The sequence below is a fragment of the Triticum aestivum genome, chromosome 2D (assembly GCF_018294505.1).
Source record: "Triticum aestivum cultivar Chinese Spring chromosome 2D, IWGSC CS RefSeq v2.1, whole genome shotgun sequence".
Classification (NCBI taxonomy): domain Eukaryota; kingdom Viridiplantae; phylum Streptophyta; class Magnoliopsida; order Poales; family Poaceae; genus Triticum; species Triticum aestivum.
In genome coordinates this window covers 471,408,971-471,481,059 of record NC_057799.1, presented here as the reverse complement: position 1 = coordinate 471,481,059, position 72,089 = coordinate 471,408,971, and the positions used below count along the sequence as shown (strand labels likewise).

Below are 72,089 nucleotides of genomic sequence, written 5' to 3'. Positions count from 1 at the left end.
ATCCCGACATCGGCATCGCTGGTCATGACGGGACCGGCAGGTGCTGGGAGAGGAGGCCCGAGGCAGGCGGCCTCGGCTCTCTCTCCTTCGGGCATGGCGGCGGCAGCCGCGCCTTCTGTGGCGTTGGGGGAGGGGGGTTTGGGGCAGGCGGCCCTGACTCCCACTTCCCCCTTCACTATCCCGACATCGGCATCGCTGGTCATGACGGGACCGGCAGGTGCTGGGAGAGGAGACCCGAGGCAGGCGTCCTCGGCTCTCTCTCCTTCGGGCGTGGCGGCGGCGCCCGCGCCTTCTGTGGCGTTGGGGGAGGGGGGTCTGGGGCAGGCGGCCCTGACTCCTCTTTCCTCGCCGGCGGTCAGGAGGACCGCATCTCCTTCGGCTGTGGCGGCGCCCGCGCCTTTTGTGGCGTTGGGGGAGGGGGGTTTGGGGCAGGCGGCCCTGACTCCTCCTTCCTCGTCGGCGGTCAGGAGGTCCGAGCCTCCTCCCAGCGTACCCGTTGCTATGGGTCTCGGCTTGGGGCACTTGTCCGAGGGGCATGGGAGCCCGCAGTCGCCTCCTCCGGTATCCTTGGTTGACCCTTCGCGGGTTTCAGCGCGAGGAGTTACTAGGGAGGAGGTCGTTGCTTTTGGCGGGATCCCGGACCCGGCCTCGACGGGGAGGCGGATGAGTGCTCGCATTCAGGAGCTTCCGGAGGTTGATGACATGCAGCAGAGGTGCGCTATGAGGGCGGCCAAGCTTCATGATGCTGCGATCTCTACTGGTATGTCCGTCAACATATCTAATTCTTTATTGCATTTTTCTAATGAGGAAATTATAAATAATGCAAACCAATTAGGAGTTTCACTCGGGGCTACAGATAGTGAGATTTCCAATTCGGTGAATGATTTGTTAGATTTGGAGGCGGAGCGTGCCTTAGAAACTATTCGTAATCTTGCAGCGGTTAAACCCATGAATGACAATGAGATTGATGCATTAGGGGTTAGAGTGCTCGATAATATGTGTGTGGATCTAGCACCATCCAATCATGAGTCTGAGGACGATGATATGCCCATAGAGAATGCAGTTGTTTGTTCCGCTGAGCCCGGTTATGAGGATCGGGAGTCAGGACCTAGTAAACCCAAGCGTAAGTGGAAACGGAAAATTTACCCCGATTCTGCAGTTCGTAGGAGTGCTAGGATTCGGACTACTAAAAAATTTCATGATGAGTGATGAAAGGAATCTTTTGGAATAGCAGAGGTCTGAAAGACTTGGCTAAAAGAAGGTTTCTTGCTGAGGCATCTCTGGAGCATCGTTTAGATTTTATTGCTCTATCGGAAACTGGTAGAGACAACTTTGCGCCCCAGTTCCTTTCCTCTCTTGCGGGTGGTGTTGATTTTGATTGGCATTGCCTCCCTCCGCGAGGAAGATCGGGTGGTATCTTGCTGGGTGTGAGATGCGATTCGCTTGAAGTCCGGAGTGTAGTGATGGGCGACTTCGCGGTTAAGTTTCGAGTCAGGTCTAAGGTTGATGGTTTCAACTGGGCGTTGGTGGCGGTTTATGGTGCCGCACAGCCCGAGCTTAAACCGGAATTTTTGGCGGATCTTGTTCGGATTTGTGGGTCCGAGCAGCTTCCAATCTTAGTTGGGGGTGATTTCAACATCATTAGGAGGAGAGAGGAGAAGAATAATGATAACTTTGACGGCAGGTGGTCGTTCATGTTCAATACTATTATTGAAAGCTTGGATCTGAGGGAGATAGAGCTTTCTGGTAGAAAGTTTACCTGGGCTAACTCTTTGCCCAACCCGACTTACGAAAAGCTTGATCGCGTTCTTGCGAGTGTGGAGTGGGAACAGAAGTTCCCGCTTGTGACGGTTCAAGCTCTTTCACGGGGTTTTTCCGATCACACACCCCTGTTCGTTGACTCAGGGGAGCCGAACCACGTGGGAAACAAAAACACCTTTTCTTTTGAGATGGCCTGGTTCGAACGCGAAGGGTTCCTAGACCTGATCGCTAGGAATGGGCGAAGGGTGTAGGCGGTAGGACCGCGGTCGAGCGTTGGCAAAATAAGATTAGGAGTTTGAGAAGCTTCTTACGGGGTTGGGCTAAGCACCTTAGTGGGGTATATAAGATTGAGAAGGACAGGCTCCTCTCTCTTATACAGAATCTGGACGTTAAGGCCGAATCCACGATTTTGATGCCTGCTGAGCTCCAGGTTAAAACTGAAGCAGAGAAGAGGTTGAAAGAACTTCTCCGCGAAGAAGAATTGAAGTGGGCTTTGCGGGCTAAGGTTCGCAAAGTGGTCCAAGGGGACGCGAATACTCAATTCTTTCATCTGATTGCTAATGGTAAGCACAGAAAGAAGAGAATATTCCAACTTGAACAAGATGAGGGCACTATTGTAGGACAGGATAACCTAAAAACATATATAACCGAGTATTATAGGCAGTTATTTGGACCTCCGGAGGATAATTGTGTATCTCTCGATGAGTCCAGAACTGAGGATGTGCCTCAACTTTCGGCTGCTGAAAATGATATTCTGGTTGCCCCGTTTTCGGAGAAGGAGGTGTTTGATGCTATAGCACAGTTGAAAAATAATAAGGCTCCCGGACCGGATGGATTTCCGGTGGAGTTCTACAAGAAGTGCTGGCATATTATTAAGGGGGATTTGCTACCTATGTTTCATGATCTGTTCTCTGGACAGCTTCAATTATTTCACTTGAATTTTGGAACTATCACACTGCTTCCTAAGAAGACGGATGCTGTGAGAATTGAGCAGTTCAGGCCGATCTGCCTTCTCAATGTTAGTTTTAAAATATTCACCAAGGTCGGGACTAATAGGCTCACACAGATTGCGCATTCTGTGGTGCAGCACTCCCAAACTGCTTTCATGCCGGACAGAAACATCCTTGAAGGGGTGGTCGTCCTTCATGAAACGCTCCATGAAATCCATTCCAAGAAGTTAGATGGTGTCATTTTTAAGGTGGATTTCGAGAAAGCGTACGATAAGGTTAAATGGCCATTTCTCCAACAGGCATTGCGTATGAAAGGTTTTGATGAAGCCTGGCGACGCCAGGTTGAATCATTTACGCAAAAAGGGAGTGTGGGAATTAAAGTGAATGACGATATTGGTCATTACTTCCAGACACATAAAGGCCTAAGACAAGGAGATCCGATGTCCCCTATCTTGTTTAACATTGTGGTTGATATGTTAGCCATCTTGATAGGAAGGGCTAAGGAGAATGGTCAAGTGGGTGGCTTGGTACCTCATCTGGTTGATGGAGGTGTATCCATCCTTCAGTACGCTGATGATACAATCATCTTTATGGAGCATGACCTGGCCAAGGCGAGAAATATGAAGCTGGTGTTATGCCTTTTCGAACAATTGACCGGGTTAAAGATTAACTTTCATAAGAGCGAGCTGTTCTGCTTTGGTAGAGCCAAAGACGAACAGGAGGCTTATCGGCAATTGTTTGGGTGCGACTTGGGGGATTTACCTTTCTCTTACCTAGGTATTCCAATCCACCATAGAAAGCTGACCAATAGAGAATGGAAGTGCATCGAAGACCGGTTTGAGAAGAAACTGAGTTGCTGGAAGGGCAAGCTCATGTCATATGGAGGCCGATTAATTCTGATTAATTCGGTGCTCACGAGTATGCCTATGTTTCTCTTATCGTTCTTTCAAGTCCCAGTTGGTGTTAGGAAAAGACTGGACTTTTATCGATCGCGTTTCTTTTGGCAGGGTGATGATCTAAAAAGAAAATACAGACTTGCAAAATGGGATATCATCTGTAGACCGAAAGACCAAGGGGGTCTTGGTATTGAGAATCTTGAAGTTAAGAACAGATGCCTTCTTAGCAAGTGGCTGTGGAAGCTTTCTTTTGAGACTGATGCCATGTGGGCCCAAATCCTTCGCAGCAAGTACCTACAGACAAAGTCCTTGTCCCAGGTCACAGTCAGGCCAACTGACTCGCCTTTCTGGAAAGGCCTGATGAAAGTCAAACAATCTCTGTTTAATAGGACAAAGGTTGTTATTGGCAACGGCGCTAGTACACGCTTCTGGGAGGATACTTGGCTCGGCGAGACACCCTTGGCCATTCAATATCCGTCTTTATATCGCATTGTTCAACGACGTGAGGTGTTCGTTGCTACGGTGTTTCAATCCATCCCCCTTAATATTCAGTTCAGACGGTCGTTAGTGGGCAATCGTTGGGAAGATTGGCTCCGTCTAGTTCGGAGACTAATGGATGTCCATCTTTCTCAACAACCCGATGAATTACGCTGGAAACTGACTAGGTCTGGAGTATTCACGGTTAAATCAATGTATATTGATGTAATTAATTCGAGCTCCATTCCTACCTCCAAGCATGTTTGGGCTGTCAAAGTTCCTTTGAAAATAAAAGTGTTTATGTGGTTTGTCCATAAACAGGTTATTTTAACCAAGGATAACTTGATTAAGCGTAATTGGACAGGACCTACGAGGTGTAGCTTCTGTGATCGGGACGAGACGATCAAACATCTCTTTTTTGATTGCCCGTTTGCCAGAGTACTTTGGCGGACGGTTCACATTGCTTTTAATATTACTCCACCGAATTCTGTCACTACGTTATTTGGGACATGGCTCACTGGGATTGAGCCTGAATTAGCGAGACATATTCGTGTTGGAGTTTGCGCTTTGTTGTGGACTATCTGGACTTGCAGAAATGATTTGGTTTTTAACAGAACATCACGTATTCACTTTTTGCAGGTTATTTTCTGAGCCACGGCCGTGATCCGTTCATGGTCGCTACTCACTCCGATGGAGGCCAGGGAGCATTTGGTTACTGGATCTATCCGCTGGGAGATGGTAGCTCAGGATATCTTCAACCGGTTTGGATGGCGGTCATGTAATAGGATAGGCAATTAGTTTACCTATCTATCTTTAGCCAGCCGGTTGTGGCGTCTTATCTTGGCTAGTCTGTGTGTCCATCCTCTTTAGTTCTGTGTGAGCTGGCTTTTTATTACTTTTCAGTCGGAGACTTTGGAACCTTGTTGGAACCTTTTATTTCATTAATAAGATGGCCGTATGCATCACTCTGATGCAGAGGCCGGGGAGATCCCCCTTTTCGAAAAAAAATCCTTTGAACTTCTCCTGCACTTTGCCATCCAGGATTATGTCTCTAAGGAAATTTGCATGAGAATCATATAGCAGCATGCCATCACAAACTACTGCCTACTACGTGATGTCCTGTGTGTTGCTATGGGACCCGTGCTAAAACAGATGCATAAATAGGTTCTTAAAACAATTAAAATTAAGGGGACTGATCTGTGCCGGCGCGCCGGCCCAACAATTCGGCCGGTCGCGCGCGGGCCATCATATCCAATTATGTTAGACCGTCAGATCTAGGTGAAAACGGTTCGTCCCAGCTCCCTTCTTCCTCTCGCAGCACCCTTGTCTTCCTCCCCGCATCTTGCGCACGCACCCTCCTGCATCTCGTGCACCTCGGCGGGGCGGGGGCCGCGCTCTCCTCCTACCTGCCTCCCTCCAGGTCGCAGCACCGCTCCTCCCCTCCTGCTCCTTGCTAGTTCTCGTCGCCGGGATTCACGGGAACCCCACACCAGCATCTTGTTTTCATGCTCCCCGTTCGCGCTTGAAAAATGGATGTAGCAAAAACTTCGCCGGTAGTAGCAAAATCCAACTATGGTTGCAGCAAATCATCATCGCCGCCGTCGCGGGGTCATAGCTCTGCCTTGATGGAGGTAGCAAAAAACTTCGCCCGTAATACCAAAAAAAAACTACGGTTACAGCAAAACTTGTCATCGCCGGTGCCCCACGACCATCCTCTGTTTGTAAAAAAAAAATGAAGCCGGTTGTAGCAAACAACGGAGCCGGTTGCAGCTTTTCGGCGTCGTCCATGGCTTCTGTCATGTATGGTTGAAGCTTTTTTTGCCGCCGGTTGAAGCTTTTCTGTAGCCGGTTGCAACAAAATTAAATGCCAGTTCCAGCTCGCGCTCCGCCCGGTTCCAGCAAAACAGTGATGGTTCCCAGCTCCGGCGATGACCGGTTGCAGCAAAAAAGGAGGCTGCTTCCAGCTCCCAATCCAGCCACTTCCAGCAAAAAAACTGAGCAGAGTAGTGTGCTCCTCGAGAAGGAGATGGAGGTGTGGAGGAGGAACAGGGAGAGGGGAGGGGGGAGGCTTACGGCGGTGGATCTCATCGGGGGCACGTGCCTGGCGGAGGGTGCCGCGGGCGCGGCCGGAGACATGTGTGCTGGTGGGTGCGGGCCTCAAAAATGAAGCCGGTTGTAGCAAACAACGGAGCCGGTTGTAGATTTTCGGCGTCGTCCATGGCTTCCGTCGTGTATGGTTGAAGCTTTTTTTGCGGACGATTGAAGCTTTTCTGTAGCCGGTTGCAACAAAATTAAATGCCAGTTCCAGCTCGCGCTCTGCCCGGTTCCAGCAAAACAGTGATGGTTCCCAGCTCCGGCGATGGCCGATTGCAGCAAAAAAGGAGGCTACTTCCAGCTCCCAATCCAGCCGCTTCCAGCAAAAAAACTGAGCAGAGTAGCGTGCTCCCTGAGAAGGAGATGGAGGTGTGGAGGAGGAACCGGGAGAGGGGAGGGAGGAGGCTTTGCGGCGGTGGATCTCATCGGGGGCACGTGCATGGCGGAGGGTGCCGCGGGCGTGGCCGGAGACATGTGTGCTGGTGGGTGTGGGCGGGGGCTGATGCCTGTGATGCGGGTGCCCCGGCGTCCTCGTTGTGGGAAAGAAGAAGATGGGCAAAAGAACGATTGGAAGCAGTTATCTCGTCGCCTTGTTTTTTTTCTAAGGGGTGCTGCTTCCATCGCCAGTCGCACGATCGATACGATCGCAGGGCCCACGCGCGTCCGGCGGAACGTTTCCGCCGGCGCGCCGTCTGGGAACGTTTCCCTAAAATTAGTGGGAAATCGTAAGAGTCTTCTCGGTTTACATTTTATTAGAAACAATAAAACCTAAAATGCATGTTACAAAATGATGTATAAAAAGAAAAGGAAAATTTTATCTTAAATGGATTGTTTTGAATTTTTACCACAAGAATATGACAGCTCACCTGTCACTGCTCATTTGTTCTAACCAAAATAATACTCCTTGTGCTTCCTTGTGCTTTGTATATTTCTTAAGTCGCCAAGAAGGCAACCAGAACAAATTGGAGGATGAAGATCATGATATTAATCTCTGGGTGTTGCTCCGTAGTGCTGGCAGAAGGCTACAAGTTTGGGTGAAAAATACGCAACGAAAAATAACGGGATTGAAGAAAGTACTACTGTGTGATTAGTTTTTATATATCACAAATACCTATTCAGATTCGTCTAGTGAGGCGGCGGCGCGATGTAACCGGCCGGGGTGGGATGGAGCCGGCCGGGTCTCGGGAGGAAAGGAACCGGAGGGAGGGTCGTGGTGGGTAGGTGGTGCCAAGGCCGCCGGGCCGCCAGAGGAAGGCAGGATTCCGGGAGCTGCTACCAACAACCAGGCAGCGGGAGAAGGGGATTGGACAGAAACGGGATCTCTGTTGTTGTCAAGGAATATCGTGGTTGTCAAAAAACTTTTCAAGAATTTAGAAAAAAAATACTATAATATTCCGATTCTCCTCGCTCTTGATCATTTCTTGTTAGCCATACTAGCATCATATATAGATGTGTTTACTGTTTGCGTAGTATGTGCTTACATGATCAAATATTAATATATGTTTAGCACTGTTAATGCCATGCTCAATATATTTCCTGGATCAAATTAATCAAAAATTTGCTAATATACTCAACTACTTCTAGGCTGCATTTCGTCTCTGCGCCAGTTGGTGCATGAGTCATCAAGTATATGTAAACCTTGGTGGCATGATTTTTGGTACAAGTGAAATGGGAACCGAGAGTGCCCTAATTAACTAAATTGTTTAAAAACATCTTTATTGAAATCAATATCTCTATACTACCTAAAAGAAATGTAAGGTTCCCTCTTCCCTCTTACGTTAAACCCTTTTGTCCAACTCTCGCTCCCCGCATCGTTCCTCCCACCCCACTCGTCGTTTCACCTGGTTTTCTTTTCCCCGGTTTTTTCCTCAAACCGACTTTGGTGCATAAAAAAAAACCATAACCCGGCCCGCTCCTCAAGCCATCATCTACTGCCCCAGTCACATCCCCGTAAGGGTTTCCATGCCTCCAGAGCGGCGGCGGCGGCGGCTGGTAACACTTTCGCCAGGCGTCGGCCACTGCGCTCCCTGGGAGCGGGCCTGAGGGGATCTGGGCCAGGCACGTGCTGCGGCGGAAGCAGCTGTAACACCCACAATGCGGCTATATCTCCCACGTGTCGAGGCACGACTTAGAGGCATAACCGCATGGTGGTTTAGTCCCAAGTGGGATAATCTTCACACAATCCCATGTACTGAATAAGGAAGGGATAAATAGTTGGCTTACAATCGCCACATCACACAAATAATAAGTTAAACATACATCATCCAGAGTACAATCAAAGCTCCGACTACGGAACCAAAATAAAAAGAAGACAACCCCAAATGCTAGATCCCTGATCGTCCCAACTAGGCACCACTACTGATCATCCGGAAAAGACACAAACAACGACCAAGATCTTCATCGACCTCCCACTTGAGCTCGGTTGCGTCACCTGCACTGGTATCATCGGCACCTGCAACTGTTTGGAAGTATCTGTGAGTCACAAGGACTCAGCAATCTCACACCCGCGAAATCAAGACTATTTAAGCTTATGGGTAGGATAGCGTAATGAGGTGGAGCTGCAGCAAGCACTAAGCATATATGGTGGCTAACATACGCAAATAAGAGCGAGAAGAGAAGCAACGCAATGGTCGTGAAGCTAGAAGTGATCCTGAAATTACTTACGCACATCCATAACACAAGAACTGTGTTCACTTCCCGGACTCCGCCGAAAAGAGACCATCACGGCTACACACGCGGTTAATGCATTTTAATTAAGTTAAGTGTCAAGTTATCTACAACCGGATATTAACAAATTCCCATCTACCACATAACCGCGGGCACGGCTCTCGAAAGTTTATACCCTGCAGGGGTGTCCCAACTTAGCCCATCACAAGCTCTCACGGTCAACGAAGGATATTCCTTCTCCCAAGAAGACCCGATCAGACTCGGAATCCCGGTTACAAGACATTTCGACAATGGTAAAACAAGACCAGCAAAGCCGCCCGAATGTGCCGACAAATCCCGATAGGAGCTGCACATATCTCGTTCTCAGGGCACACCAGATTGTCCAAACTTCCGGTAGGCCAGCCCAGAGTTGCCCCTGGTGGCCACCGGCGGCTGACAGGTTGGACCAACACTCAGAGGAGCACTGGCCCGGGGGGGTTAAAATAAAGATGACCCTCGGGAGCGCAACTCCCAAGGGAAAAAGGCTTAGGTGGCAAATGTTAAAACCAAGGTTGGGCCTTGCTGGAGGAGTTTTATTCAAAGCGAACTGTCAGGGGGTTCCCATAACACCCAACCGCGTAAGGAACGCAAAATCAAGGAACATAACATCGGTATGACGGAAACTAGGATGGCAAGAGTGGAACAAAACACCAGGCATAAGGCCGAGCCTTCCACCTTTTACCAAGTATATAGATGCATTAATTAAAATAAGAGATATTGTGATATCCCAACATATCCATGTTCCAACATGGAACAAACTTCAGCTTCACCTGCAACTAACAATGCTATAAGAGGGGCTGAGCAAAAGCGGTAACATAGCCAAACAACGGTTTGCTAGGAAGCTGGGTTAGAGGCTTGACATGGCAGTATGGGAGGCATGATAAACAAGTGGTAGGTAGCGCGACATAGCGATAGAACGAACAACTAGCAAACAAAGATAGAAGTGATATCGAGGGTAATGGTCATCTTGTCTGAGATCCCGCAAGGAAGAAGAACGAGTCCATGAAGAAGACAAATGGACATAGTCGAACGAATCCTCACAACTCCGGAACGAAACCGAAGCTAACGAGAGAAGCAACCGGAAAGAAGCAAACAACATGGTAAACACACAAGCGTAAACATGGCTTGATGCACAACCAAGGATGATGCATGTCCGGTTTAAATATGCATGGCATGGCAAAGTGCACAAACAATACTACAAGTTAAGTGGAGCTCAATATGCAACGAGATGCATATTGACAAAACACCACATCAATTATTTAGTTCTCTCTTGGTTATGTACCCAACAATATTAAATGTTATTAAACATGGCAAGGGGTGAAGCATATGAAAACTACCTATCTAGGCAAGTTTAAATGAGGCCGGAACAACAAACAACAATTCCAGAAAATCCTCATGTCCATATTTTGAATTAGCTACTGTTCTGCCCTAAATCATATTTTAAAGTTGTTAAACATCAAAATAAAGTGAACCAAGTTATTCTATGCATTTTCCACCCCATTTGTATATAAAGTTTATTTGAAATGGAGCTACGGTTATTTAGTTATGAAATAAATCATTTTAACATGGCATTTAAGCAAATTAATGCAAACAACAAGTTAAACATTTTTAACATGGATGAAAGTTGGATATTATGAAACTAGATGAAATTCTACACTTTTCATATATAAATTATTTACATATGATGCATGATTAATTAGCTATTAGATGCATGAACACTAGGGGTTTTTCCTGTAAAACTGCACTCTCTGGATAATTAGAAAATTCGTCCTGGCAGGAAAAAAACATCACGGGCCAAAACTGAGATCTGGCCCAGGGCGCGGGGCAGATGCTCACATCGGGCCTTGAGGCCTTGGAGAGGAGGCCCAAGCGGGGTGCTGGAGATGGCGAGGCCGGACGAGGCCCACGCTCGTCGTCCTGCGCTCAAAGGCAGGAGGCGAAGCAGGCAGGGCTTGGCACAGCAGCTTTAGATGAAGCAAGGCGTGGCAGCAGCAGGTCTTGGCGAGGACGCTGGCGGCGGCGAGCTTGCGGGCACGCAGAGGGAGGTCGAAAACGGCGGGCCAGCGACGGATCTGGACGGACGCGAAGCAGGGCGGGATCGTCCTGCTCGTGCAGGGGCGAAGCAGAGGAGGCGAGCAGGGCGCTGGTGGCCAGGAGCAGAGCGAAGGGGCGGCGAGGTCTTGGGCATGGGGAAGCTCGGATCAATCGGATCCGGGGCGCGGGACGAGGGGAAAGGACGGATCCGGCGAGGCAGGGCATCCATGGCGTAGACGGAGCTCCTCCTGTGAAAAACGACAAGAGAGGGAGGTTACACGAAGAGGCAGAGGTCAACGAGAAGAACCAGGGGAAGAAGGGAAGAGCATGGCGCTCATCTGCTGGTTTGGTCGGCCGGCGGCGAGGCTGTCGGGGTGGCCGTCGTGGAGCGGCTGCAGCGGGTACGGGGACGAGAAAGAGCTGCTGGTTGGGTGGATCGATGGATTGGGCAGCGCTGAAAACGAGGGAGATGGTCGGGTCGGCTGGATCGGGAGGGATCCCGAGGAAAACGGAGTGGCGGCGGCGCGAGGGAAGGGTGGACGGGACATGCTAGACTATGGTTTAGGCTGATTATAAATAGTAGGTTGATTTTTTGGTAGGGGCTAGCTCGTCCCTACGATCGTAATCGGACGGCTGGGAAAAAAATAGGTAGGAAGTCCAAATAATAAAACAGAGATATCTTATAGATGTTTGGGGATGATCTGAATCCAACGTCCACGACCGCCCGGATCGAGTTCGGGGAAGTGGGACACGCACGCAAAGGGGGTTAGGCGGTCACGGTCAAGAGGGAAGCGAAAACCCGAGGGACTCGGAACCGTCAACGAAGGCAGGGGAACACGGCAACTACGAACGGATGCAAGCTTTATGAAAACATGCAAATGCAATGCGCATGATGCTATGAGATGAGATGCAACAAACAAATAAATAACACAGCTGACTTGCAAAACAAGGAAGGCATCTGGAGCGTCGGTCTTGGGGCGTTACAACACTCCACCACTACAAGAGGATCTCGTCCCAAGATCTAGGATGGCACCGGGGAGAAACGGAAGAGGAAGAGGTAAAATAAAGTTGCTTCTTTGACAGACAAGTGAAACCAAAGAACCTTGAGAGGTTGAACAAACTGAAAGAGAGAATACAAGGGAGATGAACGAGATTGAAAACACTCCGTTAGACACGAGGAACAAGCAACATTATGAGAACCTTGTAGGTTGAAAGACATAAGAAAAGGGTTACAGTGGACAAGAAGTACATGCAAGCACTCCGGTTGAAAAGAGATGCAAGACTTGATAAGATGGAAAGAACTTGAGGAGATGACACAACACTCCGATTAAGTGGATAAGCATGAAAAGAACACGATCCTCACAATTCGAGATGATGATTGAAAAGAGCAACATCACAAAGCCCCCGGGAGAAAGAATAGAAGATCGATCATTGGAATAAGAATGGAGAAGAAAATGCCAACTTCTGCCACAAAAGAGCTTGGAGAGCACCCTTCCAAGAAGGTTATAACGGAGTTGTTGAAAAAACCAACAACGAAACGAATAAACTTGTAGTGGGCTTAAGGAAAATTTCTCACAATTGAGGCTAAATTCTGCCACTATGGAAACAATAGATTGGATTGGGAGCTAGAAAAGATAGAATGCTTCTTCCACCGAGGTGATAAGAAAACTTGGATCATAAGTAATCATCACAAAAAGCAACATTCCCAATGGAAGGCTTTAGGTGAAATGTATACCAAGATAACTCCAAGGAAGAAAGTGATGGGTTTAAATATCTCATTTCTGAACTTGTGAAACATGAAACACAAAGAAATTGTCAAAAATGACATAACACCACCTCAAAAGATAAGGTAGGAAGAATTGCACTTCGGAATGCAAGATGAAGAATGCTTGACCTCCTCAAAACAAAACATGTGTTGAGCACCATGATTATCTTTGAGTATAGGTTGGCGGATCAAAACTTCGAGAGAAAATCTTGAAGAACAATTGAAGAATGAAAGGAATCCTTGATGAGCCACCATGTAGAAACTCTTGAAGAACTCCGGATAGATAAAAAAAGGTCGCAAGGAAAAGAAGCTTCAAAAGAATAAGATGAATCCTTGCATTGATTAAATGGAGCTTCGCGATGATATAACCGAGAAAAAACTTGGAACTCCGGAAAGAAAGATGAACAAATTAAATAAAGAATTTTGATGAACCTCCGGAATAAGGAATTAATCACTTGGATGAAACAAGAGTAAGAATTACATTATGCTTATCCTTCACCAATTTAAATTGATGACAAGCAACGGGTTTGGCATATACTTAATCTCGTAGAAAGGATTAAGAGAGATATAGCGCAAACTTGAGAAAAGACTTCAACGAACTGCCGGTAGGATTGGAAAGAACGAATGAATCTGTATGATAACAAAGGAAGAGAACTCTTGAACGAACCACCGTAAGAATCTGAAAATCGACGAAGATAAAGAATGAATCGCCGGGAAGAATTGGAAAACAAGCGAAGTTACTTGAGGGAAAATTAGATAGAAGAGAACGAAGAGATCACGAACTGACTAGAGAATACTTCAACGATGCACCGGTAAGATTTGTAGAACGAGAGCTGAAGGCTGGAATGAATAATTCTGAGATGATGGACTCCGGAGAATCAAACTGAAAAGACTCCTGGATTTCTCCAGATGGGTGAAAAGAATTCTAACAATCGAAAACAATTATGAGAGGATGGCATCAAGCTAGAACCATGAATCTTTGGAAGAACGGGTAAGGATTTAAGAGGAACTCTTCTTCGGTCTTCAAAAGCTGAGAATGACGACGAGAAACACCACCATGAATTGTTGAGATACTCCGGGATGAAATTAGAAAGGTTGAACTAACAATGAAAAGAATTTGAAAGATCTTGGAGAAAGACATTTGACTGATGATAATTCATTCTTACGTCAAACTTTGCAATGAATTTGAGAATAACTCCGAAAAAATTAGAAGAGTTAGGTAAGATCCTGGAAAAAGACCTGTGGGTTAGGGCCCACTCCAAAGATACACCGTTGAACGATTTAAAAGAAAGATTGCACCGGTTGAATTAAATAGCTCGAAAGAGATAACAACCTCGAGATATCTTGAACGGATTAGGAATGAAAACGCGAATCTCCTGAGATATCTTCAGCACTCCAGATAAACATGAATAGCAAGAGGTGGATGATTAAGGGGGTGCACCGGCATGGAAAAGCATTTGAAACAAGGAAAAGAATACGATCAACACTGAAAGCTTGAGTTGAATCCACCGGAGAAGAAAAGAGAATGATGAACTTGAAGCTCCGTTAGTATCTTGCTGAGAATCACCGGATAAGAACATTGACGGAAAAGAATGGAGAGACTTCTCATCGATAAGAGGATACTTGATTGAGAAATCTGAGTCCTTGAAAAAAGGGTGGGAGGGCGGGAAAAACAAAGACGACTTGGGCAGATGGAATGGATACTGTTGAGAAAACTTAGAATTGATCTCACAAATGGGAAAAAAAGGATCATCTTGAAGAGAGTCACACCGGTTGGACAGAATTAACATGACCATCTCAATGATCAAGAAGGATTAGCATCCACATAGAAATATGAGAACACCGTTTAGAAAGGGTATGGAATCAACACTTGACATTGAAGCAACTCGAATACCATAACTCAAAACAAAATAAAGGATTTGGCTCGCAGAATAAGCCGGAAATAAACATATGATAGAGATTTCGCCCAAAGTGTTCATGATGAGGCCCCACGGGCACGACGTACAGTGGACATCATGAATGACAAACAAGACGTCCCCGAATCGGCATAGCCAAGGATTCTTTAAGACGCCTCGTGACCACTGTAAATCGACCGTGAAAAGCGAACCACTAGACGTTGGACCCCAATCTCAAACCATACATCCGTCGAAAAGACATTCTAGGAGCTACTTGAATTCCCACTTATAAACTCCCGAAACTTTCTGGTTATGCAATCTGGTGTTGGGGATACAGGGGAAGCAATATATCTCACCCAAACTAACAATCCCTACATCCAGCTGTATCCATCCGTCAACACATAACCAAGAAAACTCCGGAAATCATGTACCTCAACCTTCGAAAAGCATCCGTTATATGAGTTATGGCAATACTCCCAAACTCCCGCCCCAGTACTAGGTGGCGTCGAGGTTATCTCACCAACAACTGCATAAAAGAGATTTTCGATGTCGGCGAAACTCAGGTATTCCAGAACTGCAACGATAAAATTGTGACGACAACACCTCGGAGCTCAACTCCCCGGGACACAGCCACAACCCCTAAATGTCAGGAGGCACCAAGAACAATGTTCTTGTCACAAGAATATCGGAACGATCCCAAGATACCCGCGTGATCCTAAAAAAAATTTAGTGAAAAATTGAGGAGAGGAAAGTCAAAACATCTACGTCAGGAGGCCTCACTAGAGCGACGAAGGGACTGAGGAGTAAAAAGAATCCCACTGTCCGATATATATAATCCTAAGACTCAAAACATTTTGTTCTAGACTCAACAACGTCAGCGATTCGATCCAGCAGGGGGCTCCTAAGTCGGGGATGGCTCTGATTACAACCTTGTAACACCCACAATGCGGCTATATCTCCCACGTGTCGAGGCACGACTTAGAGGCATAACCGCATGGTGGTTTTGTCGCAAGTGGGATAATCTTCACACAATCCCATGTACTGAATAAGGAAGGGATAAAGAGTTGACTTACAATCGCCACATCACACAAATAACAAGTTAAACATACATCATCCAGAGTACAATCAAAGCTCCGACTACGGAACCAGAAAAAAAAGAAGACAACCCCAAATGCTAGATCCCCGATCGTCCCAACTGGGCACCACTACTGATCATCCGGAAAAGACACCAACAACGACCAAGATCTTCATCGACCTCCCACTTGAGCTCGGTTGCGTCACCTGCACTGGTATCATCGGCACCTGCAACTGTTTGGAAGTATCTGTGAGTCACGAGGACTCAGCAATCTCACACCCGCGAGATCAAGACTATTTAAGCTTATGGGTAGGATAGGGTAATGAGGTGGAGCTGCAGCAAGCACTAAGCATATATGGTGGCTAACATACGCAATAAGAGCGAGAAGAGAAGCAACGCAATGGTCGTGAAGCTAGAAGTGATCAAGAAGAGATCCTGAAATTACTTACGCACAACCATAACACAAGAACCGTGTTCACTTCCCGGACTCCGCCGAAAAGAGACCATCACGGCTACACACGCAGTTGATGCATTTTAATTAAGTTAAGTGTCAAGTTCTCTACAACCGGATATTAACAAATTCCCATCTGCCACATAACCGTGGGCACGGCTCTCGAAAGTTTATACCCTGCAGGGGTGTCCCAACTTAGCCCATCACAAGCTCTCACGGTCAACGAAGGATATTCCTTCTCCCAGGAAGACCCGATCAGACTCGGAATCCCGGTTACAAGACATTTCGACAATGATAAAACAAGACCAGCAAAGCCGCCCGAATGTGCCGACAAATCCCGATAGGAGCTGCACATATCTCGTTCTCAGGGCACACCAGATTGTCCAAACTTTCGGTAGGCCAGCCCAGAGTTGCCCCTGGTGGCCACTGGTGGCTGACAGGTTGGACCAACACTCAGAGGAGCACTGGCCCGGGGGGGTTAAAATAAAGATGACCCTCGGGAGCACGACTCCCAAGGGAAAAAGGCTTAGGTGGCAAATGTTAAAACCAAGGTTGGGCCTTGCTGGAGGAGTTTTATTCAAAGCGAACTGTCAGGGAGTTCCCATAACACCCAACCGCATAAGGAACGCAAAATCAAGGAACATAACACCGGTATGACGGAAACTAGGGTGGCAAGAGTGTAACAAAACACCAGGCATAAGGCCGAGCCTTCCACCTTTTACCAAGTATATAGATGCATTAATTAAAATAAGAGATATTGTGATATCCCAACATATCCATGTTCCAACATGGAACAAACTTCAGCTTCACCTGGAACTAACAATGCTATAAGAGGGGCTGAGCAAAAGCAGTAACATAGCCAAACAACGGTTTGCTAGGAAGCTGGGTTAGAGGCTTGACATGGCAGTATGGGAGGCATGATAAACAAGTGGTAGGTAGCGCGACATAGCGATAGAACGAACAACTAGCAAACAAAGATAGAAGTGATATCGAGGGTAATGGTCATCTTGCCTGAGATCCCGCAAGGAAGAAGAACGAGTCCATGAAGAAGACAAACGGACGTAGTCGAACGAATCCTCACAACTCCGGAACGAAACCGAAGCTAACGAGAGAAGCAACCGGAAAGAAGCAAACAACATGGTAAACACACTAGCGTAAACATGGCATGATGCACAACCAAGGATGATGCATGTCCGGTTTAAATATGCACGACATGGCAAAGTGCACAAACAATACTACGAGTTAAAAGGAGCTCAATATGCAACTAGATGCATATTGACAAAACACCACATCAATTATTTAGTTCTCTCTCGGTTATGTACCCAACAATATTAAATGTTATTAAACATGGCAAGGGGTGAATCATATGAAAACTACCTATCTAGGCAAGTTTAAATGAGGCCGGAACAACAAACAACAATTCCAGAAAATCCTCATGTCCATATTTTGAATTAGCTACTGTTCTGCCCTAAATCATATTTTAAAGTTGTTAAACATCAAAATAAAGTGAACAAAGTTATTCTATTCATTTTTTCACCCCATTTGTATATAAAGTTTATTTAAAATGGAGCTATGGTTATTTAGTTATGAAATAAATCATTTTAACATGGCATTTAAGGAAATTAATGCAAACAACAAGTTAAACATTTTTAACATGGATGAAAGTTGGATATTATGAAACTAGATGAAATTCTAAGCACTTTTCATATATAAATTATTTACATATGATGCATGATTAATTAGCTATTAGATGCATCAACACTAGGGGATTTTCTGTAAAACTGCACTCTCTGGACAATTAGAAAATTTGTCCTGGCAGGAAAAAAAACATCACGGGCCGAAACTGAGATCTGGCCCGGGGCGCGGGGCAGATGCTCACATCGGGCCTTGAGGCCTTGGAGAGGAGGCCCAAGCGGGGCGCTGGAGATGGCGAGGCTGGACGAGGCCCACGCTCGTCATCCTGTGCTCAAAGGCAGGAGGCGAAGCAGGCAGGGCTTGGCACAGTGGCTTCAGACGAAGCAAGGCATGGCAGCAGTAGGTCTTTGCGAGGACACTGGCGGCGGCGAGCTTGCGGGCACGTAGAGGGAGGTCGAAAACGGCGGGCCAGCGCCGGATCTGGACGGACGCGAAGCAGGGCGGGATCGTCCTGCTCGTGCAGGGGCGAAGCAGAGGAGGCTAGCAGGGCGCTGGTGGCCGGGAGCAGAGCGAAGGGGCGGCGAGGTCTTGGGCATGGGGAAGCTCGGATCGACCGGATCCGGGGCGCGGGACGAGGGGAAAGGACGGATCCGGCGAGGCAGGGCATCCATTGCGCAGACGGAGCTCCTCCTGCGAAAAACGACGAGAGAGGGAGGTTACACGGAGAGGCAGGGGTCAATGAGAAGAACCAGGGGAAGAAGGGAAGAGCATGGCGCTCATCTGCTGGTTTGGTCGGCCGGCGGCGGGGCTGTCGGGGTGGCCGTCGTGGAGCAGTTGCGGCGGGCCTGAGGGGATCTGGGCCAAGCGCGTGCCGCGGCGGAAGCAGCTGCCCTCGGCGACGGCGGCGCGGACGTCCGAGTTCTCCAACCCTCTTATGCCATCGGACCAGCAGCAACACCGGATCCGGCCGCTCGAGGTGGGCGGGGTTGGAGCCGAGGTGTACTCCCTGACCAGCGCTCCTCCCTCAGCATGACGGCGTCGCTCCTCCAACTTCCCTCACTGATGATAGTATTCAAAATTTATATTTATATATACTACCTAAAAGAAACGTAAGGTTCCCTCTCCCCTCTTACGTTAAACCCTTTTGTTCGACTCTTGCTCCCCGCATCGTTCCTCCCACCCCACTCGTCGCTTCTCATGGTTTTCTTTTCCCCGGTTTTTTCCTCAAACTGACTTTGGTGCATCAAGAAAAAAACCCATAACCCGGCCCGCTCCTCAAGCCATCATCTACTGCCCCAGTCGCATCTCCGTAAGGGTTTCCATGCCTCCAGAGCGGCGGCGGCGGCGGCTGGTAACACTTTCGCCAAGGCGTCGGCCACTGCGCTCCCCGGCGGCGGGCCTGAGGGGATCTGGGCCAGGCGCGTGCCGCGGCGGAAGCAGCTGCCCTCGGTGACTGCGGCGTGGACGTCCGAGTTCTCCACCCCTCTTATGCCATCGGACCAGCAGCAACACTGGATCCGGCCGCTCGAGGTGGGCGGGGTTGGAGCCTTGGGGTACTCCCTGACCAGCGCTCCTCCCTCAGCATGACGGCGTCGCTCCTCCAACTTCCCTCACTGATGATAGTCTTCAAAATTTTCTCTACTACCGCCACCTTCTCTACGCAGGTAAACAGTAAACTCAATCTGGTTGCTCCCGCCTTCCACATGGCGAAATTAGCTTTTCGTGCATGGCTGTTAGATAGGCAGAGATCATTAGATGAGAAGGGTTCATGCATACAGCAAGCGCGGTGCATGACTGCGAGTGCAATTAGCCAGTCCATCCGCCTCCCGCATGTAACTGCAGATGCCATGTGGTCCTTGATCAAGTACTTAACTGAGTGATAAAATTACTATGGTTAACTTCAGGGGAAAAGAATTATTGCAATTTCTTCATTCAAGAATCAGGAGCAAATTATTATGCACTAGCACTAATATGGTTACCTATGCACTAGCACCTTCGATGGGCTTATTGCCTGCATGTGCTTTTTCAAGTTTGTTTGTGTGTTTTCTCTTCTGGTTGTTCCTTTTCTACAAGTGTTGTCGTATAAATGGAAATGAAACTCACATTCTATTTTTCGGATGTATAGATAAATGTGAGTCGGCCTTCAAACTCGCCAAAAACGGATATGTACATAGATTTAAGGGTTATCATTCACTTCAATCTCAATGAATTGATATCTGTTTACATTCGGAACTGAGATAAATAGGAATAATTTTGTTCATGATACTTGGTTACATGAGCTATTTCTCTTCTGTGTAGGCCAAAATTGTACAAAGTTATCTCCTGAAGTTATATCGAAGGTGACTTCTTGTGTTGAAGGGATTTTCGCTTGGTCAGTCTCTTACCTTTTAGTATTTCAAGAATGAATTTATAAATGTTGCAGTAGAAATAGGGGCGATGGTGTTCAAAAAAATGGGTACTACTACCCGCTTTAATACATTTGGACTAAGTTTCCGTGTCCATTTTAGGTTCTGAAAAATGAAATGCAGTAAAAAGTAAAGCTCAGTTGCAGCAACATGTTTAGGCTGCAATGAAGAGGGGTCATTGTTGATCAGCCTGCAAGGTCAATAAAAAATGGTAGTCCATAATGTTGCTTAATATGGATGAGAATCGTAAAAGATATATTTTTCCATGATTGATAATGAACCTCTAGAATGCTTAGACCCCGGTGCAACGCACGGGCAATTACCTAGTATTATATAAATGTATTCAACATTGTATGACTCAAGTAGGAGAACCATCGGTGTATACGCAACAACACGTTGGAATCTTAACATCGTCCTTGCAATAGGAATATGAGTAGTTTTGTCTTTTACTTGTACACAGATCATAGCAGCTGTCCTTATTGCAGGGATCGAGAGTCTTACAAAACCCATGATATAAAGATTTTGTAGATGCAGCCGTAGATACAAATCAAACAAGATATATTAGAGATGGGTTGTTCAATTTGAACAATAGGATGTACAACAAAATAGGGGTATATACTGCAACATACGAGTGCGCGCATGGCAGGATGGGAAGGTAAAAAACATCATGGCCAGCACCAGGAAAGCAATAGCCATGGAGCGCACCACCGTCAGCCATCTTGTACTGTTAGTGTGTGCCATGAGAATGAAGAAACTACTTTTTTCTATTTCTGCTTCTTCTTATGTTCCTAGTTGCTCACTGCCAATAAACTCCTCTGTTTGCTACTATCTATAGAGAGCCACAACAAGATCTTAGATAATGATCTCGCATTCATGCATTTCTCCTATTACTATTGTTTCCAAATCTTGCTGATTCTAGCTAATTGTTGTACGCTATTTTATATAAATTAATGTTATTTATTTCATATTATTTACATCATAATGCTAGTTTTTATATAGTCACAACCGAATAATCGGCAATGACCTTGTAGTTATATTCTACCATAAAATGCTATCAATATCGTGATACTGTAATAGCACAAACTTTGCTATTCTACTTGTTTGGTCAAATACATTGTGTGAATGCATGAAGAATAGCTTCTGTGGATCATGCAATCAAATAATTGAGTATCCAAAATATCATGATTACAGATTCTGTAGATACGCAATATGTACACACATATCAAACAAGATATATACTAGTAATGGGTTCATTAATTTGAAAATTATACATAAGTGCAAAAAAATAAGGGGAAGATATCATTGTGAGTACCAGAAAGGCAAGAACAAAGAGCACATAATCCTTCTTTTGATAACCCTCTCGATAAGTTTCATGCATACGGACTACTCCCAACAGGTCGATGGGTTATACGCCATTTTTCCTGGTGTATGGTGCAGAAGCCGTATTGCCCAATGATATCCGCCATGATTCTCCAAGGGTTACTGCCTACATTGAAGTAGCAGTATCAAGATCAGCGATATATCAACAAGACCTACGTCACTATCACAGCCATAGAGTTTGAAGGTAACTTAGTGCTTCGTCTGATACAAGAACAGACTGGGATGCATAATCTCTCCCCACCCTGGGAAGGACGACCCTTCATCATTAATAAGAATCTGCATAATGGGTCTTACTACCTTGTTGACATACATGAAGAAAATGAATCACGTACATCCAAGGCTAGGCCACCGTGCCATGAGATGCTTCAAATGCCAGCAATACTTGGAGACGGCCTCTTGGATGGTGTACCATCGATGGTTGAGGGATTTTCACTCACAATTGCAGATCAACGCATCAGAGTAGGGCGCGAAATGCTTGTGCTCATGGAACCATATGTGAACGTTCCTCCAAAAGTTGTGCCCTTTTGCTCTGTGCCATGGACATGATCGAGGTTAGTTGCCAATCATGTGTCGCACAGCAGCTTGTCCTCGGGAATGTTGAAGCTTTCTCCTCTACCCTTCTTCGGATCGCCGGCCATATCATGTGAATCATCGTCGTAGCCGTCCTCCTCCTCCCCCTCCCCCCTTCCGGATGTTGCTTGATGACCCACAAGTATAGGGGATCTATCGTAGTCCTTTCAATAAGTAAGAGTGTCGAACCCAATGAGGAGCATAAGGAAATGATAAGCGGTTTTCAGCAAGGTATTCTCTGCACGCACTGAAATTATAGGTAACAGACTGTTTTGTGATAAGATAATTGGTAACGAGCAACAAGTAACAAAAGTAAATAAAGTGCAGCAAGGTGGCCCAATCCTTTTTGTAGCAAAGGACAAGCCTGGACAAACTCTTATAGAGAGAAAAGCGCTCCCGAGGACACATGGGAATTATCGTCAAGCTAGTTTTCATCACGTTCATATGATTCGCGTTCGGTACTTTGATAATTTGATATGTGGGTGGACCGGTGCTTGGGTTCTGTCCTTACTTGGACAAGCACCCCACTTATGATTAACCCCTATTGCAAGCATCTGCAACTACAAAAGAAGTATTAAGGTAAACCTAACCATAGCATGAAACATGTGGATCCAAATCAGCCCCTTACGAAGCAACGCATAAACTAGGGTTTAAGCTTCTGTCACTCTAGCAACCCATCATCTACTTATTACTTCCCAATGCCTTCCTCTAGGCCAAAATAAATGGTGAAGTGTTATGTAGTCGACGTTCACATAACACCACTAGAGGAGAGACAACATACATCTCATCAAAATATCGAACGAATACCAAATTCACATGACTACTAATAGCAAGACTTCTCCCATGTCCTCAGGAACAAACGTAACTACTCACAAAGCATATTGATGTTCATAATCAGAGGAGTATTAATATGCGTATAGGATCTGAACATATGATCTTCCACCAAATAAACCAACTAGCATCAACTACAAGGAGTAATCAACACTACTAGCAACCTACAGGTACCAATCCCAGACTTAGAGACAAGAATTGGATACAAGAGATGAACTAGGGTTTGAGAGGAGATGGTGCTGGTGAAGATTTTGATGGAGATTGCCCTCTCCCGATGAGAGGAGCGTTGGTGATGACGATGGTGATGATTTCCCCCTCCGAGAGGGAAGTGTCCCCGGCAGAACAGCTCTGCCGGAGCCCTAGATTGGTTCCGCCTCGTGGCGGCGGAGTCTCGTCCCGAAACCTTGCTTATGATTTTTCTTCGGACGAAAGACTTCATATAGCAGAAGATTGGCACCGGAGGGCCAACAGGGGGCCCACGAGGCAGGGGGCGCGCCTAGGGGGGTAGGGCGCGCCCCCACCCTCGTGGCCAGGGTGTGGGCCCCCTCTGGTATTTCTTCCGCTTAGTATTTGTTATTATTTCCAAAAATAACTTTCGTGGAGTTTCAGGACTTTTGGAGTTGTGAAGAATAGGTCTCTAATATTTGCTCCTTTTCCAGCCCAGAATTCCAGCTGCCGGCATTCTCCCTCCTTATGTAAACCTTGTAAAATAAGAGAGGATAGGCATAAGTATTGTGACATAATGTGTAATAATAGCCCATAATGCAATAAATATCAATATAAAAGCATGATGCAAAATGGACGTATCAACTCCCCCAAGCTTAGACCTCGCTTGTCCTCAAGCGGAAGCCGATAACGATAAATATGTCCACATGTTTAGAGATAGAGGTGTCGATAAAATAAAATACGGACATGAGGGCATCATGATTATTCTCATATCAGCAACATATATGGATATTGTCATATGATTTCTTATGCTCAAGTAATAATCTATTCACAATGCAAAGTATGAGTCAGAAACTTTATTGAGAACCAACAAACTATAATCTCAGTCATTGAAGCAATTGCAATTTATCATAACATCAGAAAGAGTCTATGTCAGAGCTTTTCAGCAAATCCACATACTCAACTATCATTTTGTCTTTCACAATTGCTAACACTCACGCAATACTTGTGGTTACGGAATTTTAATCGGACACAGAGAAAGATAGGGGCTTATAGTTTCGCCTCCCAACCTTTTACCTCAAGGGTAATGTCAACAATAATAACTCATGCTAACTTACATCCAATTAGATATATATATCAGGATCTTTCCAACATACTATGCTTGCCAAAGGATAAAATATAAAAAAGAAAGGTGAAGATCACCATGACTCTTGCATAAGGTAGAAGATAAACATAAAAGATAGGCCCTTCGCAGAGGGAAGCAGAGGTTGCCATGCGTTTCAGGGTTGGATGCACAAAATCTTAATGCGAAAGAACGTCACTTTATATTGTCACTTGTGATATGAACCTTTATTATGCAGTCTGTCGCTTTTCTTTCTTCCACATCACAAGATCGTATAAAGCTTATTTCCTCCACACCAATCAACCATACATATTTAGAGGGCAATTTTTATTGCTTGCACCGATGACAACTTACTTGAAGGATCTTACACAATCCATAGGTAGATATGGTGGACTCTCATGGCAAAACTAGGTTTAGGGGTATTTGGAAGCACAAGTAGTATCTCTACTTGGTGCAAAGAATTTGGCTAGCATGAGGGGGAAAGGCAAGCTCAACATGTTGGATGATCCATGACAATATACTTTATTTCAGATATAAGAAAACATAACCCATTACGTTGTCTTCCTTGTCCAACATCAACTCTTTAGCATGTCATATTTTAATGAGTGCTCCCAATCATAAAAGATGTCCAAGATAGTATATTTATATGTGAAACCTCTCCTTCTTTATTACTTCCTATTAATTGCAACGATGACCAAAGCTATGTTTGCCAACTCCCAACAATTTTTAATCATCATACTCTTTCTATGTGAAGTCATTACTCTCCATAATAATCAATATGATCTCTTTGTTTCCTTTTTTATTCTTTTCTCTTTCTTTTATTCCCTCAAGATCATAGCAAAATAATCAAGCCCTTGACTCAACACTAATCTTTATTATATATAGCTCACGGACTCAATTACATAGAAAGATCATAAAGCAAGACTCAGAACTAAATCATACTAAAACTTTATTCTACTAGATCAAGATACTACTAAAAGGATCGAACTAAGAAAAATAGTAAAGATAGGAGATGTGATGGTGATACGATACCGGGCCATCTCCCCCAAGCTTGGCAGTTGCCAAGGGGAGTGCCCATACCCATATGATTATGTCTCCTTTGCTGGTGAAGGGATTGTTGATGATGTAGGCTTGTCGTCCATCTTCCAAGGCATAGGCTCACCATCATAGAAGGATGATCGAGTCTCCGGGATCCTTAAATCTGCAGCCAAACTCATCCTCTTGAATCTATATTCATACTCACAGTTTAGGTTTTCTAGGTCATAGATTTGGGCTTGGAGGTGCTCGATTTTCTCGTGGAGCTTGAAGATGGCCTCCCCAATGTCCTTGGCATCCAGCTTGTGGTTGTTGGTGAACTCCGTGATCATTATGTGATTGGAGTCAAGTCATGCTCCACCATCTCCTGGCACTTGAAAACTTGTTGCTCCATTGCTTCAAGCCTTGTCTCCACGCTTCCGGTCCTCCGTGGTCCCTCAACATCGTGGATGTGCAGCAACCCATCACGCATCTCAATGTTTTGAGGGTGTTGCAGCACCTCTGCGAGGTAGGGGTTGATGACCTTCTCGAAGAACTTGTCCTTGGGGGCGCTTGGAGACGTCATGATGATCTAGATTTGTCAGAGAAATAGCTCGAAATGAAAACAGAGGATATTTGCATGATACAGGAGTCAAAACCTTCAGGAGATTATATAATGAATTTTTACCGACCAAAATATGTATCGTGCAAGAAAACGGAGTCCGGAGAGCACACGAGGTGCCCACGAGGCAGGGGGCGCACCCTCCACCCCCGTGGAGGCCTCGTGTCCTTCCCGGACTGCTTCTTATTTTTCTATTTTTCTAAATATTCCAAAACAAAGAAAAATTGCCATTAGAACTGTTTTGGAGTCGGTTTACTTACCGTACCACATACCTATTCCTTTTCGGAGTCTGAAACGTTCTGGAAAGTGTCCCTTATGTATTCCTCCGGGGTTACAGTTTCAATAACATTGGTTTCAACATTTATAGGATTACTTGAGATATAATGTTTAATTCTTTGACCGTTCACCACCTTCGGATTTGTGCCTGCGAACTTGTTGATTTTTATGGCACCGGAACGATAGACCCCCTCGATAACGTAAGGGCCTTCCCATTTAGAGAGAAGTTTTCCTGTAAAAAATCTTAAACGAGAGTTGTATAATAATACATAACCACCTACATTAAACTCACGCTTTTGTATTCTTTTGTCATGCCATCTTTTAACTTTTTCTTTAAACAGTTTGGCATTCTCATAGGCTTGGGTTCTCCATTCGTCAAGTGAGCTAATGTCAAATAACCTCTTCTCACCGGCAAGTTTGAAATCATAGTTGAGCTCTTTAATAGCCCAATATGCCTTATGTTCTAGTTCGAGAGGGAAGTGACATGCTTTTCCATAAACCATTTTATACGGAGACATGCCCATAGGATTTTTATACGCAATTCTATAGGCCCATACTGCATCATCCAGTTTCTTGGACCAATTCTTTCTAGATCTATTAACAGTCTTTTGCAAAATTAATTTGAGCTCTCTATTACTCAATTCTACTTGACCACTAGACTGTGGGTGATAAGGAGATGCAATTCTATGATTAACATCATATTTAGCAAGCATTTTTCGGAAAGCACCATGAATAAAATGTGAACCACCATTAGTCATTAAATATCTAGGGACTCAAACCTCGGAAAAATAACTTCTTTAAGCATTTTAATGGAAGTGTTATGATCAGCACTACTAGTTGGAATAGCTTCTACCCACTTAGTAACGTAATCAACAGCAACTAAAATATGTGTGTATCCATTGGAGGCAGGAAACGGCCCCATATAATCAAAGCCCCAAACATCAAATGGTTCAATAACAAGTGAATAATTCATAGGCATTTCTTGACGTCTACTAATATTACCAATTCTTTGACATTCATCACAAGATAAAATAAACTTACGGGCATCCTTGAAGAGAGTAGGCCAATAAAAACCGGATTGCAATACCTTATGTGCAGTTCTATCTCCAGCGTGGTGTCCTCCATAAGCTGCGGAGTGACACTTGCGTAGGATTTGTTTTTGTTCATGCTCAGGCACACAACGTCTAATAACACCATCTACTCGTTCTTTATAAAGATGTGGGTCATCCCAGAAGTAATGTCTTAAATCATAGAAAAACTTTTTCTTTTGCTGGTATGTGAAACTAGGTGGTATAAATTTAGTAACAATGTAATTAGCATAATCAGCATACCATGGAGTAGTACGAGAAGCATTTATGACATTTAACTGTTCATCAGGAAAGCTATCATCAATAGGTAGTGGGTCATCAAGAACATTTTCTAACCTAGACAAGTTGTCTGCAACGGGGTTCTCAGCTCCCTTTCTATCAGTAATATGCAAATCAAATTCTTGTAACAAGAGAACCCATCTAATAAGTCTAGGTTTAGCATCTTTATTTTCCATAAGATATTTAATAGCAGCATGATCAGTGTGAATAGTTACTTTAGAATCAACAATATAAGGCCTGAACTTATCACAAGCAAATACAACTGCTAGGAATTCTTTTTCAGTAGTAGCATAATTTCTCTGAGCATTGTCTAGAGTTTTACTAGCATATTATATAACATTTAATTTCTTATCAACTCTTTGCCCTAGAACAGCACCTACAGCATAATCACTAGCATCACACATAATTTCAAAAGGTAAATTCCAATCAGGTGGCTGAACAATAGGTGCAGAGATCAATGCTTTCTTAAGTATTTCAAATGCTTCTACACAATCATCGTCGAAGACAAATGGTATATCTTTTTGCAATAAATTAGTCAGAGGCCGAGAAATTTTTGAGAAGTCCTTAATGAACCTCCTATAAAAACCGGCATGACCAAGGAAACTTCTTATACCTTTAATGTCCTTGGGACATGGCATCTTTTCAATAGCATCAACCTTGGCTTTATCAACTTCAATACCTCTTTCAGATATTTTATGCCCCAATACAATACCTTCATTAACCATAAAGTGGCACTTTTCCCAATTCAAGACAAGATTAGTTTCTTCACATCTCTGCAAAACTCGATCAAGGTTGCTCAAGCAATCATCAAAAGAGGATCCATAAACGGAGAAGTCGTCCATGAAAACCTCACAAATCTTTTCACAAAAGTTAGAGAATATAGCCATCATGCATCTTTGAAAGGTAGCAGGTGCGTTACATAAAACAAAAGGCATATGTCTATAAGCAAAAGTACCGAAATGGAAAGTAAAAGTGGTCTTTGATTGATCATCGGCTGACACAGGTATTTGAGAGAAACCAGAATAACCATCTAGAAAGCAAAAATGTGTATGTTTGGATAATCTTTCTAGCATTTGATCAATAAAAGGTAAGGGGTAATGATCTTTTTATTAGCCTTATTTAATTTGTGGAAATCAATTACCATCCTATAACCTGTAATAATTCTTTGTGGAATCAATTCATCTTTATCGTTAGGAACGATAGTAATACCTCCCTTCTTAGGGACACAATGGACATGACTTACCCACTGACTATCAGCAACGGGATAAATTATACCTGCCTCAAGGAGCTTTAGTATTTCCTTTCTTACCACTTCTTTCATCTTAGGATTCAGCCGTCGTTGATGATCACGAACTGGTTTGGCATCTTTCTCCAAATTTATTTTATGTTGACATAGAGTGGGACTAATGCCCTTAAGATCATCAAGAGTATATCCAATAGCAGCGCGGTGCTTCTTCAGAGTTTTCAATAGTCTCTCTTCTTCATGCTCTGGAAGACTAGCACTAATAATAACAGGATATATCTTTTTCTCATCAAGATAAGCATATTTAAGAGTATCAGGTAACGGTTTAAGCTCAAACATGGGATCCCCCTTGGGTGGAGGAGGATCCCCTAGGATTTCAACAGGCAAATTGTGTTTCAGGATGGGTTCCTATTTAAAGAATACTTCATCTATTTCCCTTCTTTCATTCATAAACATATCATTTTCATGGTCTAGCAAATATTGTTCTAAAGGATCACTAGGAGGTACGGCAATAGAAGCAAGACCAATAATTTCATCTTTACTAGGCAATTCCTCTTCACGGTGTTGTCTACAAAATTTAGAGAAATTAAACTCATGAGACATATCACCCAAACCAATAGTAACAACATCCTTTTCGCAGTCTATCTTAGCATTAACAGTGTTCAAGAAGGGTCTACCAAATATAATGGGGCAAAACCTATCTTGTGGGGAACCGAGAACAAGAAAATCAGCAGGATATTTAGTTTTCCCACACAAGACTTCAACATCTCTAACAATTCCCATGGGTGAAATAGTATCTCTATTGGCAAGTTTAATTGTGACATCAATATCTTCTAATTCAGTAGGTGCAATATCATGCATAATTTCTTTGTATAAGTCAATAGGTATTGCACTAGCACTAGCACCCATATCACATAAGCCATGATAACAATGATCTCCTATTTTAACAGAAATAATAGGCATGCCTACCACAGGTCTATGTTTATCTTTAGCACAAGGTTTGGCAATTCTAGTAGTTTAATCACAGAAATGAATAACATGCCCATCAATATTATCAGACAAGAGATCTTTAACAATAGCAATATTAGGTTCAACTTTTAACTTGCTCAGGAGGTGTATAGGTTCTAATATTGCCTTTGCGAACCACAGTTGAAGCTTTAGCATGATCCTTTATTCTAACAGGGAAAGGTGGTTTCTCAACATAAGCAGTAGGAACAATAGGATCATTACAAGTGATAGTCTTTTCTTCAACTTTAATAGGTGCAGCTACTTTTACTTCTATGGGAGGGTGATATTTAAACCACTTCTCCTTAGGGAGATCAACATGAGCAGCAAAAGATTCATAGAAAGAAGCTACTATCTCAGAGTCAAGTCCATATTTAGTGCTAAATTTATGGAAAACATCGATATCCATAAAAGATTTAATACAATCAAACTTAGGTGTCATACCTGACTCCTTACCTTCGTCGAGATGCCAATCTTCAAAGTTGCGTTTAATTATTTCCAATAAATCCCATTTGAATTCAATAGTCTTCATCATAAAATAGCCAACACAAGAAGTATCGAGCATGATGCGATTGTTATCAGAAAGCCGAGCATAGAAATTTTGAATAATTATTTCTCTTGGGAGCTCATGATTGGGCATGAATATAACATTGATTTAAGCCTCCCCAAGCTTGAGCGATGCTTTCTCCTTCGCGAGGCCAGAATTATATATATAATTGCGATCACGATGAACAAGATGCATAGGATAAAACTTCTGATGAAATTCCAATTTCAATCGTTTGTAGTTCCATGATCCCATATCATCACATAGCCTATACCATGTCAATGCATCTCCTTTCAAAGATAAAGGGAAGACCTTCTTCTTAATAACATCATCGGGCACACCCGCAAGCTTAACTAATCCACATACTTCATCCACATATATTAGGTGCTCATCAGGATGCGTTGTTCCGTCTCCTGCAAAAGGATTAGCCAGAAATTTTTCTAACATACTCGAAGGAATTTCAAAGTAGACATTTTCATTTTCAGTAGGTTCAGTAGATTGAGGAGCAACTCTTTGCTCTACTGGTCAGGGTGAAGATACCCCGAACAAGCCCCTCAGAGGATTACTTTCCATAGTAACAAGTGACAGTAAATTTCAGCACCCTATGTAAATTTTTCCTTACCACATTCCACCTACCAAAGGCGCTTCACTCCCCGGCAACGGCGCCAGAAAAGAGTCTTGATGACCCACAAGTATAGGGGATCTATCGTAGTCCTTTCGATAAGTAAGAGTGTCAAAACCAACGAGGAGCAGAAGGAAATGATAAGCGGTTTTCAGCAAGGTATTCTCTGCAAGCACTGAAATTATAGGTAACAGATAGTTTTGTGATAAGATAATTGGTAACGGGCAACAAGTAACAAAAGTAAATAAAGTGCAGCAAGGTGGCCCAATCCTATTTGTAGCAAAGGACAAGCCTGGAAAAACTCTTATATAGAGAAAAGCGCTCCCGAGGACACATGGGACTAATCGTCAAGCTAGTTTTCATCACGTTCATATGATTCGCGTTCGGTACTTTGATAATTTGATATGTGGGTGGACCGGTGCTTGGGTGCTATCCTTACTTGGACAAGCATCCCACTTATGATTAACCCCTATTGCAAGCATCTGCAACTACAAAAGAAGTATTAAGGTAAACCTAACCATAGCATGAAACATGTGGATCCAAATCAGCCCCTTACGAAGCAACGCATAAAGTAGGGTTTAAGCTTCTATCACTCTAGCAACCCATAATCTACTTATTACTTCCCAATGCCTTCCTCTAGGCCCAAATAATGGTGAAGTGTTATGTAGTTGACGTTCACATAACACCACTAGAGGAGAGACAACATACATCTCATCAAAATATCGAACGAATACCAAATTCGCATGACTACTAATAGCAAGACTTCTCCCATGTCCTCAAGAACAAACGTAACTACTCACAAAGCATATTCATGTTCATAATCAGAGGAGTATTAATATGCATATAGGATCTGAACATATGATCTTCCACCAAATAAACCAACTAGTATCAACTACAAGGAGTAATCAACACTACTAGCAACCTACAGGTACCAATCCCAGACATAGAGACAAGAATTGGATACAAGAGATGAACTAGGGTTTGAGAGGAGATGGTGCTGGTGAAGATGTTGGTGGAGATTGCCCTCTCCCGATGAGAGGAGCGTTGGTGATGACGATGGCGATGATTTCCCCCTCCGGGAGGGAAGTGTCCCTGGCAGAACAGCTCTGCCGGAGCCCTAGATTGGTCCACCAAGGTTCCGGCTCGTGGCGGCGGAGTCTCGTCCCGAAAGCTTGCTTATGATTTTTCTTTGGACGAAAGACTTCATATAGCAGAAGATGGGCACCGGAGGGCCAACAGGGGGCCCACGAGGCAGGGGGCGCGCCCAGGGGGTAGGGCGCGCCCCCCACCGTCGTGGCCAGGGTGTGGGCCCCCTCTGGTATTTCTTCCGCTCAGTATTTTTTATTATTTCCAAAAATAACTTTCGTGGAGTTTCAGGACTTTTGGAGTTGTGAAGAATAGGTCTCTAATATTTGCTCCTTTTCCAGCCTAGAATTCCAGCTGCGGGCATTCTCCCTCCTTATGTAAACCTTGTAAAATAAGAGAGAATAGGCATAAGTATTGTGACATAATGTGTAATAACAGCCCATAATGCAATAAATATCAATATAAAAGCATGATGCAAAATGGACGTATCATTGCTCTCCGGCGGTCCAATGCTGATGTTGATGTGTGCCATCGCCGGTCTGGGTGTAGGACTGCTGCTGCTGGTAGTTACCGGACTCGGTGAGATCCGAGTCTTCCACCTACCCATCCTCATAGCCCCCTCCTCCCTCACCTCCATCGTGGATGATATCGAGCATCTCCCTATCCGCGTCGTACGCCGGCTCAGCCGCTCTCGGCATTGCAGCAAACAACACTCGAGCACCCATCTGCTCTCTGCCAGCCGTCCTCGCCCACACGAGCGACGTTGAAGAATACTTGGGGAAGAGCAGCGCCGCGTTAACATTGATGATGTAAGGAACCGTACCGGTGGGGGTTGTGAGCTGCTTGGCGACGTAGTAGTATGGAGGCTTGTAAGGCTCCGGCCATGGCGTCGTCTGTACTGTGGGCGCACCCGTCTAGCGGCGTCTGCCACGGCCTCGCCGACCGCCCCGTCGCCATGCCCACCATGCCCATCGCCACCACCAGGCCCACCGGCGGCCAGACGCTTCTTCATCTTCTCCTTCTTTGTGGCCCTCGTTTTGACGTGGCAATTTTTTCGCGTCTCCGAGCTGATCTTCCGGGCGAGCGTGATGCTCGGATCCTCTGGCACCTCCGCCAGCTCCATCTCCGACATGTTCTCCAACGGTTCCTAATGACCCACAAGTATAGGGGATCTATTGTAGTCCTTTCAATAAGTAAGAGTGTCGAACCCAACGAGGAGCAAAAGGAAATGATAAGCGGTTTTCAGCAAGGTATTCTCTGCAAGCACTGAAATTATCGGTAACAGATAGTTTTATGATAAGGTAATTTGTAACGGGTAACAAGTAATGAAAGTAAACAAGGTGCAGCAAGGTGGCCCAATCCTTTTTGTAGCAAAGGACAAGCCTACACAAACTCTTATATAGAGAAAAGCGCTCCCGAGGACACATGGGAATTATCGTCAAGCTAGTTTTCATCACGTTCATATGATTCGTGTTCCTTACTTTGATAATTTGGTATGTGGGTGGACCGGTGCTTGGGTGCTTCCCTTTCTTGGACTAGCATCCCACTTATGATTAACTCCTATTGCAAGCATCCGCAACTACAAAAGAAGTATTAAGGTAAACCTAACCATAGCATGAAACATATGGATCCAAATCAGCCCCTTACGAAGCAACGCATAAACTAGGGTTTAAGCTTCTGTCACTCTAGCAACCCATCATCTACTTATTACTTCCCAATGCCTTCCTCTAGGCCCAAACAATGGTGAAGTTTCATGTAGTCGACGTTCACATAACACCACTAGAGGAGAGACAACATACATCTCATCAAAATATTGAACGAATACCAAATTCACATGACTACTTATAGCAAGACTTCTCCCATGTCCTCAGGAACAAATGTAACTACTCACAAATCATATTCATGTTCATAATCAGAGGGGTATTAATATGCATAATGGATCTGAACATATGATCTTCCACCAAATAAACCAACTAGCATCAACTACAAGGAGTAATCAATACTACTAGCAACCCACAGGTACCAATCTGAGGCTTTGGGACAAAGATTGGATACAAGAGATGAACTAGGGTTTGAGAGGAGATGGTGCTGGTGAAGATGTTGATGGAGATTGACCCCCTCCCGATGAGAGGATCGTTGGTGATGACGATGGTGATGATTTCCCCCTCCCGGAGGGAAGTTTCCCCGGCAGAACAGCTCTGCCGCAGCCCTGGATTGGTTCCGCCAAGGTTCTGCCTCGTGGCGGCGGAGTTTCTTCCCGAAAGCTTGCTTATGATTTTTTCTCAGACGAAAGACTTCATATAGCAGAAGATGGTCACCGGAGGCCTGCCAGGGGCCCACGAGGCAGGGGGGCCCGCCCAGGGGGTAGGGCGCGCCCCCACCCTCGTGGCCAGGGTGTGGGCCCCCTCTGGTACTTTCTTCGCTCAGTATTTTTTATTAATTCCAAAAATTACTTCCGTGAAGTTTCAGAACTTTTGGAGCTGTGCAGAATAGGTCTCTAATATTTGCTCCTTTTCCGGCCCAGAATTCCAGCTGCCGGCATTCTCCCTCTTCTTGTAAAACTTGTAAAATAAGAGAGAGTAGGCATAAGTGTTGTGACATAACGTGTAATAACAACCCATAATGCAATAAATATCGATATAAAAGCATGATGCAAAATGGACGTATCAATTTCATACGTCGGCGACGGAGGGAAGGAGAGGGTGGGAGAAAAGAGCGGGATTTGGGCGGAGAGCGGCGGGGAGTGGAAGAAGAGAGTGAGGGATTTTGGCACGAAAACAGTGTGGGATGCCACAAAAGCGCGGGCTCGACCTTCCTTTTGGGTGGGCAGGGGAGCGAAGAGCGACGTTTCGCGTGTCCAAACTCCCGCAAACCTCCCCCACGTTTGTCTTCAGTTTGCGGGAGAAATCGCGTCCGGACCGCTCCGCAAACCTCCCCCATGCTTTTTGGTTTGCGGTTGATTGTTTATGTGAAAGTAAATGATGTTTCTATTTAGTACTACGTCTATAACTAAATATAAGACTTTTTTGCAATTTAATTCCGGAAATAAGAGGTTTTGTCATTTCGATCGAACTCCCCCGCAAGTCAGATCAAAATACTAAATTAGGCAAGAGGCAAAATGTTAGAGTTACTGTTCATGTTAGACCCTGCAAGCTGGACCAGAAACAAGTCTCTATTTTGAAAAGCCATAAAATGTGCCAGACATACGAGCTGTCAAATAGAGAGAAAACCCGAGCAATGTGACCATGGGACACAAGGGGCGTGTTTGATTGCAGTAGTGAATAGTAGCTACATTGCATAGCCTTCTCAACTCAGCCTGGCTATGCAAATGCAGCCTCAAATGCACCATCTGCAAGTTGTTTGGTTTCCTGCATGCCCTCTTGCCTGCATGGGCTGAACCACACTGCCTGGTGTTTGGTTGCCTGCATGTTAGTGGACAAACCCAAGGCATGGTGTTTGGTTGTATGCAACGCCTGGTGTGTAGTAACCTCTTTGGCTAGTTGGTGAGGTTACCGGCACACTTCGGCACAACCATGTAGCACACATCATAAGTAGAGCAGAGTATAAACAGAGGATCAACTACTTAACAGCATAATTCACATAAGCAGTACCACACTTCATAACAGTTCAACGCATAAATCATAAACAGTTCAAAGCAGACTCAATAGTACTTAGGAAGGAGGTGCCCCGGCCCTAGTCATTGGCGGCGAAGGCTTCGTCATGCTTCCCGCACTTGTTGACGACCTCAATGCCATCATTATCGAAGATGATGACCTTGAGGGTGTCGGGAGTGAGGAGCTTGAACGTCACCATGTAGCCGATCTTGATATGATGAACGGCCGCGTAGGTGGCCCAACCCTGATCCAGGGTCACTCTGTCGTTCATCAGCTTCACCATCACCTTCCAGGAGCACCCGGTGTTGTTCCCGAGCTTGAACTCCGTCGGCACCGCGATGAAGTGCTTTGTGAAGTCCAGGGGCATCGGAATGCACTCAAGTTTCGGTGCAAGGATGACCTTGCAGAAGTGAGTTGGGCCATCCTCCTCATGATAGTGGCCGTAGTTGCGGCGCTTGTTGCTGGGGGGCTCCTCCATGCGCTCGTCGTTGCTTGCCTCAGGGGTCTTCGGTTCTTCCTCGGCGGTGGGCGGCAGCACAACCTCGTCGGGCATTGGATGAAGGGGCTGCTTGCCCTTGTTGTCAATGGCCGGGAGCACCTCCGTGCCCATCGCATTGCTCTCCTCGATCTGCACACAATTCATGGAGTCAGGCACAGCACAGAGTTCATGGCTTATTGAAGAGCATGTAGTTAAAACGGCATGATTGTCACTCTTCTCCTCCTCTCCATCGCCCCTATATTTACTCACCCTGCCCAACACTACTAACCCACCCCCTCTCTTCTCTCACTGTCAACCTTCCTCCTCTCCATCACCATGAGCTCTAGCTCCAGCTCCAACGCCAACCCCTTCCCTTGGGGTATTGGCTGGAGGGCCTTCTTCCTCGGGTGGTCGGTTGGTGACCGCACCAAGTTCGAGAACACCATGGAGGTGTGCTCGAACTTCAGATCCATGCCATACATGCAAAAGGAATCTGATGCAGTGCTCATGAGGGCCACTGCACAAGAGCTGAAGACACTGATTCCTGACCTAGCGAAGGGCACGATGGCAGTCGACATCATTCGCTGGGCCATCAATCAGGCCGTCTCCGATGGAACTAAACAGAGGACGAAGTGGTCCAAGTACAAGAACTATTGGGCTCCTAATGACCGCCGTGCCGCAGTGTACTAGGAGACGATAATCGTGCCGCCGACGGTCATCGGTGAGGGGCTTAAGGAGGAGGAAGAATCGGTGCAGCTGCCAGCAAGGGCGCCTGAGCCAGGCCATCGTACTGTTGGGGAACGTAGCAGAAATTCAAAATTTTCCTACGTGTCACCAAGATCAATCTAGGACATGCTAGCAACGAGAGGGGAGGAGTGCATCTACATACCCTTGTAGATCGCGAGCGAAAGCGTTCAAGAGAACGGGGTTGATGGAGTCGTACTCGTCGTGATCCAAATCACCGATGATCCTAGTGCCGAACGGACGGCACCTCCGCGTTCAACACACGTACGGAGCGGGGATGTCTCCTCCTTCTTGATCCAGCAAGGGGGGAGGAGAAGTTGATGGAGATCCAGCAGCACGACGGCGTGGTGGTGGAAGTAGCGGGATCCCGGCAGGGCTTCGCCAAGCGCAAGCGGGGAGGAAGAGGTGTCACGGGAGGGAGGGAGGCGCCAGGGCTTGGGGTGCTGCTCCCATGCGCCTCCCCACTATATATAGGGGTGGAGGGGGCTGGTTTCTTGCCCTCCAAGTCCATTGGGGCATTGGCAAAGGTGGGGAAAAGAAATCCCATCATTTCCCTTCCCCACCGATTGTTATCCCCTTTTTTAGGGATCTTGATCTTATCCCTTCGGGATATGATCTTATTCCTTCTAAGGAGGGATCTTGGTGCGCCTTGACCAGGGGTGTGGGGCCTTGCCCCCACTACCCACGTTCATGTGGGCCCCCCATGCAGGTGGGCCCCACTTCGGAACCTTCTAGAACCTTCCCGGTACAATACCGAAAAATCCCGAACATTTTTCGGTGGCCAAAATAGGACTTCCCATATATAAATCTTTACCTCCGGACCATTCTGGAACTCCTCATGACGTCCGGGATCTCATCCGGGACTCCAAACGACTTTCGGATTTCCGCATACTAATATCTCTACAACCCTAGCGTCACCGAACCTTAAGTGTGTAGACCCTACGGGTTCGGGAGACATGCATACATGACCGAGACGACTCTCCGGTCAATAACCAACAGCGGGATCTGGATACCCATGTTGGCTCCCACATGTTCCACGATGATCTCATCGGATGAACCACGATGTCGAGGATTCAATCAATCCCGTATACAATTCCCTTTGTCAATCGGTACGTTACTTGCCCGAGATTCGATCGTCGGTATCCCAATACCTTGTTCAATCTCGTTACCGGCAAGTCACTTTACTCGTACCGTAATGCATGATCCCGTGACCAAACACTTGGTCACATTGAGCTCATTATGATGATGCATTACCGAGTGGGCCTAGAGATACCTCTCCGTCATACGGAGTGAAAAATCCCAGTCTCGATTCGTGCCAACCCAACAGACACTTTCGGAGATACCTGTAGTGCACCTTTATAGCCACCCAGTTACGTTGTGACGTTTGGTACACCCAAAGCATTCCTACGGTATCCGGGAGTTGCACAATCTCATGGTCTAAGGAAATGATACTTGACATTAGAAAAGCTCTAGCAAACGAACTACACGATCTTGTGCTATGCTTAGGATTGGGTCTTGTCCATCACATCATTCTCCTAATGATGTGATCCCGTTATCAATGACATCCAATGTCCATGGTCAGGAAACCATAACCATCTATTGATCAACGAGCTAGTCAACTAGAGGCTTACTAGGGACATGTTGTGGTCTATGTATTCACACATGTATTACGGTTTCCAGTTAATACAATTATAGCATGAACAACAGACAATTATCATGAACAAGGAAATACAATAATAACCATTTTATTATTGCCTCTAGGGCATATTTTCAACAGTCTCCCACTTGCACTAGAGTCAATAATCTAGTTCACATCACCATGTGATTAACACTCAAAGTTCACTAGAGTCAATAATCTAGTCCACATCACCATGTGATTAACACTCAGTGAGTTCTAGGGTTTGATCATGTTATGCTTACGAGAGAGGTTTTAGTCAATAGGTCTACAACATTCAGATCCGTGTGTGCTTTACAAATCTCTATGTCATCTTGTAGATGTAGTTACCACGTGCTACTTGGAGCTATTCCAAATAACTGCTCTACTATACGAATCCGGTTTACTACTCAGAGTCATCCGGATTAGTGTCAAAGTTTGCATCGACGTAACCCTTTACGACGAACTGTTTTACCACCTCCATAATCCAGAAAATTCCTTAGTCCACTAGATACTAAGGATAAGTTCGACCGCTGTCATGTGATCCATTCCCGGATCACTATTGTACCCCTTGACTAACTCATGGCAGGGCACACTTCAGGTGCGGTACACAGCATAGCATACTATAGAGCCTACGTCTAAAGCATAGGGGACGACCTTCGTCCTTTCTCTCTCTTCTGTCGTGGTCAGGTCTTGAGTCTTACTCAATACTCACACCTTGTAACACAGCCAAGAACTCCTTCTTTGCTGATCTATTTTGAACTCCTTCAAAATCTTGTCACGGTATCTATTCATTTGAAAGTACTATTAAGCGTTTTTGATCTATCCTTATAGATCTTGATGCTCAATGTTCAAGTAGCTTAATCCAGGTTTTCCATTAAAAAACACTTTTCAAATAACCCTGGATGCTTTCCAGAAATTCTACATCATTTCTGATCAACAATATGTTAACAACATATACTCATCAAAAATTCTGTAGTGCTCCCACTCACTTCTTTGGAAATACAAGTTTCTCATGAACCTTGTATAAACCCAAAATCTTTGATCATCTCATCAAAGCGTTCATTCCAACTCCGAGATGCTTACTCCAATCCTTAGAAGGATTGCTGGAGCTTTGCATACTTGTTAGCATCTTTCAGGATTGACAAAACCTTCTGGTTGTATCACATACAACCTTTCCTCAAGAAAATCGTCGAGGAAACAATGTTTTGACATCCTATCTGCAAGATTTCATAAATAATGCAGTAACTGCTAATATAATTCTAACAAACTCTTAGCATCGCTACGAGTGAGGAAGTCTCATCTTAGTCAACTCCTTGAACTTGCCGAAAAACATCTTAACGACAAGTCGAGCTTTCTTAATGGTGACACTTACCATCATTGTTTGTCTTCCCTTTAAAATCCATCTGTACCCAACAGCCTTACGACCATCAAGTAGTTCTTTCAAAGTCTATACTTTGTTTTCATACATGGATCCTCTTGGATTTTATGGCCTCAAGCCATTCATCGGAATCCGGGCCCACCATCGCTTCTCCATAGCTCGTAGGTTCATTGTTGTCTAGCAACATGACTTCCAAGACAGGATTACGTACCACTCTGAAGTAGTACGCATCCTTGTCGTCCTATGAGGTTTGGTAGTGACTTGATCTGAAGTTTCATGATCACTATCATAAGCTTCCACTTCAATTGTTGTAGGTGCCACAGGAACAACTTCCTGTGCCCTGCTACACATTAGTTGAAGTGACGGTTCAATGACCTCATCAAGTCTCCACCATCCTCCCACTCAATTCTTTCGAGAGAAACTTTTCCTCGAGAAAGGACCCGTTTCTAGAAACAATCACTTTTGCTTCCAGATCTGAAATAGGAGGTATACCCAACTGTTTTGGGTATTCTATGAAGATGCATTTATCCGCTTTGGGTTCGAGCTTATCAGCCTGAAACTTTTTCACATAAGCGTCGCAGCCCCAAACTTTTAAGAGACGACAGCTTAGGTTTCTCTACACCATAGTTCATACGGTGTCGTCTCAACGGAATTGCGTGGTGCCCTATTTAAAGTGAATGCGGTTGTCTCTAATGCCTAACCCATAAACGATAGTTGTAATTCGATAAGAGACATCATGGTATGCACCATATCCAATAGGGTGCAGTTATGATGTTCGGACACACCATCACAATATGGTGTTCCAGGCGGTATTAGTCGTGAAACAATTTCCACAATTTCTTAATTGTGTGCCAAACTCGTAACTCAGATATTCATCTCTATGATCATATCACAGACATTTTATCCTCTTGTCACGACGATCTTCAACTTCACTCTGAAATTACTTGAACCTTTCAATAATTCAGACTTGTGTTTCATCAAGTAAATATTCTCAGCATCTACTCAAATCATCTGTGAAGTAAGAACATAACGATATCCACTGCATGCCTCAGCACTCATTGGACTGCACACATCAAATGTATTACTTCCAACAAGTTGCTCTCTTGTTCCATCTTACTGAAAACGAGGCCTTTCAGTCATCTTGCCCATGTGGTATGATTTGCATGTCTCAAGTGATTCAAAATCAAGTGAGTCCAAATGATCCATCTGTATGGACTTTCTTCATGCATATATACTAATAGACATGGTTCGCATGTCTCAATCTTTTCAAAAACGAGTGAGTCCAAAGATCCATCAACATGGAGCTTCTTCATGCGTTTTATACCAATATACCTCAAGTGGCAGTGCCACAAGTATCTGGTACTATCATTACTATCTTATATCTTTTGGCATGAACATGTGTATCACTACGATCGAGATTCAATAAACCATTCATTTTAGGAGCAATACCATTGAAGGTATTATTCAAATAGACAGAGTAACCATTATTCTCCTTTAATGAATAACCGTATTGTGATAAACATAATCCAATCATGTCTATGCTTAACGCAAACACCAAATAACAATTATTCAGGTTTAACCCCAATCTCGATGGTAGAGGGAGCATGCGATGCTTGATCACATCAACCTTGGAAACACATATCGTCATCTCACCTTTAGCTAGTCTCCGTTTATTCCGCAGCTTTTATTTCGAGTTACTAACACTTAGCAACCTTCACCGGCATCTAATACCCTGGTGCTACTAGGAGTACTAGTAAAGTACACATTAATATAATGTATATCCAATATACTTCTGTCGACCTTGCTAGCCTTCTCATCTACGAAGTATCTAGGGTAGTTCTGCTTCAGTGACCGTTCCCCTCATTTTAGAAGAACTTAGTCTCGGGTTTGGGTTCAACCTTGGGTTTCTTCACTAGAGCAGCAACTGATTTTCCGTTTCATGAAGTATCCCTTCTTGCCCTTGCCCTTCTAGAAACTAGTGGTTTTACTAACCATCAACAATTGATGCTCCTACTTGATTTCTACTTTCGCGGTGTCAAACATCGCGAGTTGCTCAAGGATCATCATGTCTATCCCTGATATGTTATAGTTCATCACGAAGCTCTAATAGCTTGGTGGCAGTGACTATGGAGAACCATCACTATCTCATCTGGAAGATTAACTCCCACTCGATTCAAGTGATTGTAGTACTCAGACAATCTGAGCACATGCTCAACGATTGAGCTTTTCTCCCTTAGTTTGCAGGCTTAAGAAACTTGTCAGAGGTCTCATACCTCTTGATGTGGGCACTAGTCTGAAATCCCAATTTCAGTCTTTGGAACATCTCATATGTTCTGCGACGTTTCAAAACCGTCTTTGGTGCCACAATTTTAAACCGTTCAACATTACGCACTGAACTATCACGTAGTCATCAAAACGTGTATGTCAGATGTTCGCAACATCCACAAACGACGCTCGAGGTTCAGCACACCGAGCGGTGCATTAAGGACATAAGCCTTCTGTGCAGCAATGAGGACAATCCTCAGTTTACTTGCCACTATCAACTTTCAACTAAATTTTCCGCATAATTGCTACTATCAACTTTCAACTAAATTTTCTCTAGGAACATATCTTAGTAGAACTAAAGCGTAAGCTACGACATTATTTGCAAAGACCTTTTGACTATGTTCATGATAATTAAGTTCATCTGATTATTTAATGAACTCCCACTTAGATAGACATCCCTCTAGTCATCTAAGTGATACATGATCCGAATCGACTAGGCCGTGTCCGATCATCACATGAGACAGACTAGTCATCATCGGTGAACATCTCCATGTTGATCGTATCTACTATATGACTCATGTTCGACCTTTCGGTCTCTTGTGTTCCGAGGCCATGTCTGTACATGCTAGGCTCGTCAAGTCAACCTAAGTGTTTTGCTTGTGTTCTGAGGCCATGTCTGTACATGCTAGGCTCGTCAACACCCATTGTATGCGAACGTTAGAATCTATCACACCCGATCATCACGTGGTGCTTCGAAACAACGAACCTTCGCAATGGTGCACAGTTAGGGGGAACACATCTCTTGAAATTTTAGTGAGGGATCATCTTATTTATGCTACCGTCGTTCTAAGCAAATAAGATGTAAACATGACAAACATCACATGCAAATCATAAAGTGACATGATATGGCCAATATCATCTTGCGCCTTTGATCTCCATCTTCGAGGCGCGGCATGATCACCTTCGTCACCGGCATGACATCATGATCTCCATCATCGTGTCTTCATGAAGTTGTCTCTCCAACTATTACTTGTACTACTATGGCTAACGGTTAGCAATAAAGTAAAGTAATTACATGGCGTTTTCATTGACACGCAGGTCATACAATAAATTAAGACAACTCCTATGGCTCCTGCCGGTTGTCATACTCATCGACATGCAAGTCGTGATTCCTATTACAAGAACATGATCAATCTCATACATCACATATATAATTCATCACATCCTTTTGGCCATATCACATCACATAGCATACCCTGCAAAAACAAGTTAGACGTCTTCTAATTGTTGTTGCATGTTTTACGTGGCTGCTATGGGTTTCTAGCAAGAACGTTTCTTACCTACGCAAAAGCCACAACGGTGATATGCCAATTGCTATTTACCCTTCATAAGGACCCTTTTCATCAAATCTGATCCAACTAAAGTGGGAGAGACAGACACCCGCTAGCCACCTTATGCATCAAGTGCATGTCAGTCGATGGAACCTGTCTCACGTAAGAGTACGTGTAAGGTCGGTCCGGGCCGCTTCATCCCACAATGCCGCCGAATCAAGATAAGACTAGTAACGGCAAGCAAATTGAACAAATCATCGTCCACAACTACTTTGTGTTCTACTCGTGCATAGAATCTACGCATAGACCTAGCTCATGATGCCACTGTTGGGGAACGTAGCAAAAATTCAAAAATTTCCTACGTGTCACCAAGATCAATCTAGGAGATGCTAGCAATGAGAGGGGAGGAGTGCATCTACATACCCTTGTAGATCGCGAGCGGAAGCGTTCAAGAGAACGGGGTTGATGGAGTCGTACTCGTCGTGATCCAAATCACCGATGATCCTAGCGCCGAACGGACGGCACCTCCGCGTTCAACACACGTACGGAGCGGGGACGTCTCCTCCTTTTTGATCCAGCAAGGGGGGAGGAGAAGTTGATGGAGATCCAGCAGCACGACGGTGTGGTGGTGGAAGTAGCGGGATCCCGGCAGGGCTTCGCCAAGCGCAAGCGGGGAGGAAGAGGTGTCACGAGAGGGAGGGAGGCGCCAGGGCTTGGGGTGCTGCTCCCATGCGCCTCCCCACTATATATAGGGGTGGAGGGGGCTAGTTTCTTGCCCTCCAAGTCCATTGGGGCGTTGGCAAATGTGGGGAAAAGAAATCCCATCATTTCCCTTCCCCACCGATTGTTATCCCCCTTTTTTACGGATCTTGACCTTATCCCTTCGGGATATGATCTTATTCCTCCTAAGGTGGGATCTTGGTGTGCCTTGACCAGGGGTGTGGGGCCTTGCCCCCACTACCCACATTCATGTGGGCCCCTCCATGCAGGTGGGCCCCACTTCGGAACCTTCTAGAACCTTCTCGGTACAATACCGAAAAATCCCGAACATTTTCCGGTGGCCAAAATAGGACTTCCCATATATAAATCTTTACCTCTGGACCATTCTGGAACTCCTCGTGACGTCCGGGATCTCATCCGGTACTCCGAACGACTTTCGGATTTCCGCAAACTAATATCTCTACAACCCTAGTGTCACCGAACCTTAAGTGTGTAGACCCTACGGGTTCGGGAGACATGCATACATGACCGAGACGACTCTCCGGTCAATAACCAACAGCGGGATCTGGATACCCATGTTGGCTCCCACATGTTCCACGATGATCTCATCGGATGAACCACGATGTCGAGAATTCAATCAATCCCGTATACAATTCCCTTTGTCAATCGGTACGTTACTTGCCCGAGATTCGATCGTCGGTATCCCAATACCTTGTTCAATCTCGTTACCGGCAAGTCACTTTACTCGTACCGTAATGCATGATCCCGTGACCAAACACTTGGTCACATTGAGCTCATTATGATGATGCATTACCGAGTGGGCGCAGAGATACCTCTCCGTCATACGGAGTGAAAAATCCCAGTCTCGATTCGTGCCAACCCAACAGACACTTTCGGAGATACCTGTAGTGCACCTTTATAGCCACCCAGTTATGTTGTGACGTTTGGTACACCCAAAGCATTCCTACAGTATCCGGGAGTTGCACAATCTCATGGTCTAAGGAAATGATACTTGACATTAGAAAAGCTCTAGCAAACGAACTACACGATCTTGTGCTATGCTTAGGATTGGGTCTTGTCCATCACATCATTCTCCTAATGATGTGATCCCGTTATCAATGACATCCAATGTCCATGGTCAGGAAACCATAACCATCTATTGATCAACGAGCTAGTCTACTAGAGGCTTACTAGGGACATGTTGTGGTCTATGTATTCACACATGTATTACGGTTTCCAGTTAATACAATTATAGCATGAACAACAGACAATTATCATGAACAAGGAAATACAATAATAACCATTTTATTATTGCCTCTAGGGCATATTTCCAACATGTACCTGGCAGGTCGACCTCGACTCCGGCGAGGACGGCGACGACGACCCGCTGCCCCGCGCGGCGATGAACAAGAAGATGAAGGCCAGCCACTCGACCCACCGCTCTGCACACCCGTGACGGCCGCCGCGGTTAGCTGGTGTCTGTTGTGTACCCCCAATCCCCCTTCTACTGCATCCGCATCTACCTCTATTCCGATCTTGCATGAACTAGTATGAAGTAGTATGAACTCGTATGAACTACTATGAACTACCTCTACATGCTTATCTACCTCTATTCCCCGTTACCCTCTCCGTCGTGGATCGAATCTGTCGTCGGATCGAACGGGAAAAAGTAGTGCATGACGAACAGAGAGAAGTGCTTACCACCATTGCCGCACGCCAAGTGATGATCCGCTCGCCGGTGATGGAGTCCGGTGGTCTTCTTGCTCTCCTCCGATCCGCCGCCGCCGTTGAGAGTTGGGAGAGTGGGGGAGAGTGGGGAGAGGGAGCGGTGAGGGGCGGTGAGGCTAATAACTGCCGGTGCTTCGGGAAGCAACGCGGCTTCTCGAGCGTGGCCGCGTGCGTGCAGCCGCCGCCGCCCACGTGCACCGCTCGGGCCTGGCCCTGGAGAAACTGCCGATTTGAGCGTTTCCAGGGAGCCAGGCCCAGGAGTGCTTTAAGGTTCGTGCCATGCGGGCCGAACAGTGAAACCAGGCAACCAAACATGCCTCTTGCCTCCCGTACGGGCCTGGTTGGGCTCTATGCGGGCAACCAAACACGCCCAAGACTACCCAAGCATTTTCCCCGGTATAAGAGCAGTGAGAGTGGGAAATACCACGATGCACCGGGTGTCGGTGCACCCTATATGCGAAAAGTAATTTAGTAACTGCAAAAAAAGTCGAAAAATTCCGCATCTTTTTTGGAATCAGATATATTCTACTTGTATAGAAAGATTCTGGATAGAAAAACAAAAACAAATTGAAATGTTATATACAAGCACGCTTCACGCTACTTTGTCCTCAATTTTTTTCCCTGATGTCAACGGCATCTCGGTGTCTGTCGGCCCCAATTTGGAACAAACCAAGCGCGGAGGTGAGTTTTTCATCTAAGGGATAGCGGCAGCGTTGGCGGCAATATGGGTCAATTTCATGATGGCGGCAGCGACCGCCGAGCGAATTGGAGTGCGTCCAGAGGTCAGCGATGGGTGGCGACAACTACGGGTGGACGTTGGAGGCGAGGAGAGGGCCGAAATTTTCCTAGCCACAGCCGCTTACAATATTTTATGTGTTATAAACCGGATAAGGGTTCGGCTAGATCTGATTTAATATAACTCCTTAAAAACAAAATTTTATAGTTTTTTAAGGGATCAGCTCGAGATACTCTAACCAAATAAAGAAAGAGGCCACATATACACTTGTGTAAGGACACGCGTGATCAGAGCCTAAAAGACACACTTTCTTTTCCCCTCTCCTCTCGCGACCGCGTCGCCCACGCGGGCGACCGGCCGCGGCGACCTCCACCTCCCCCCTCTCTTCCCTTCCTCCCCGCCGTCGTCGCTGGCGCCCGCGGCCGGCCTGGCCCCGGGGACGCTGGTGGCGGCGGCCCCCTGACCTTCCCATCTCGATGGCTCTCCGGCGCGGGGCGGAGCTGCACCGGGGGAGTGACAAATGAGATGGAGATCTTGCTATCATCAAACCATCCTCCCTCCGCTTATCTCTTTCCTTTCTATATGATAAGTCTACTCGCGCCTCAAGGGTCGGTCATTTACCCGGGGGGGTGCTCCTAGGCGGCGGCGGTCTGGCTAGCGGCGGGGTTCCCCGACGCGACTTGGGTGGGCGGCTGGGCGGCGGCTCCGTCGTTGGCGGCAGGGTGGCACAGTGGCATGGCCTGGCGGCGGCGCTCGACCCAGATCTGGGCCCGAAGGGCCCCATCTGGGCTTGGGCGGGTCGGCGGCGGGGCGGGGCGGGTCTGCACCGTGACTCCCGGGAGGCGGGGGAGCGGCGCGCTGGCGGCGCCGTCGCCAGCCTGCAGCACCGTGGCCGGCGGGGCTTAGCGGGCCCGTTTCGGGCTTGGCCGGGGTAGGGGTGGCCTGGTATGCCCCGCTGCTGTGTCCGGACGGCTATCGCGACGGTGCCGGAGGCGTGGGCCTCTGGCACGACGGCGGTGGAGGTGGTTCCCTCCCGCTCGGCCTTGTGCTGCTGCTCCCGTTGCTCGGCTCTTCTCTCCGGTCTTCTTGGCCTCGTGTTGGTGTTCGCAGTGAAACGGCGTGGGTGGCGGCGCAATCGTGATGGCGCATGGTGTTGGACGGTGGTTTGGCTGGTCGGTTCCGGTTGGGCGGTGGGGTTTCGTGTCTGGGAGAAATCCTTGCCGGTTCGCCCGGCTCTGATGCGGTGACACCGGCGGGTGCCACTATTCCTTCTTGGAGGGTGTCGGTAGTAACCATCCCCCACCTCCCTCCGCGTACTGGGGGAAACCCTAGGACTCGTCCGGGCAGCAGCGTGTGGTGGTGTGTTTCCGGAGGGCCCAGCGGTCGCGGGTCTTCCGCGCTTTGTCGAGTTGCCGCTGTTGGCATTTGTTTCTTCTTCGTTTTCTTTCGGGCTTGATGTGCTGCTCGCCCCAGCATTGCGATGTGCACAAGGGTGGTTTGCTTTGGAATACAAAGCGGGGGAAACCCTTTTTCGGTACACTTGTGTGAGGGGCTCCGGGTGAAATATTTGGCGCGTCGACCGAGAAAACTATACGTGGGCCATGTTTAGTGCCCTGCTAGAGGCTCTAATCCGGCAATAAGTTGTTTATTTCATGATACTAGGTTGGTAGTACCATAGTTGTCGATAAATTTTCAACAAAATTGGTCAAACATTACACCATTTGACTCAAGAGAAAATTTATAAATTTATAGGTCTTCTTTTTTTGAGACGAAGGAAGTACGTACTGGTTAAGAGCCGTTAATCAAAACAGACGCTGGACAAAGCTGATGTGGTGGACAAGATAAGCGCACTTTATACAGAGAAACAAATCTGATAGTATCAGTTCCTAGTTCCTACACATGCTGCTGCAGTATCACCGCTAACCACTAACTCGCCAAGCAATGGTAAGGCCACTTGGCCGAGTAAAATCACATGTGAGACTCGTCGATCCTGCTTTTGAGCAGCTGGAAAGCCGGGATCACCCACGCTCCGCAGCAGCACTGCATGCCTGCCCAGTCGAACGATCCCAGCCGGGTCTGGCATCCCATGCACCACAGCTTGTTCGAAACGTACCCCTCTTCCACTGCAACCGTCACGGGAAAGACCAACACATCAGGTTTTTGCATCAAAAAACAAACAAAATACGCTGAACCGAGAAAGGAGTTAAGAAACAAGCAAACGGAGCTAAAGTTGAGGAACTCACCAGCCTGCATCCACTTCATGGGCTCCACGAAGATGCAGGCACTGCATTCAGGCTTCTTCTCATCCGCATCGTTTCTGCGCTTTAAGAAGCCTGCCTCTCCTAGGCCTACCTCGTGCGTGACGACGTACTCTTGTGTTGCTACCATCCTCCGACACTTTTTGCAGCGGTAAATGACACCTGGATTAGCAGCAGCCTGCTGCTCTTCTGGCTTAACATTGGCTTCCACAACTGTGCACTGCCTGATAGTTTCTGCAGGCTTTTGATCAGCCTCCGATCTTGCCTCTTGATCAGATTGCTTTTCTTGGTTAACATCAGTTCCCACAGCAGTGTCTAGGCACATTTCAGCAAACTTCTGATGAACCTCCAATCTTGCCTCTGGATCATCTTGCTTTCCTTGAACAATGCCAGCTTCCACAACATCGTCGTCTAGGCACATTTGCGTTAACTTTTGGTTAACCTGTGATCCTAGCATCTCATCTGTTTGCTCTGGTCCTGACTTCTGTTCAACTCCAAATCCTTGTGGCTGATTTGCTTCCATCTGCTTTAAATTACATAATGTTAGCCATGGCAAGTTAAATGCAGGTAGGCTACAACCACACAGAACATAAAATTAGCCTACCATGCTGTTGAAAATTAAAGCCTTCAGAAATGTGCTGAGAACTAACTGGGTTCAGTTTCCCCATCTAATTTAACAGGCAAGCCATAAAAAGTCGCATATAGCTCTAGTCAACTTTAACAGGCAAACCATAATTCATGTATAGTGCTAGTAGACAGACACACTCATATAGGTGCCTCCACAGATTGCACATAAAACAGACAAAAGCTTCTATAAATGCATTTTTTTATCAACAAATATGATTGCCTAATGTACATTAAGGTGTGTACATAGATGTCTATATGTATTCAGCTGTTCATCAGTCCCTCTATAGGGATCTCAAAATTGCTAGTAGTGCAAGCAACTCCTAAATTAAAGAACTTAGTTTTAGGATTTGACTGAGAATAATCATTTCATTGTTCCTTACCTATTACTCCCTCTGTAAAGAAATATAAGAGCATTTAGAATGCTTTTATATTTCTTTACGGAGGGAGTACATTTTACATTTATGTAGTATCTCTCACAGAACTAGTGGCTACAATTAAGAAATGTGTCCAGAAACACTCTTTCAGCCAACTCCTTTTTAACACACATTCAAGTTCATCAATATGGTTGTGGTGTTTGAATAAAGTTACACGTATCTCTCAGAAAAGTTCGTGGATATGACAATGACAGACACAAGACATAGTATATTGACTAGTAGTGGCGACATATACATGGACTGTAGAGGGCTATCACATATCCCAAACTCAACCCAGTCCTTGCTTGAATCCCCTGTGCCAACTAACAAAAGCCAAAACAAATACCCCCAATACACACCCACCCGTGACTAATATCCAGAAGGCTCTGAATGGGCAACAACTCTCTAACATGACCTCTGTCAAGCATTGGGTGGTATCTCTGTAAATCTCTCACCATCTACAGCATTTGACAATACTGCTAATGCAGGGTGTTTTGGTTTAAGAAGTGATAATCTGTTCTCCTTTGGCAAGGTACTTTGATTCAGGAAGCCCTATTTTGGATCATAGTACATATAAGGGTAGAGGAATCCACATAGTAACTTCATAATTTCTACCAACGTCTAAAGAAACGTACGGATGCCCATAAGAGCATTGACATTGCAAGTGCTTGGATAGGTGTTTGTTAAATTATAAACCAGTTTTTTTCTTGCCACTTAGGATGGCGCTGGTGCTTATTTAGTTATTTTGAAGCATGGGTGCCTGGTCAGAACCAATGCTTAAGAGGTACTCATGTATTTAATTAGGACGAATTTGTATATGCTAAATCATCTAAGTACCAACAAAGAGAGAGTTTGCATTCGAGTAGGTAAACTTTGCACAGATGCTTCATGATGTAGTATGTTCTGTCCCTTTAAGCACTCGCGTCTAAGCACCTCAAATTGTACATGCCCTCATAATATGGGAACCAAACGGCGTTTGTTCTTTAATCCTGCCGGGATAAAAACACATCTAGTATTGTGACAACGTCCCCAGAATCACAGATACAATGCACCAAAGCCATCACACCTAGGCTGATAATCCTGCAGTCGCAAACTCCCAAACAGATCACACATCAAGAAAAGGTAAATCGAACCAGAATCGTGGATTTCCACCCAACATAGATTTGGGGCAGTTCCAGGTCGGCCATTCTTCCCACCAATCAAACCAAAATCCTCTGTGGGCATTGCGAAATACTACTAACAAGAAAGGCTGAAAAAACGACCTTAATAGCGAAGCCGGTCGCCGAGACCAGAACCGAAACAGGCCGGCAAAGCTCCCCCAAAACCCTAGGGTTCGGTGGGTTCTGGGCTTCTGGCAGGAGTCAAGGGAAGGGAGCAAATTAGTGGGATTCTAATCGTGCTCACCTCCGGTGGATGAAGCCGGGTCCAATGGCTCCGCCTGGCGCCCTCGGGCTGTCTCGCCGCCGCGCCGCTGCCGACGAGAGGGATACGGTGCTTCCGGTAGAGAGAATCAGAGAACCTTCCAGTTGAGGCGGGGTGCGAGAGTGGCCGTATACGACGTTCATTGCGTCTTATAGTCGATGAATCGCACAGGCGGGCGTGGTCGGGCGGCCCAGTTCGGTGTCTATGTTGTTCGTCTCGGGAGCGTTCCGGGTTTCCGTGCGGGTTTATCTCTTTTCTTCTAAAAAAAATTCTCTTTTCTTTCGTTTTTCTAGTTTTCATCCCTATTTTTGTTTTTCCCTGCGAAATCACGTAGTATATATTTTAAAAAATGCAGTTTTCTTAAGAAAAGTTTTATCTTTTCTAAACCTGTGTGCACATTTTCTTAAATTGAATATTTTTCAAAAAAATGTGTGATTTAAAAAAATGTGCACGAAATATGCACATTTTTAAATACATGAACATTCTTTAAAATTTGATAAGGGTTTTAAATTATATGATTGTTTTTAGTTTGTGACTAGTTTCTAAAATAAATCTTTTAAAAAAACTTTTTGTAAGTCATGATCGTTTCCTAAATACACAAGCAATTTTTTAAATTACGATTTTTTTAAATTCATGAGATTTTTTAAAATGCACGAACTTGCTAATGATATGACATGGGATATCATGGAAGAATTGGTTCTATAGAACCTAAAACTGAAGCATCATTCTTTTTCTAGTGTGGCAATGTGGGAAGGCGATGTTTTCATTTTTGGAGCGAGAGCGAAACTACAAAACAAATGGAACAAAATATTTTTGAAACAAGGAAGCCGGTTTATCATTTTCATCATTTTAGAATAAGATCGTTGCTTGGTTAATTGGCAAGAAATCGGGTGAAAACCATCACAACCCACTAATCAGGCACACAACAAATAGATTGCACACACGGTTGCGAAGAAACATCGTCAGTTTGCACATTAGAGTCACCGTCATCACTTCCCTGCAGCAAGCGAATCCGACTTCACTACAAACGCCCATCAACAAAGTCCACACCACAAAGTTCGGGATCAGCCATATGAAGAACCATGCTAACCACTCAACCACATGCATTGACGGACGTGCAACTCCGATTCTAACTGCAAGCTATGACGGGGGAATGCGTAAGGTTGGTGGCACAGAACATCACCAAACTAATCACCATCGCATGTCATTGTCGCCATCTAGACCTTGCACCCACAATTCTAAATTCACAGCAAAAACGTCCCGAGACAAATCTTGCAACTGACTACAGCAACTTTGTCCCGGCCTTAACATCGATGAGGAAGACGACTTAAAACTGCTGCCATTTTCTGATCACATTCATCTAAGGTTTTCCCCAAAGTTGCCTAGGGTGGAGGAAGGAGTGTATCACCTCGATGATGCCTTCAAGAAGGGAGTGGTGATGGAGTCAAATCTAGCAGACCTCAGGTAGGGGTCCCGAGCTGGTAGCCTTGGCATGATGGTAAGAGGGACACAAGACTTTCTCGAAGAGATAATACACCGGGGTGGCTCACCTAGGGGAGCCAGGTAGACGGCCTACTGGAGGGCCCACGGTGCCAAGCGATGAGGGGGGGAGATAAACACCATGCGAGCAAGTTGACCTCCAAGTTGGTGCTGCAGCAACCCTAGATATGTTTCCTCCCTCTGTAAAACCCTAGCCTCTTCGAGTATATAAGGGAAGGGTAGGGAGCTCTCATTCCCATCTAATCCTGTAGAAACAACTCCCGATAGTCATCTCTCAAACACCATTGTAAACCCCTCGCATGAGATATTCCTCCACCATGAATAACAAACACGACCAGGATGTAGGGTATTACTCTCCGAAGGACCAAACCTAGGGAAAAAAACATGCGACCTCCGCTCTGAGATTTCCAGATGCGCCAGGAACCCTACCGAGGGATCTGAATTTTTTTGCACCATCAGTTAGCGCGCCAGGTAGAGGTTGCATCAGCTGGAGGCCGATCTCAAATCTAATCTTCCCTAACCTCTGGTGGTCTCCCTTCAGGGGAGAGCCTCACCTTTGGATTTCACGGTTAACTACCATGGCGCTTTTCGCATGTGCCTACCATCGATCCAACGATCGCGCAGACACATCCGTCATCAACAACGACATCTTCACCGCCGACCTCCAACTCCGAGGATGGCGGCACACCAACACCCCATGCACTCCCAACCTGGCCATCGGGGGCTAGCTAGGCACTGCGGCGACCCCGCGTATTTCCACCAGCCCACCCCGATCTCACACTTCGTTGCCATGGTCTACAATAACTGCTTCATCACGCACACATCCCGAGAACTACGTCATTGATGGATCCAACTCTAACGAAGGCACAAACCTAGTCGACGTCGTTTCACTCTCGGACCGCGAAAGCAACGAGGGCAGGATAATCTTCCTCGCCAATGACGATGAATACGTCGGGCTACACACTATTCCAGAAAACCCGGGATCAAGCTCATGGAGCGAGTCAGAACCATCCGAGGAGACCGGAGACAGTCAGCCCATGAGGCCATGACTGAGGAAACCTTTTCGCCCAACGCTACAGAAGGAGTATCGCTGTAGCAGGTCATGATGACAGAACCAGTGGGAACAACCACGGCTGCGACGTCTCAGATACCACCCGCGTGATGACCACAACTACAACAACGGCATGGCTGCAAGCCCCACCGGTCTCCGGGCCAAAGCCCACCACCACGCAGGCTCCTACGACGCCCATCGTCACTATGGGTGTGTTTGGTTGCCGTGCGCTACAGTACCTGCGTTGCATACCCTTCTCCACTCAGCCTGGCTATGCAAATGCAGCCTCAAATGCACCATCTGCATGTTGTTTGGTTGCCTGCATGGGCATAACCACACTGCCTGGTGTTTGGTTGTCTGCATGTTAGTGGACAAACCCAAGGCATGGTGTTTGGTTGTATGCAACGCCTGGTGTGTGGTAACCTCTTTGGCTAGTTGGTGAGGTTACTAGCACACTTCGACACAACCATGTAGCACACATCATAAGCAGAGCAGAGTATAAACAGAGGATCAACTACTTAAGAGCATATTTCAGATAAGCAGTACCACACTTGATAACAGTTCTACGCATAAACCATAAACATAAACAGTTCAAAGCAGACTCGATAGTACTTAGGGAGGCCCCGACCCTACTCCTTGGCGGCGAAGGCTTTGTCGTGCTTCCCGCACTTGTTGACGACCTCAATGCCATCGTCGTCGAAGATGATGACCTTGAGAGTGTCGGGAGTGAGGAGCTTGAACGTCACCATGTAGCCGATCTTGATCTGATGAACGGCTGCGTAGGTAGCCCAACCCTGATCCAGGGTCACCCTACCGTTCATCAGCTTCACCGTCACCTTCCAGGAGCAGCCGATGTTGTTCCTGAGCTTGAACTCCATCGGCCCCGCGGCGAAGTACTTGGTGAAGTCGAGGGGCATGGGGATGCACTCAAGCTTTAGTGCAAGGATGACCTTGCAGAAGTGAGTTGGGCCATCCTCCTGATGGTAGTGGCCATAGTTGCGGCGCTTGTTGCTGGGGGGCCTCCTCCATGCCCTCGTCGTCGCCACCCTCAGGCGTCTTCGGTTCTTCCTCGGCGGTGGGCGGCAGCACAACTTCGTCAGGCATTGGGTGAAGGGGCAGCTTGCCCTTGTTGTCAACGGCCGGGAGCACCTCATTGCTCTCCTCGATCTGCACACAATTCATGGAGTCAGGCACAACACAGAGTTCATGGCTTATTGAAGAGCATGTAGTTAAAATGGCATGACCGTCACTCTTCTCCTCCTCTCCATCGCCCCTATATTTACTCACCCTGCCCAACACTACTTACCCACCCCCTCTCTTCTCTCACTGTCAACCTTCCTCCTCCCCATCGCCATGAACTCTAGCTCCAGCTCCAACGCCAACCCCTTCCCTTGGGGTATTGGCTGGAGGGCCTTCTTCCTCGGGTGGTCGGCTGGTGACCGCACCAAGTTCGAGAACACCATGGAGGTGTGCTCGAACTTCGGCTCCATGCCTGACATGCAGAAGGAATCTAATGCAGTGCTCATGAAGGCCACTACAGAAGAGCTGCAGACACTGATTCCTGACCCAGCGAAGGGCGCGATGGCAGTTGACATCATTCACTGGGCCATGAATCGATGGGGAGCCTAAGGAGAGGAAGAAGCGGTGCAGATGCCAGCGAGGGCGCTGGAGCCAGGCCGTCGTACCTGGCAGATCGACCTCGACTCCACCGAGGACGACGACGACGACCCGCCGGCCCGCACGGCGATGAAGAAGAAAATGAAGGCCAGTGGCTCGACCCACTGCTCCGCACACCGGTGACGACCGCCGCGGTGAGCCGGTGTCCGTTGTGTACCCCCTATCCCCAATCCCCCAATCCCCCTTCTGCATCCGCATCTACCTCTATTCCGATCTTGCATGAACTAGTTTGAAGTACTATGAACTCGTATGAACTAGTATGAACTACCCCTATGTTTATCTACCTCTATTCCCCATTCCCCTCCGCCGTGGATCGAATCTATCGCCGGATCGAACGGGAAAAAGCTCTGCATGTCGAACAGAGAGAAGTGCTTACCGCCATTGCCACGGGCCAAATGATGATGCGCTCGCCGGTGATGGAGTCCGGTGGTCTTCTTGCTCTGCTCCGATCCGCCGCCGCCGGTGAGAGTTGGGAGAGTGGGGAGAGTGGGGAGAGGGAGCGGTGAGGGGCGGTGAGGCTAATAACTGCCGGCGCTTCGGGAAGCAACGCGGCTTCTCGAGTGTGGCCGCGCGCGTGCAGCCGCCGCCGCCCACGTGCACCGCTTGGACCTGGCCCTGAAGAAACTGCCGATCCAGGCCGAGGAGTGCTTTAAGGTTCGTGCCATGCGGGCCAAACAGTGAAAGCGGGCAACCAATCAGCCCGTTTCCGTCCCGCGCGAGCCAGGCCGAGCCTCATGCAGACTACCAAACACGCCCTATGCAGCAACAGCTCGGGTGCCCCGGGGTTTGCCCCTCCACGCTTCCCCACGCCTGCGGCTACCAACCCCCCTAAACTTCGCGGAGGCTACAACCACGCTACCACCCATCACCGTGCTTGGCAGTGACCCGGCGTCCACGGAATTGGAGGCCCGGAGGCCCTCCACGTATCGCAACTAAACACGCAGCTGCACCTACAGCAGCACACCTTGGAGGTCGCCGCATGCAAATTAAGCACGGTGGCAGGAGAATATGACACAAGAGGGCTGTGACGTGCCCATCATCGCCCGCGGGCTCTCGCGGATACGAGACGGTCATAGGATTCAACGAGCCAACAGAAGCGGCGCCGCCACCAACACCAGTGTGCAGACTCAAGGCCGCAGCGGCTCTGGTAGACAAGCTACAAGCCACGTCGAGAGACCCGAGGCTCCTGGTCGATCTAAAGCAGGTGCTCCATTGGACAGTGGAGCTCCAGGACAACGTTGCGCGCTGCCGGGAAGGCTCCTCGGCAGTGGCGAGTCTACTACACAGGCTTAAACAGGCTCAAGCCTGCTCTCCAAAAAACAATACTTTTTTACTAGTACTACTACTACTACTTTCATCCCAGCTCAATAGTACATATATTATCCAGACATGCACAGCGAACAGGCACCTCAAACGAATGCCCAGCCTCCATCTACTGTGTAATTACTAGTTCATGTACTGTTAACCAATTTAGTGTCCAATGCAACTTATTTGCAAAAAAGAATAGGAGTACAAAAAATGAGTATCATGCATGTATCCCTCACGCTGAACCTGAACCTATCCCAACTAATATGAACCCAGACACCCTTCCCTTTGCTATTGTGATTGTAATCCCTCCTCCAAATTATATGCACAACAAGATGGGGAGATAATGGTTATTTTGCAAGATAAATTCAAATTTTGGTTCAAAATTTTATATATTTGTTCAAAAATACTAGAAAAAATCTAGTTAATGCAAAAAAATAGTAATTTGGGAAATTCTGAACCTATTTTGACAACAAGATTAGGACATCATGGTCAATTTTTTTCTCCAAAAGAGAGTTTAGTTTTTTCGCCGTTGACTTGAGCCTACCCTTCATTTTCTTCCTAGATTCGCCACTGCTCCTCGGCACTACGTCCTCTCTACTGCAAATCACCCATCCCGTGAACAAAGACAAGAGTCAGTGCAACGTCTAGAGGCCGCACCAGCAGCAGACACCAGAAACCTTCGACAACCAATCTCAGCGGTGGCGGTACAATAGAGGGCAACGCTCCCCGCGGGAGGCCCGGTAGCAACAGTGCATCTAGGCGTTTACCCAGATCCTAGAGACACAACAATAGAGCACTACGGGCAGAATCGAGGAGCCCCGCCATCGCACTTCAAATCACTTACGTCCAGCATCGCTCCACCATGCTTTGGTCACGCGGTGATCACCCATCCGTTCCCACAATCGTTCATAGTCCACGACGTTGAGAAGTACCCCGGCAACACAAAACCATATAATTGGCTCAACGATTACCTCACATCAATAGAGATGGCCAATGGAGACATCGGTAATGCATTGCGGCATCCTCCGTGTCTCACAGGACACACACACTCTTGGTTGAGCGGCCTCCCGCTCAACTCCATCCACACCTGGGCCAATCTCGAGCATGCTTTCCTCAACAATTTTGAGGGCACATACCAGTGTCGGGGGAGCGATGCCGATCTCCGTAGCATTATACAGGAGGACTGAAGGAAATATGCCCTAGAGGCAATAATAAAGTTATTATTTATTTCCTTATTTCATGATAAGTGTTTATTATTCATGCTAGAATTGTATTAACCGGAAACTTCATACATGTCTGAATACATAGACAAACAGAATGTCACTAGTATGCCTGTACTTGACTAGCTCGTTGAATCAAAGATTGTTAAGTTTCCTAGCCATAGACATGAGTTGTCATTTGATTAACGGGATCACAACATTAGAGAATGATGTGATTGACTTGACCCATTCCATTAGCTTAGCATTTGATCGTTTAGTGTGTTGCTATTGCTTTCTTCATGACTTATACATGTTCCTATGACTATGAGATTATGCAACTCCCGAATACCGGAGGAACACTTTGTGTGCTACCAAACGTCACAACGTAACTGGGTGATTATAAAGGTGCTCTACAGGTGTCTCCGATGGTACTTGTTGAGTTGGCATAGATTGAGATTAGCATTTGTCACTCCGATTGTCGGAGAGGTATCTCTGGGCCCTCTCGGTAATGCACATCACTATAAGCCTTGCAAGCAATGCAACTAATGAGTTAGTTGCGGGATGATGTATTACGGAACGAGTAAAGAGACTTGCCGGTAATGAGATTGAACTAGGTATTGAGATACCGACGATCGAATCTCGGGCAAGTAACATACCGATGACAAAGGGAACAACGTATGTTGTTATGCGATTTGACCGATAAAGATTTTCGTAGAATATGTAGGAACCAATATGAGCATCCAGGTTCCACTATTGGTTATTGACCGGAGACGTGTCTCGGTCATGTCTACATAGTTCTCGAACCCGTAGGGTCCGCACGCTTAAAGTTCTGTGACGATCGGTATTATGAGTTTATGTGTTTTTATGTACCGAAGGTAGTTCGGAGTCCCGGATGAGATCGGGGACATGACGAGGAGTCTCGAAATGGCCGAGACGTAAAGATCGATATATTGGACGACTATATTCGGACATCGGAAAGGTTCTGAGTGATTTGGGTATTCTGGGCTACCGGGGAGTTACGAGAATACGAGGAAGAAATAATGGGCCTCATGGGCCAAGTGGTGGAAGAGAGGAGGTAGGGCGCGCGGCCCCCCTAGCCCAAATCGAATTGGACTAGGGGGCCGACCCCCCTTTCCTCCTTTTCCTCCCTCTCCTTACTTCTCCTTCTCCTCCTTCCTTTCCTCCTCCTAGTAGGAGTAGGAAAGGGGAGTCCTACTCCTACTAGGAGGAGGACTCCTCCTCCTGGCGCGCCCTACAGGGGCCGGCCGGCCTCCCTCTTGCTCCTTTATATACGGGGGCAGGGGGCACCCTAGAACACACAAGTTGATCTGTTGATCTCTCCCAGCCGTGTGCGGTGCCCCCTCCACCATATTCCACCTCGGTCATATCGTAGCGGTGCTTAGGCGGAGCCCTGCATCGGCAGCAACATCATCACCGTCATCACGCCGTCGTGCTGACGGAACTCTCTCGTGAAGCTCTACTGGATCGGAGTTCGTGGGACGTCATCGAGCTGAACGTGTGCTGAACTCGGAGGTGCCGTACGTTCGGTACTTGGATCAGTCGGATCGTGAAGACATACGACTACATCAACCGCATTGTGCTAACGCTTCCGCTTTCGGTCTACGAGGGTACGTGGACAACACTCTCCCCTCTCGTTGCTTGATGAGCCACAAGTATAGGGGATCTATCGTAGTCGTTTCGATAAGTAAGAGTGTCGAACCCAACGAGGAGCAGAAGGAAATGATAAGCGGCTTTCGGCAAGGTATTCTCTGCAAGCACTGAAATTATAGGTAACAGATAGTTTTGTGATATGATAATTTGTAACGAGCAACAAGTAACAAAAGTAAATAAAGTGCAGCAAGGTGGCCCAATCCTTTTTTAGCAAAGGACAAGCCTGGACAAACTCTTATATAGAGAAAAGCGCTCCCGAGGACACATGGGAATTATCGTCAAGCTAGTTTTCATCACGTTCATATAATTCGCGTTCGGTACTTTGATAATTTGATATGTGGGTGGACCGGTGCTTGGGTGCTATTCTTACTTGAACAAGCATCCCACTTATGATTAACCTCTATTGCAAGCGTCCGCAACTACAACAAAAGTATTAAGGTAAACCTAACCATAGCATGAAACATATGGATCCAAATCAGCCCCTTACGAAGCAACGCATAAACTAGGGTTTAAGCTTCTGTCACTCTAGCAACCCATCATCTACTTATTACTTCCCAATGCCTTCCTCTAGGCCCAAATAATGGTGAAGTGTTATGTAGTCGACGTTCACATAACACCACTAGAGGATAGACAACATACATCTCATCAAAATATCGAACGAATACCAAATTCACATGACTACTAATAGCAAGACTTCTCCCATGTCCTCAGGAACAAACGTAACTACTCACAAAGCATATTCATATTCATAATCAAAGGAGTATTAGTATGCATATAGGATCTGAACATATGATCTTCCACCAAATAAACCAACCACCATCAACTACAAGGAGTAATCAACACTACTAGCAACCTACAGGTACCAATCCCAGACTTGGAGACAAGAATTGGATACAAGAGATGAACTAGGGTTTGAGAGGAGATGGTGCTGGTGAAGATGTTGATGGAGATTGCCCTCTCCCGATGAGAGGAGCGTTGGTGATGACGATGGCGATGATTTCCCCCTCCCGGAGGGAAGTGTCCCCGGCAGAACAGCTCTGCCAGAGCCCTAGATTGGTTCCGCCAAGGTTCCGCCTCGTGGCGGCGGAGTCTCGTCCCGAAAGCTTGCTTATGATTTTTCTTCGGGCGAAAGACTTCATATAGCAGAAGATGGGCACCGGATGGCCAACAGGGGGCCCATGAGGCAGGGGCGCGCCAGGGGGGTAGGGCGCGCCCCCACCCTCGTGGCTAGGTGGGGGCCCCTGACGTACTTCTTCCACTCAATATTTTTTATTATTTTCAAAAATAACTTTCGTGGAGTTTCAGGACTTTTGGAGTTGTGCATAATAGGTCTCTAATATTTGCTCCTTTTCCAGCCCAGAATTCCAGCTGCCGGCATTCTCCCTCCTTATGTAAACCTTGCAAAATAAGAGATAATAGGCATAAATATTGTGACATAACGTGTAATAACATCCCATAATGCAATAAATATCGATATAAAAGCATGATGGAAAATGGACGTATCAACTCCCCCAAGCTTAGACCTCGCTTGTCCTCAAGCGAAAGCCGATAACGATAAATATGTCCACATGTTTAGAGGTAGAGGTGTCGATAAAATAAAATACGGACATGAGGGCATCATGATTATTCTCATAACAGCAACATATATGGATATTGTCATATGATTTCTTATGCTCAAGTACCAATCTATTCACAATGCAAAGTATTAATCAAAAACTTTATTGAGAACCAACAAACTATAATCTCAGTCATTGAAGCAATTGCAATTTATCATAACATCAGAAAGAGTCTATGTCAGAGCTTTCTAGCAAGTCTACATACTCAACTATCATTTAGTCTTTCATAATTGCTAACACTCACGCAGTACTTGTGGTTACAGAGTTTTAATCGGACACAGAGAAAGATAGGGGCTTATAGTTTCGCCTCCCAACCTTTTACCTCAAGGGTAATGTCAACAATAATAGTTCATGCTAACCCACATCCAATTAGATATATATATCAGGATCTTTCCAACATCCTGTGCTTGCCAAAGGATAAAATGTAAAAGGAAAGGTGAAGATCACCATGACTCTTGCATAAGGTAGAAGGTAATAGTAAAAGATAGGCCCTTCGCAGAGGGAAGCAGAGGTTGCCATGCGCTTTCAGGGTTGGATGCACAAAATCTTAATGCGAAATAACGTCACTTTATATTGCCCCTTGTGATATGAACCTTTATTATGCAGTCCGTCGCTTTTATTTCTTCCACATCACAAGATCGTATAAAGCTTATTTCCTCCACACCAATCAATCATACATATTTAGAGAGCAATTTTTATTGCTTGCACCGATGACAACTTATTTGAAGGATCTTACTCAATTCATAGGTAGGTATGGTGGACTCTCATGGCAAAACTGGTTTAAGGGTACTTGGAAGCACAAGTAGTATCTCTACTTGGTGCAAAGAATTTGGCTAGCATGAGGGGGAAGGGCAAGCTCAACATGTTGGATGATCCATGCCAATATACTTTATCTCAGATATAAGAAAACATAACCCATTACGTTGTCTTCCTTGTCCAACATCAACTCTTTAGCATGTCATATTTTAATGAGTGCTCCCAATCATAAAAGATGTCCAAGATAGTATATTTATATGTGAAACCTCTCTTTCTTTATTACTTCCTATTAATTGCAACGATGACCAAAGCTATGTTTGTCAACTCTCAACAATTTTTAATCATCATACTCTTTCTATGTGAAGTCATTACTCTCAATAAGATCAATATGATATTTTTTTCTTTTTATTCTTTTCTCTTTTCTTTTATTCACTCAAGATCATAGCAAGATAATCAAGCCCTTGACTCAACACTAATCTTTATTATATAGCTCACGGACTCGATTACATAGAGAGATCATAAAGCAAAACTCAAAACTAGATCATACCAAAACTTTATTCTACTAGATCAAGATACTACTAAATAGGATCGAACGAAGAAAAACGGTAAAGATAGGAGTGTGATGGTGATACGATACCGGGGCACTCCCCCAAGCTTGGCAGTTGCCAAGGGGAGTGCCCATACCCATGTGATTATATCTCCTTTGTTGGTGAAGGGATTGTTGATGATGTAGGCTTGTCGTCCATCTTCCAAGGCATAGGCTCGCCATCATAGAAGGATGATCGAGTCTCCGGGATCCTTAAATCTGCAGCCAAACTCATCCTTTTGAATCTATATTCATACTCACAGTTTTGGTTTTGCAGGTCATAGATTTGGGCTTGGAGGTGCTCGATTTTCTCGTGGAGCTTGAAGATGGCCTCCCCAATGTCCTTGGCATCCAGCTTGTGGTTGTTGGTGAACTCCGTGATCATTATGTGATTGGAGTCAAGGCCACGCTCCACCATCTCCTGGCACTTGAAAACTTGTTGCTCCATTGCTTCAAGCCTTGTCTCCATGCTTCTGGTCCTCCGTGGTCCCTCAACATCGCGGATGTGCAGCAACCCATCATGCATCTCAATGGTTTGTGGGTGTTGCAGCACCTCCGCGAGATAGGGATTGATGACCTTCTCGAAGAACTTGTCCTTGGGGGCGCTTGGAGACGTCATGATGATCTAGATCTGTCAGAAAAACAGCTCGAAACAAGAACAGAGGATACTTGCGTGATACGGGAGTCAAAACCTTCGGGAGATTATGTAATGAATATTTACCGACCAAAATACGTATCGTGCAAGAAAACAGAGTCCGGAGAGCACACGAGGTGCCCACGAGGTAGGGGGGCGCACCCAGTAGGGTAGGGCGCGCCCTCCACCCTCGTGGAGGCCTCGTGTCCTTCCCGGACTGCTTCTTATTTTTCTATTTTTCTAAATATTCCAAAATGGTGAAATATTGCCATAAAAACTGTTTTGGAGTCGGTTTACTTACCGTACCACATACCTATTCCTTTTCGGAGTTTGAAACGTTCCAGAAAGTGTCCCTTATGTATTCCTCGGGGGTTACGGTTTCAATAACATTGATCTCGACATTTATGGGATTTCCTGAGATATAATGTTTGATTCTTTGACCGTTCACCACCTTCGGATTTGTGCCTTCGAAGTTGTTGATTTTTATGGTACCGGAACGATAGACCTCCTCGATAACGTAAGGGCCTTCCCATTTAGAGAGAAGTTTTCCTGCAAAAAATCTTAAACGAGAGTTGTATAGCAATACATAATCACCTACATTAAACTCACGCTTTTGTATTCTTTTGTCATGCCATCTTTTAACTTTTTCTTTAAATAACTTGGCATTCTCGTAAGCTTGGGTTCTCCATTCATCAAGTGAGCTAATGTCAAATAACCTTTTCTCACCGGCAAGTTTAAAATCATAATTGAGCTCTTTAATAGCCCAATATGCCTTATGTTCTAGTTCGAGGGGTAAGTGACATGCTTTTCCATAAACCATTTTATACGGGGACATACCCATAGGATTTTTATATGCAGTTCTATAGGCCCATAAAGCATCATCAAGTTTCTTGGACCAATTCTTTCTACATCTATTAACAGTCTTTTGCAAAATTAATTTGAGCTCTCTATTGCTCAATTCTACTTGACCACTAGACCGCGGGTGATAAGGAGATGCAATTCTATGATTAACATCATACTTAGCAAGCATTTTTCAGAAAGCACCATGAATAAAATGTGAACCACCATCAGTCATTAAATATATAGGGACTCCAAACCTCGAAAAAATAACTTCTTTAAGCATCTTAATTGAAGTGTTATGATCAGCACTACTAGTTGGAATAGTTTCTACCCACTTAGTAACGTAATCAACAGCAACTAAAATATGTGTGTATCCATTAGAGGCAGGAAAAGGTCCCATATAATCAAAGCCAATACATCAAATGGTTCAATAACAAGTGAATAATTCATAGGCATTTCTTGACGTCTACTAATATTACCAATTCTTTGAAATTCATCACAAGACAAGACAAACTTACGGGCATCCTTGAAGAGAGTAGGCCAATAAAAACCGGATTGTAATACCTTATGTGCAGTTCTATCTCCAGCGTGGTGTCCTCCATAAGCCTCGGAGTGACACTTGCGTAGGATCTGTTCCTGTTCATGCTCAGGTACACAACATCTAATAACACCATCTACTCCTTCTTTATAAAGATGTGGGTCATCCCAAAAGTAATGTCTCAAATCATAGAAAAACTTTTTATTTTGCTGGTATGTGAAACTAGGTGGTATAAATTTAGCAACAATATAATTAGCATAATCAACATACCATGGAGCAGTACGAGAAGAATTTATGACATTTAATTGTTCATCAGGAAAGCTATCATCAATAGGTAGTGGGTCATCAAGAACATTTTCTAACCTAGACAAGTTGTCTGCAACGGGGTTCTCAGCTCCCTTTCTATCAATAATATGCAAATCAAATTCTTGTAGCAAGAGAACCCATCTAATAAGTCTAGGTTTAGCATCTTTCTTTTCCATAAGATATTTAATAGCAGCATGATCAGTGTGAATAGTTACTTTAGAATCAACAATATAAGGTCTGAACTTATCACATGCAAATACAACTGCTAAGAATTCCTTTTGAGTAGTAGCATAATTTCTTTGAGCATTGTCTAGAGTTTTGCTAGCATATTGGATAACATTTAATTTATTATCAATTCTTTGCCCTAGAACAACACCTACAGCATAATCACTAGCATCACACATAATTTCAAAGGGTAGATTCCTCAGGTGGCTGAACAATAGGTGCAGAGATCAATGCCTTCTTAAGTATTTCAAATGCTTCTACACAATCATCATCAAAGACAAATGGTATCACTACAAAAAAATACACTTCCGTGATGATACGTGTTTGTCACAGTAGGCCGCATTTTTTGTCATGCATGTACATCCATGACGATTTTATGACAGAATCAAGATAGTCATACCTGTGCTGTCGTAGAAGTGTTCCATGACATTACCAAAATTATCATCACGGAAGTGTCCACTTCCATGACGATAAATCGCGCGTCACAGAAGTGCTTTCGTCAAGGGTGACCGACACGTGGCATCCACCGTAACGGAACGCCGTTAAGCTATCGGGTCGGGTTTTGGATCCGATAACCCGTTAACAGCCCCGACCAATGGGGATTTTCCACGTGTAAAATCATCATTGGCTGGAGGAAACACGTGTCGGCTCACCGTTGGGATAGATGTCATCCGCTCATTGGACCGAAGGCGCCTATGATATGGCGACACGTGGCACGGCCCCAAAAGAGGCCCATTCCTGTGAAAAGGCCGACCCGTTTGACTTGGTCAAAAGGTGGCGGGCCGGCCCACGGAAAGCCTGTTAACGGCCTGTTCGCATATAGCCCATTTACAGCCCGCTAACCCAGGGCCCGTTACGCCCTATCCGAATTAGGCCTAGTAGCGTCATCTGGGCTGTCCAATATGATTCAGCCCGTTTTAACTTCCGGCCCATGTGTGGCCCATGACTTCTTTCGGCCCATATGAGGACCTTTGTAACTCTTGGCCCATTAACGGCCCGTGGTGAAACTGGCCCGTAATGAACAGTGTATCACTTTATACCCATTAACGACCCGTTATTCCATTGGGCCGTTTCCAGCCCAAGTTATCTTTCGGCCTTCTCAGGGCCCATTGATTCTTGGGCTCATTTGCAGCATTCGGTTACATACGGCCCGTTATTGTCATTTTCTGCTTGTGGGCCAAATTCAGCCCGTCGTTATAGTTGGCCCGTTTGCGGACCGTTAATACGTTGGGCCGTTTTCATGTAAAAAAACCCGTTGGGCTGTTTTCATAGAGTAATCAAATACGGCCTATTAACGGCCCGTTATGGTCCACGAATAGTATGGCCCATGATTGGCGAAATGATGATATGCCCCGTAGAAGGCCCATGGATCCTACGGCCCGTATGAGGCCCATGGATAGTACGGCCCGTAGAAGGCCCATGGATCGTACGGCCCGTAGAAGGCCCATGGACCCTACGGCCCGTAGAAGGCCTATGGACCCTAAGGCCCGTAGAGAAGGCCGATGGATCCTACGGCCGGACGAAGGTCCATGGATCATACGACCTGCAGGAGGCCCATGGTTACAACAGTCCGTGTGTTGCCATGATTATTTTGGCCTAGTTACCAAAAATAGGCTATTATGGCCACTAGAAAAAAACAGAAAAAGAACTGCAGTGACTACAAGCAAACAACTAAACAAGACAATAAGGAAATAAATAAGCAAGCAATTAACGCTAGCCTATTACCGCTATTACACAGATTACATCCACTGGGCATCAAAGTTCGCCACCAGTGCAAATATAGGGAACAAAGCAGCACATTACATACACTGGTCGTCAAAATTGGCCACCAATGCAAATAAACGCGGCAGCAAAACAAGAGCATAACTGAAACAACTTCAGAAGAGCTCAAGAAACGTTATCCTGGGTATCCACCATGCTGGCAATAAGCTTAGCAAGCTGATTAGCTTTGTCCTGTTTGGCGCTAAAATCCTCCAACGCTTGCTGTTGCACCAGAAAGTATGCATCTGAATGCTCCAGGGACTTCCGCAGTCCTTCCGCTTCTTGTCGCAGCACAGCTGATCGATGTCTTTCAGCTTGTAGTTGAGACTCAAGAAACCAAACTGATTCAGACAGTGAGTTTGAATAGCTTGTGCAAGCGGTAGTGGCCAGTAACTCGAACACTAAACCAAGACAGGACTTTGGGGTTGTCTCGCTGTCTTCAAGATAGTGTTCCTTAGCTGTTTTATCAGCTTTGTTGGAGACCAACAAGGATGTGTCACTATCCTGAACCTTATCTGCATTACTTCCTTTACCATTGCTTAATAAGGCACTCTTCCCCAATATTCTGTCAGCATTCTAAAAGAAGAAACAAGTAGACACATAACAAGTTTAGCATGTACTAGTATATGAAACTCATTTCGGTGAACCAGTTCATTAGTAAGGTGGACAGGATTAAACTACCAAGTCTTCTATTGCCAAGTACTAGTACATAATAAAAGCATCAAACAAACATATATCTATGTCCTATGGTCACTGCATTGTCTTGCCAAATCAAAATAGAGACACGGTTCAAATCATATCAGTTCAAGACAAAGCAGTAGTGAAAGAATACAAAGCGTGGGAAACTACACGGCACAACAAGATTTCAGATGGGTACCATGGGTCTACATGTACAACAACACTATTGGCTCTATTGTGATGCTAGTAATGTGCATGATATGAAAGTCAACTGTATACACAATTGAAATTGAAATCAACAGAGCTATTGATAAGAGCAAACCTGTTAAAGAAACATGCGTGAACATACCTGCTATGCCATTGGAGTTTCGATTGGATCCTTCAATTTAAAAATAAGTTTGTATGAGTAAATACAGTGATACAAGAGCAAAGCAATCATAGTTAAAAAAGGCGCGCCTAAGCGAGAGCTTAAGCGCGCCTAGGCTCTAGGCGTTGGCAAAACGCATTGCGCATAATTACGCATAATCTGTGCATAATTGCGCATAAGCATGCGCTTTGGTCAGTAAAGCGCAAGGCGGTGGCAAAACGCACAATTAACGCCTAGCGCTTTTTCGAACTATGATAGCAATGGAATCTTAAATGAGAACAGTTGTTCTTCAGGTTTAGGCACTTGTTCTACATGAACAGAGTACAGTACGACGCAAGAATATAATACTTAAAAACAGAAAATGAGCTCATAGACCTTACCACATTCTTGGTTCGGGACCAGTACAGAACAAGGCGTTCCCAGTCATCGTCCAGTAAATGTGTCTCAGGAGAACGTAAGGGAATTTGATGAGTTTCTTTGCTGGTGAAGTACGTTTTCTTCAGGTAATTCCGATACTGCCACCAAGCATTCTTGAAGATAGCAGAGGTATTAGCACAGGTTACCTCATCCTGAGTTTCCAAATCGGTCCTTCTCTATAGAGAAAAATGGGAAAATTTGATGTATTATAACCATCATGGAGGTAGGATGTATGGGACGAAGCAAAGTAATTGCCATGAATAACATTACTTACACATAACTCCTGGACAAACACCTGCAACTGGCATTTTCCTTCATCTTCAGTATAATATTTCCAAGATGGGAAGATACGCACATATGATTTAACAACATCAAATGCGACAGATGCTAAACTACGACTAGCTGGTTGTGCTTCCTCCATAGGAATAGGCGTACTAACTGGTGGAGTTGGGGTTCGCCGTGATAGTATTGGCCCTTTGGGCACTGGAGCTGCCTTACTAACTGCTCTTGTTTGGGAGCTCTGTGGTGGAGATGGTGCTGTGTCAACAGGAACTGGGTTACTATCGGCTGGGGTTGGGGTTAGATTGGGTGTAGCTGGTTCTCTGTCCATCGCAGTAGGGGTACAATCTGCGAGAGTTTGGGTTATGTGTGGTAGGGCTGGTTCTTGTGCATGTACAACCGGGGTGCTATCTCCACCAAGAGGTAGCACTGTTTTATTTGAAGACCGTGTTTTTAGTCCGCTAGATACCGGCATCACCCGCTCCAATTCAAATGGCTGATAAACAGGAAACATAGTTGAATGTATAGACATTGTATGAGAGATAGATAGTGTGGAAAAAAGAGGGCATGAAATAGTTGACATGTATATTGTTTAACTAAAACGGATAGCATGATAAAATTTCACATATATGATGTCTATCTAAACTGGATAGCATATCATAACATAATTCAAAGATATGATGAATAACTAAACAGGATCGCATGACATAATTCACCTACATGTTATCTAAGTAATCAGGATCGCATCATTTAATTCACATATGTAATTTATATGCTAAACAATGGGCATTCGATGTGATGTCTGAACTATGAACATGGTGTTGAATATTGTGTATATGATGTCTAAACTATGCAATGCAAGACACCGTATGCATGATATGAGCAGTATAACCATGCCAAGTTAGAGCATACACCTCAGTGGGGGAATAGGACTGGTCATCTGTCTCTGAATCCATCTCTGAGGAGCTATCGGGACCCAACAAGGGATCTGCTTCGACAGGTAGCACTGTCTGCTCTGAAGGCCTTGTTTTCACTCCAGATTTTTCCATCTCCCACCCAAATGGCTGATTCACAGAAAGAGTAGTTTAATGTACAAACATTGTCGACAAATGGAAATGTAATGAAGAAAAGGATGGGCAAGATATCATTCAAATATATGATGCCTGGTTAAACAGGATGGCATTGCACATTTCACATATATTATGGCTGGCTAAAAGACATGAGACTACATAATTCCCATATATGATATAGAAACTAAACAGGTGGCATTACAGAACATGTCTAAACTAAGCAGATGACATATATGATGTCAAAAGTAGGCACTTCAAGGCAACATATGCATGATATGAGTAACATCATCATGCCAAGGTAGAGCAAACACCTTGGAGGGTAAATAGGAGTGGTCAGCGGCATCTGAATCCGCCTCAGAACAGATATCTTCCTCTGGATTACAATCTGGAGAGGGGTGGGGACGGTTTGCCATTGAACGCACCATGGAGCGATGTCTGCATGACATTGTATTGCCGCGCAAAACTCTTCTCTTTTTCTCTACATGTTCAGCATGACTGTGTACAATATCTGACATGCATACGAAAAAAATATGGTGAGATTATGTAAGGAGAGCATGCAGAAATTTAGAGTGATGGTAACAACCAGTGGATCGACGTTTTTCCGTTGAACCAAAATAGCCCTAATGGATCGACGTGAATGTATAGTAATAAGTGATGCAACAAGTGTACAACCTCTTTGCCGTAGCCGTGTCAACCTCAGCATCATTGGGTTGGTCGCTGAAGCAGTTGAGGCAGAGGTGGCTGTCAGAGGTGTGGAGGAAGATCTGAGGAATCTGTAGACGGCGTCTAGGGAACTGCTCTGTTGTGATGGATCGTTCTATCGTTGGAGCAGCTCCGGTGAGCCGTAAGACATCAAGGCTGAAGCAGCACAAGACAGACATCGTCAATCTCAAGTGGGATTCTAATAGCATCTCCAATAGATGATTTAAAATGGATGTAAAATTAACATCACCAAAAACCACCTAACTACAACAGATGAGGTAAAACCTGTTGACTCTGAACTTAACTGTCGAAACTGAAATTTACTGTGGAATTTGAATGCTACTGTCGAAACTGAACGCAATGGTAGCAGAGAGGCACTTGACATGTAGTTTAGGGAGGGCCTGTAGTTCATCTTCAACCTGCACCCCCCGAGCCGCCAGCCACCACCGGCCGAATCGCCGGCCCCAGCGCTGCCTCGCCGTCCCAAAACAACTCGCCACCGCCGCCCCGGCCAGCCCTCTAGGCCCCCCGCCCCCACCCTGAACCCTAAGATAGATAGTGGGGTACCTCTCCGGCGAGCCCCCGTCCCCGCTGCGGGTGGTTCTTCCTTAACTCCGGCGAGCCCCCCCAACCTCTGAAAATCGACTGACCCAAAAGTCGATTCAGTCGACTGAAGTGTGGCTTAATCGGAGCAGAGCAGCAGCACGAGCGAGGGGGAGAGCAGCAGTAGCAGCTGGGCGAGCGAGCGATCGAGCGAGAGCCGGAGCAGCAGCAGCAGCGCGAGCGAGCGAGAGCCGGAGCAGCAGCAGCAGCAGCAGATCCGGCTGGTATGGACGACGCCGCCGAAGGGGCCTCGCACTGGGGGAGAGCCGCCATGGAGATGTCGCCCGTGGCGCCGGCTTCAAGGTAGCCGCTCCATGGGGGTGCGGGATGGAGCACCGTTGGTGCCGGGAGCTCGAGTTAAGGAGAAGGTGCGATGCGATGAGTGTACAACCTCTTTGGTGGCGCTAAGTAGGCCTCGGCTTCGTCCGAGGAGTCGGTGAGGACGCTGCGGTTCCGGTGGAGAAGGTTAAGGCGGCGCTGTGGGGATGGAGCAGCCGCGATAGACGAGGCGATCGTCGGAGCAGCTCCTTTGAGGTGGAGGACGGGGCGGCTGAACCGGTGGAACGGCGAGATGGACGAAGGATACTCATCTGGGGAGGTGGATGAGGGACGTCGAGCTGTTGCGGTGGACGACGTCGTCGGGGAAGAGGCTCCGGCTGGGCAACGGTGACGTGGCGGACGAAGGAGGGTGGGGTTTCGCGGCTGGAGCGGAGAGGTTATGGCGGCCTGGGATTTCGAATGGCGAAAAGGGGGCGATGGGAGGGGGTGAAGCATGACTTAGGGACGCGCTTGTCCAAAATGTAGGGTGTGTTACAAAAGTACCCCCCACCAATTTGAACTAGTGGCCCTTTCGGCTCAGGGTTAGAAGGGGGATTTCGCATGTCGGGATTTGGCAGCTGGAGGGAGTTTTCGCGCGCATTGTAATTTCGGGATAGCAAGGCG

The 72,089-nt window shown here is 45.9% G+C and overlaps 1 protein-coding gene across 2 annotated transcripts; it reads right to left on the bottom strand.

The window, feature by feature from the left end:
• Nucleotides 1-48,424: 48,424 nt before the first annotated feature.
• LOC123049596 (probable inactive dual specificity protein phosphatase-like At4g18593) lies at nt 48,425-51,478 on the bottom strand. 2 transcript variants are annotated; one of them, XM_044472490.1, is made up of 3 exons: nt 51,346-51,471; nt 48,887-49,427; nt 48,425-48,766 (listed from the first exon to the last, which is right to left on the bottom strand). In XM_044472490.1, exons 2-3 carry the CDS (start codon nt 49,422-49,424, stop codon nt 48,612-48,614), a joined length of 693 nt encoding a protein of 230 aa, XP_044328425.1. In that variant the 5' UTR covers nt 49,425-49,427; nt 51,346-51,471; the 3' UTR covers nt 48,425-48,611. The 2 variants fall into 2 exon arrangements, with proteins under 2 accessions (XP_044328425.1, XP_044328424.1); XM_044472489.1 differs by having other exon boundaries at nt 48,426-48,766; nt 48,887-49,424; nt 51,346-51,478.
• Between the last annotated feature and the right edge of the window lie 20,611 nt (nt 51,479-72,089).

Bases quoted from the DNA above. Each gene is read 5' to 3' on its own strand.
- LOC123049596 (XM_044472489.1), bottom strand. From the start codon at position 49,424: ATGGAAGCAAATCAGCCACAAGGATTTGGAGTTGAACAGAAGTCAGGA. The intron at 48,767-48,886 runs GTGAGTTCCTCA...TGACGGTTGCAG, and splicing joins CATGAAGTGGATGCAGGCTG to TGGAAGAGGGGTACGTTTCG.